The sequence below is a fragment of the Lepidochelys olivacea genome, assembly GCF_965140295.1.
Source record: "Lepidochelys olivacea isolate rLepOli2 genome assembly, chromosome: 2".
Taxonomy (NCBI): Eukaryota; Metazoa; Chordata; order Testudines; family Cheloniidae; genus Lepidochelys; species Lepidochelys olivacea.
This window is the reverse complement of record NC_140412.1, coordinates 130,100,246-130,172,334: the sequence shown is the minus strand read 5'-3', so window position 1 is coordinate 130,172,334 and position 72,089 is coordinate 130,100,246. Positions and strand designations below refer to the sequence as shown.

The 72,089-nt window shown below is 40.3% G+C and overlaps 1 long non-coding RNA gene across 1 annotated transcript; it reads right to left on the bottom strand.

Annotated features, from left to right (window-relative positions):
• Positions 1 to 13,320: 13,320 nt before the first annotated feature.
• LOC311516372 lies at positions 13,321 to 61,185 on the bottom strand. The gene is made up of 3 exons (XR_014710396.1): positions 61,098 to 61,185; positions 15,932 to 16,090; positions 13,321 to 13,399 (listed from the first exon to the last, which is right to left on the bottom strand). It is a non-coding gene; the product is annotated as an uncharacterized lncRNA (long non-coding RNA).
• Between the last annotated feature and the right edge of the window lie 10,904 nt (positions 61,186 to 72,089).

Sequence of the window (72,089 nt, the reverse complement as noted above, 5' to 3'; positions counted from 1 at the left end):
CTTCTTAAAAGGACATTATAGAACTAAAATCTTAGTGGCTGAGACATGTTCTGATTCTGAAGGCATCCAAGTACAGCTGCATAACTCAAGACTCATTAGCCAATAGTTACAAAATCATAATAAAATTAATTAAACTAAAACGTCTTGCTCTACTACAGAGTTCCTGTGTGATCTTGGGTGAGTTGCTTAACCCCTCTGTACTTCAAAGTTTCTTTCCTCACACCCTTTGACTCTGTCACTATTTGCCAGGAAGAGAAGCTGGCGAGAAAGTCATAACTCCATCCCAATGCTCCTCTCTGGGGGCATCACATACCACCCCCTCAGTCCAGTGAGAACCTAACGATTCAATGTACTCCTTACTGATTAAAATTTACCCCTGTTACTAGGCTGCAGAAGCTGGTACGCAGTGCATGATTTTCTATCTTCCCCTCTGCTCTAGCAGGCAAAGATGATAGACTCTATAACAAAGAGGAAGCTTTGACAGAAAAAGAACAGGATAGTCTTCTTCTCTGCCTCCACAGTTAAATATGATCACATATTGCAACAAAACTGGTCAAGGAATGATTTTTATCACAATCAAAAATTCAAGATCTTTTTTTTTTAATTTATCCTAAGAATTTTTTGAGTCTTTGTCAAAAAAACAAAAATCAAAATTTTTGGTTGTCAGCAAACAGGAGTCCTTTATAACCAATTTTTTTGTTTTGTTTTTTCATTGCTGAAAACTGGTCTTCCAAGCTTTTCATTAAGGTTGATGAAAATGGGATATTTTCCTCCACACAATTTCCATTTTGTTGAAAAGACATTTTCACTTGAAAAAAACAAACCAATGGAAACATTTCTACTATTTATATAGATCACCATGTTAGACCAAGTCTGGCTGAGCCTTGTAATAACAACATGAAGGGGAAAAGCCCAGTCAAAAAGGAAATTTGTTCAGTTAGGGACAAATATGAAGCCATTTATTATTGTATGGTGTTACTAGGGAGAAATCAAAGGGCTCATGAGAAAGAAGATTGTTAAATGTTTTGATGGGATTCTCGTGGCTTTTGTTGGGAGGAAATATATCATTGTAAGGTGCTTCAGAGAAAGTGCTATATTTGCCATTGTGGGGCACTTTTCAATGATCCAGAAGAATTGGTAGTGAAAGGTTTACAAGTTGGAGTTTGTTATTTAATACTTGCTATTGTGTTATATGCTTAGCTTTTTATGGAAGTTTGTTTTCTGCTCCTTCTATAGAGTGGTGGGAAAAAACTCTAATAAAATACAATTCTGGGACTTTCCTTGCTACTAGCTCTCACTGCAACAACCACAGAACTCTGGCATAAACAGAAAGTCACCCAGGAAAATAACCATGAGAAGCCCATGCTCTCATTTCCCTACAACATACTAAGATCATAATATCTATTTGCAAAACATAACTTGACCATCATGAGTCTCAAAGATAACTATCCACTGTATGTGGTCCTAACTTCGACAGAATCATCATGGTGCCTCAGTCAAACAGAAAATATAGCTTTCACCTTCTTTGTGTTTTTACGTTCAGATCAAAAGAATTTAAACCCAGTGTGATGCTTTGGTCAAGATTATGACTTGCACTGAATGCCCATGCAAGGGAATAAGAACTCCACTAATATCTTTGCACAGGCTTCCTGGCCTTGGTGTTCTAGTACATAGAAAAAAATAGAGCCCTGTGCGGATACAAATCAGTATCTGCAGAGCAGCAGTGCTCTACTAGGAACTGCAGTGGCGAAAGCAGCAGCCCCGCCCAATGCACTAGCACAACCAGGGACAGCTGCTGGTGAGCCTGGTGCCCACGTGGACAACTGGGAGCCAGTACAGCCATGCCCGAGGAACTGCCTGCTCAGGGCAGTAGCTCCTGGGAGTGGCAGGCCACCAGGCTGCTGCTTTCACTGCTGGGGTTCCCGGTAGAGCCCTGCAGCTCCACAAATACCAACATATATCCCCAGATATCATAGAATCATAGAATATCAGGGTTGGAAGGGACCTCAGGAGGTCATCTAGTCCAACCCCCTGCTCAAAAGCAGGACCAATCCCCAATTAAATCATCCCAGCCAGGGCTTTGTCAAGCCTGACCTTAAAAACTTCTAAGGAAGGAGATTTCACCACCTCCCTAGGCAACGCATTCCAGTGTTTCGCCACCCTCCTAGTGAAAAAGTTTTTCCTAATATCCAAACTAAACCTCCCCCACTGCAACTTGAGACCATTACTCCTTGTCCTGGCCTCTTCCACCACTGAGAATAGTCTAGAACCATCCTCTCTGGAACCACCTCTCAGGTAGTTGAAAGCAGCTATCAAATCCCCCCTCATTCTTCTCTTCTGCAGACTAAACAATCCCAGTTCCCTCAGCCTCTCCTCATAAGTCATGTGTTCCAGACCCCTAATCATTTTTGTTGCCCTTCGCTGGACTCTTTCCAATTTATCCACATCCTTCTTGTAGTGTGGGGCCCAAAACTGGACACAGTACTCCAGATGAGGCCTCACCAATGTTGAATAGAGGGGGACAATCACATCCCTCGATCTGCTCTCTATGCCCCTACTTATACATCCCAAAATGCCATTGGCCTTCTTGGCAACAAGGGCACACTGCTGACTCGTATCCAGCTTCTTGTCCACTGTCACCCCTAGGTCCCTTTCCGCAGAACTGCTGCCTAGCCATTCGGTCCCTAGTCTGTAGCTGTGCATTGGGTTCTTTCGTCCTAAGTGCAGGACCCTGCACTTATCCTTATTGAACCTCATCAGATTTCTTTTGGCCCAATCCTCCAATTTGTCTAGGTCCCTCTGTATCCTATCCCTGCCCTCCAGCGTATCTACCACTCCCCCCAGTTTAGTATCATCCGCAAATTTGCTGAGAGTGCAATCCACACCATCCTCCAGATCATTTATGAAGATATTGAACAAAACCGGCCCCAGGACCGACCCCTGGGGCACTCCACTTGATACCAGCTGCCAAATAGACATGGAGCCATTGATCACTACCCGTTGAGCCAGACAATCTAGCCAACTTTCTACCCACCTTATAGTGCATTCATCCAGCCCATACTTCTTTAACTTGCTGACAAGAATACTGTGGGAGACCGTGTCAAAAGCTTTGCTAAAGTCAAGAAACAATACATCCACTGCTTTTCCTTCATCCACAGAACCAGTAATCTCACCATAAAAGGCGATTAGATTAGTCAGGCAGGACCTTCCCTTGGTGAATCCATGCTGACTGTTCCTGATCACTTTCCTCTCATGTAAGTGCTTCAGGATTGATTCTTTGAGGACCTGCTCCATGATTTTTCCGGGGACTGAAGTGAGGCTGACTGGCCTGTAGTTCCCAGGATCCTCCTTCTTCCCTTTTTTTAAAGATTGGCACTACATTAGCCTTTTTCCAGTCATCCGGGACTTCCCCTGTTCGCTACGAGTTTTCAAAGATAATGGCCAATGGCTCTGCAATCACAGCCGCCAGTTCCTTTAGCACTCTCGGATGCAACTTGTCCAGCCCCATGGACTTGTGCACATCCAGCTTTTCTAAATAGTCCCTAACCACCTCTTTCTCCACAGAGGGCTGACCATCTGTTCCCCATGTTGTGATGCCCAGCGCAGCAGTCTGGGAGCTGACCTTGTTCGTGAAGACAGAGGCAAAAAAAGCATTGAGTATATTAACTTTTTCCACATCCTCTGTCACTACGTTGCCTCCTTCATTCAGTAAGGGGCCCACACTTTCCTTGGCTTTCTTCTTGTTGCCAACATACCTGAAGAAACCCTTCTTGTTACTCTTGACATCTCTGGCTAGCTGCAGCTCCAGGTGCGATTTGGCCCTCCTGATTTCATTCGTACATGCCATAGCAATATTTTTATACTCTTCCTTGGTCATATGTCCAACCTTCCACTTCTTGTAAGCTTCTTTTTTATGTTTAAGATCCGCTAGGATTTCACCGTTAAGCCAAGCTGGTCGCCTGCCATATTTACTATTCTTTCGACACATCGGGATGATATATGCATCCACAGATATAAATTCTGTATCCACTTAAAACTCTAAAAATAAGGTGGCACTGTGGGCTAGAGTTGCAAAAAACTTAGGACCTAACTGCTGATTTAGGCACCTGCATCCCAGAATCAAGCCTTGCTGGGATTTACGAACACCTCCTGCTCAGATGCTGCCAAATCCTGAAGGCACCTAAACTTGCTCGGCACCTAAATTGTTAGGAGTAAAAGTTCCCAAGGCACCTACGTTTCTGCCCTACACACTGCAGCCTCACTTTCAGCATCAGGATGCCTAAGCCCCAGAGAGCAACGCATAAGCGGGGGGAAGATACGCACTACTGCACCTAACTCACCCTAGGGGCCCAATCCCGTAGGCATAATCAGAGCTCACCCACTCGCTCAGCGCCCAACATGAGCTCACAGAAAACAGCCAGGGGGAATGGTAGGAGGAGCTCCCTCATAATTTTTTGGCCCCATTGCTGTGTATTCACTTCTTTCTTTATTCATTTCAAGTGGAACAGCTACAAAGGGAGAGACAAAGGGAGCACAATTTTGGGGTATCCTATAGCTCAGTGATCTGGGCTCTCACTTCAGAACAGTCATATTCTTGTTCAAATCCCTTCTCCCCCTCAGGTGGAGTGGGGATTTGAACTGGCAGTCTTTCTTGAACATGGGAGCCTAATTATTGGGCTAAAAGTTATGAAGGAGGGCCCCCCCCTCTATTTCCCCCTGCCTTGCAAGAATGGCATATGTGCCTACTGCCAGGGGTATGCATCAACTCATACAGTTTATCCCTTAATTTCCAATGTCAATTAGATTACAATGAAGTCAGGCCCTTGACTATAAGTAGGTGGTGTAGGCAGAGAACACCGTAAGGTAGTGCTCTAAATTAAGCACAGCCCTCTGTCTTGCAGTGTGAAATGCTACCAGTGCCCCTGATTATGTAGTCTAAAGATTAGATAAAAACAGTGAGCTAAATTTAGATTGCTTGAGTTCTCACTAAATCACGTAACTAACAAAACATATGGATTGTAATAATGACAAAAGAATAAAGAGAGAGGGAGAGAGAAACTGATTCTACAAGGGTAATTTCTCAGAGAGCATTATTTTTTTTTTAGTAGTAATAGTTGTAGTGTTACTATTTTTTTAAAAAAAATATGTTTACCAGTAGCATAGTCGGGGGTGTTTTTTTACTAATAACACTAATAGTGTATGCAGCAGTTCCTTGGTTGTAGGATGGAGGTTTACATAGTGTTATTTACACTAATGTAAACAAATTCCTCAGGAAATTTTTCAAAACCCAATAAAAGCTTCCCAGATGCAACTGTTTGCCCTGGGATCTTTAGGTCGTCAACCCCGGGGTCTTTATATCATCAAACACCTGTCAACTGTACCTCAGAGAAAGATGCACTGTTCTACCACAACCATGGCATAGTCTGCATACGTGAGACAGAAAGTGTACGCCCTTTTGAAAGGAAAGTTTTAGTGGGTGCTGAATGTAACAGTAATACCTTTTTCTCAAGCGATGTCATGTTTTCTGTTGGAACATCTTCTTCTCACGCAAGAGATGTGAAGATCTGGAATTGATCATATTTTGGAGTGGAAAAGAACTCTCAAGAGTAATGGGGGGGGCGGGGGGGGGAGGGAAAGTACTGATTGAACTTCCTTACTTTTTTTTTTTTGATAGAGACGGACAAACACCCTGTCCCCCCTAAAAGTAGAATTTCATACTAGAGGTGGTATTGTTCTCCTCATAGTAGATTATAAACCCTTTTTGTTCTTTGTTTGTACAGTACCTAACACAATGGGATTGAGGTCCATAACTAGGGTTCCTAGACATTACAGTAATGCAAATAATGTGATAGGTGTAGAATTATGATTTATTGTATTAATGCAGTTTGCAATGTTTGGGGCATAGAATGAAAACACAAGGAACTAGCAGAGTTGTATGTTTGTTATTATGAAAGGATAGCAAATAGAAGCACAACGTGAGCTATACAGTTTTTTGCTCCTTCTATAAAAGTAGTGCACAGCCAAATTCATCACATCAAATTTAGAAGGTCAGAGTGTGAAATCAGTTCCAGTTATATAAATCCCAAATAACTTCTGGCTCTAGTGGAGTGACTTCAAGTTTATACCCAGCATAAATGAGATCTGAATCTAGTTCATGGTAAACATGATCTCAATTTTTTTATTTAAAATGTCCAAAATTGAATATTGTGTCATACTCAGGGTAAAATCCAGACTAATGAGAAGCTGTGCCACCCCTGTCCTCTAACCTGGGGTGCCTTCTACTGCTTTCATGCTGTAGCATCCAGTCTGGGCTGCTCATAAACAACCTCCAGCATGCAAGTCACTCCCAGCTATGTTTGTGGTGCTGCAACCAGCCAGCCACAGCTTGGCTCTTACCAGATTTAGTTATCCTGCAGGGTGACTCTAATATATTTCCAGTCTTAGATTTCCATCCAGAAATTTACGTCTTGCATTGCCCAGCCCTCACCTAGACAATACAAAGTCATATAAAGTCTGTATTTAATAGAAATAATATGCACACACTTTGTTACCAAAATGGTGTTTCACAAAACTTCAGTTTAAACACCCACCATGAGATAAAACAAGTTTATTAACTGCAAAGAGATTTTAAGTGAATACAAGTAATGAGGCATAAAAGTCAGAAATGATTACAAGAAAAATAAAGATAAAATGCAACTGGTGCTTAACTTAACAAACTATGTACTTCTCACCACATGCTCTCAGCAGTCTTACTGACCCAACATCTTAGGCCAGGATCCCTTTTCCAGTTCAACGGCTGCTTCCTTTGTCCCTTCTGGTTCAGTGAATTGATGGACAGAGAGTGAGAGAAAGAGAAGAGGGGTGCCTTGGGATGTTTTTATAAATGTCTGTCCCTCTCTTGGAAAACATTTCCTGCAGAGATTCTGGAGACAAAAAGTCTATGGAGAAGGATGTTCCCTGCCGCTGTTCTTCACCTGTTTGAGGTTTCTTTGTTTACCCTTCCTGCTTGATTACTCTGTTTCCTGCTTAAACACAAATTAAGCAGAGCACACATTCCTTTGAGACAGACCTGTTAGCCAACTTCTGATGTGGTTTGGAACATGTTAATAGCCTTATATAGGGAAATCTTATAACTCCACATAGAATGTTGCCACACAAATTTTATCCGGAGAATATTGACCAACAAATTATGAGTTTTCACTTTTCAGATGATACCTCGCAAAGTACACTGTCTACAAACATTATTACAACAGTGTGTAGGATGTGGACACAGGCATATATTCTGTCATAAATACCTTTACCAAATTTATTTTTGTGGTCAAGTTCATTCGTTAGGTGACTGGCCTAGCTAATTAGCACATGGCTTTTATTTTTGTGTTCATGTTGAATATTTAATTGAGATTTTGCAGTGGCTAAGTCCCAATGTACATCATCTGTGAATTACCACAAATGCTGTCTAGAGAGAGCGAGAGAACATGATAATAAGTGTAATTTTTTCTCTATGAATGTAACACAAATTTGTTGTAAGCAGAGAAGAAAGTGCTATTAATAATGAGAAACAAATAGGATAATAGATTCTAATCCCCAAAAAGATGTTATTACAGCACTTAATATTAAGTCAATTAAACCATGCTGCAAAAAGAACAACTGTACATGTAAGTACCGAGCAATCTTAGACTTTATTATGCAAAGTGAATAGAAATGCAATAATTTATAAACTTCTAACAGTAGATCAGTTTAGGGCTGAAATGTAAGAGACCCGTATACAACATACGAGAGGCAATCACAGCACTCTTCAATTATACAGTTTGAAAAGGCCAAAGTTACTTTGTTCTCAGAGTTCAAAGTAGTCCTAACTTACATATTTAAGAAAAGTGGCTCACGTGAATAGCACCCCACTCTGCCAGGAACCCACATTATGTATATACACATACCTGCATGCACTGTCTACTAACAAAGCCCTGGCCACTCATCTGAGACTGAAAATTTTATATCATCTTAAATTCTGTGATGAAAAATATGGCCCTTTGTATACAGATAAAGGAATTTAAGCACCTTAAATGCAGATAGGCACATATCTGCATCTTTAACAATCTGACCCAAAACAATTATATTATTATTTTTAAATCCCTAGGAATAGATTTGTTCACTTCCATAATTCAAATGACAAATAATTTTAAAAAAAAATTGTACAACTCCTAACCTTTTTCTAGATATTTTCTGTATAGAAAATTGTATTGCATTCTCTGGATAAACTAACTCTATTATGTCCTACCAGACAAGGAACAGAATGGTCCATTGGCTCTGAGCGACACCTGAGCTGACTCGGTCCCCTTCCCAATGTCTATATATTGAGGAGTTTTCCTGTTTGTACTACATTGAGTCCTGAGAAACATAGTCTTCACCCCCCAATAACCATTACCAGTTCAAGAACAGGGTGAAAATTATCCCCACACTTAGGTACTCTGCGGGTGTAAATAGCCATCAACCCACTGAATTCAGAAAAGCTATCACCATTTACGCCATGAAAGAATATGGCTGCTATGAATTTGCAGCCACTTGAGTGAGTGCCATGACCATGGCCACCATTTGCTCAAGCCAACTCTGAAAGGGTTCAGGATTTAGGAAGACTCATCCACATTGATTTTGAAGTCACCCATGACAGTAAGACTAGCATCTCTAATATCATGGTGGACAGAAGCTCAGTCAATTAATCAAGTGAATAGAAGGTGTACCAGAGTGGCTTATACACTACAACTATTCTGTCCCATATTGTTTACTTACACCAGGACAAATTCTACCTTCAGTGACATCCATGAATCCCTATTGAAAACAGAGAAGATGCGCCGTTTTTTTTTTTAAAAAGGGCAGAAACTGGCCCAGCTATCTCTAGGTGAATCCCACAGAAAAATTGTAACAAGTCAATTTTTATTTTATTTTGCTGTAATAGATTAATCCTTCAAAAATCAAAGCTCAGTCATTCCGGTCCCAATATATTTAACTATTGTTTCCTTTTACAGTCGTTGATCAAACATAAATTTGATCTAGCTGTATTTTTCATATCCTCTAAGTGGTAGAAAATTGAAGATTGGTGGTATTAAGATTAGTGATATGGAACATTACTATACACCTTTGTATAGGAAACAAGGCTAAAATGTATCCATTAGCTTTGTCTATGGGTAGGTCCATATTATACAGAAGATATTTCTTCCACGTTCTTGAAAACAATGAATAATGCCTTTATCATCATTATTTTTCTATCCCAATCTATATTGAGCTGTGATGAGACTGCTGTGCCTCACATAGCTCTGCACATTTACGTAAAGAGAAAACATATCCAAAATATACAATATAAAGGAACAAAACAGATATCATGTGGTCCAAATGACCATGTTTATAACTGCATGGTACAAGCAAAACCCATATCCATAATCTTCAGGGATCGAGTGGCTTATGAAACATTGAAGAAAGTGAGGGTCACTAGATGGTTCAAAGATAATTTAAAGCAGTCGATACTACTTAATTTCTATGCCCTACACTCCACTAATTTCCGTGCGGCTCTGTGAAAATGCAGCAGTTCACCCTATTCACAACTCAAGTCCTGGGCCTTGGTGTTAACTTAATTGATATTTATTTATTTTTTGTTTTTTTAGGCAGGACTAAAAGACAATGATACAGCAGTGTACAACACAAAACATTTTCTTGCAGCTGATTTAAAAAAAAGTTGATGTACTCATTGCTAATCAAAGTAGTACTTCCTCCTTATATTGACATCCAGCATCCTTTTGCTTATTAAAATTTCCCTAACATATTTGGTTTCAATTTCAATTCAAACCTAGTTTTCCAAAGTTAAGCAAGTACAGAGTTTTTTGAAAGAAAACATGGAAATGTTGTGCTGCTGTAATAAATATCTATGGAAAGTTATATTTATTCTACGAAGACAGCACATATTTTATTCACCTCACAGGCAGTTAACGTATTTGAACATGATTAGTTTTTCTCCTTGATTTAATTTTTTCTATAAGGTTTCTCAGTTGTTTCTCAATAGTGTTAACAGTCAGAATGTAGTCTAAGAATACCTATGAGTAAAGGGGTCATGGATGACTTATTTAAAAGTTGAGGCCATTAATTCTATCATCTGTAGTGTGCTAATAAGTGTATTTAGCTTGTGAATAAAAACATCAAGCTTCCCAATACCTTCAAAGTACACAAAGAAAGTATTGGAAGCAAGGAACAAACATTTTTTGATAACTACTATCAAGCATCTATGCATCTTTCTATATGACATTTCTGTAATGGGTTTCATAATCCTTTTTTCCAGCCATTTGACTGAATCTGTAGGATTGATAACATAATCAAAAGGGAAATTGAAAGAGATGGAAGCCAGAAGCAGTTTTCCCTTAATCTTTGTTTCTTTCTTTTTGTACCATACCAGCAAGCATGGATGCAGTAGTAAAGTACCTTAGACTGAACCTTTAGATTTTTACTTGTGAAGGCTTATGTTTTAGTAACATAATTACACAGTAGTACTAAACACTCCCAACTTCAAAAGATTTGTCAGCTTAGTTCAGTTTGGAAAAGCATTCCAAATTTTGGAAGCATTAAACACAGTTTACGCGGACATTCAGATGTTATCACAGACCCCCTCAGCAATCCTCTAATAGATCACAGCTCCTACCCACATTAGGGGAGCCATTGATATCAGAATCTTCAGAGAGGCTGTGGGACATTTCTTACCTATGGCAGCAGCAAGTCATCCTTTGGGCAGAAGAGACAGTCTGATTCCACTTTCACTGGAGTTGCTATTTTACTCCAGGGGAAGGTCAAGTAGCCCATTATCTCTGTTCCTCCTGTTAGTATCTCCTCTTCAGAGGGAAAACATGTATTTGCTCTTGAGGCAGTAGGCAGAATGAGAGGAGAGGCCAGTTGCCACTCTGAGATTGAGCAAGCCCTGGTAAAACTCACTAGTTCTGGTATGATTCCTCTTATGATTCATTGCTACTGTATGATTCACAGTAAAGGCCCAGAAACAAGACATCAGGGCTCTGATTGTTAGGACTGGCTATTCATGGCCCGCACAGGTTTGGTGGTGTTGGTAGGATGACCAAATAGCAAGTGTCAAAAATCGGGACAGGAGGTGGGGGGTAATAGGTACCTATGTAAGTAAGAAAAAGACACAAAAATTGGGACTGTCCCTATAAAATCGGGACCTCTGGTCACCCTAGGTGGTGGTCGTATTTTGGGGTTAGGGTATTTGCAAAAACAGATTAAACTTCCTGATCTTGGGATCCAGAGGCAATATCCTGAGCCCAAAAAACAACTTAAAGCAGCCGTAAGTCTGTCCTAAGTTGCACTGACTGCAGTGGCCCACAGAGTCATTCTGCAAGCTGGGGAATCACCGCTAGATCTGGTCAGGAATGTTTCAATGAAGTGGCTTCATCAAAATATACCAAGTATCATCAAGATCAAACATTTTTGTCAGAAAGGGTCTGTCTCAACTAAACTTTTGTCACAAAGGTGTCTCAAGTCCAGGATTGAATATCTTATCAAAATGAGAGGGAATTGAACCTCAATCTTCCACACCCTCAGAGAGTGCCCTGACCACTGAATTTCTGGAATGAGAGTCTCTCAGTCTCTCCTGTTGATGCTGTTCCACTATGTATAAATAATTATATATTCACTGAGTCGGCAAGACAGTGATTCTGTAGCCCACTGATTAAGGCACTAACTTAGGGAGCAGGAGACATGAGTTAAAATTCCTGCTCCCAATTAAGCAGAGCAGGGATTCACACCTGCTTCTCCCACATTCCAGGTGATGCCCTCTCTTGATATTGTGGGGTAGGATCTTTCTCATGTACCTTTTTTTAAAAAAATGAGAATTGGGTACATCCCAATAGGAAATATTTTGAAATCTCAGAAAATATTCATGGGATGGGAAAATCATTTCCTTCCCGGATCTGTTCTCCACAACACAATGTTAACCAGGCGACACTCCACTTTTCCTCAATTATGTCCCTTCACTGGGAGTTATAGGAGGGGTGGAGTAGAATAGAGAGGTGCAAAGCAAAAACCTAATGTGGCTGACAATATGACCCCAGGGATATTACCGCTCATAATTGGTGTATTAGTACAATACTACCAAGAAATAAATGAACTCCTGTCAAGGTTCTTTCCCGACTCTGAACTCTAGGGTACAGATGTGGGGACCTGCATGAAAGACCCTCCAAGCTTATTCTTACCAGCTTAGGTTAAAAACTTCCTCAAGGTACAAACTTTGCCTTGTCCTTGAACCCTATGCTGCCACCACCAAGCGTGTTAAACGAAGAACAGGGAAAGAGCCCACTTGGAGATGTCTTCCCCTCAAAATATCTCCCCAAGCCCTACACCTCCTTTCCTGGGGAAGACTTGATAAAAATCCTCACCAATTTGCATAGGTGAACACAGACCCAAACCCTTGGATCTTAGGAACAATGAAAAAACAATCAGGTTCTTAGAAGAAGAATTTTAATTAAAGAAAAAGTAAAAGAATCACCTCTGTAAAATCAGGATGGTAAATACCTTACAAGGTAATCAAATTCAAAACATAGAGAATCCCTCTGAGCAAAACGTTAAGTTACAAAAAGACACAAAAACAGGAATATACATTCCATTCAGCACAGCTATTTTACCAGCTATTAAACAAAAGAAAATCTAACTCATTTCTAGCTAGATTGCTTACTAACTTTTTACAGGAGTTCTGAAGAGCATTCCTGATCTGTTCCCAGCAAAAGCATCACACAGACAGACAGAGCCTTTGCCCCCCCTCCAGCTTTGAAAGTATCTTGTCTCCTCATTGGTCATTTTGGTCAGGTGCCAGCGAGGTTATCTTAGCTTCTTAACCCTTTACAGGTGAAAGGGTTTTGCCTCTGGCCAGGAGGGATTTTATCGTTCTGTATACAGAAAGGTGGTTACCTTTCCCTTTATATTTATGACAACTCCATTGAAGGAACAAAGTATGGACACCGTGTAGAATCAAGCACATGGGTTTATTATGCACAGCACTGGTGGAGCGTCACCTTGCTTATTTGGCTCTGAGACACTGCCAAACAATTGATTACAATGGATTATAATTCCATGGGCAGAGGGATTTTCCATGGGCAGAGGGAAGTGACGGGGTAGGCAGTCCCAAACCCTTGGACAGGTCTAGCAGCAAGACAAGATAAGCACAGTAGCCAGTAGTCAAAGATTACATAATGTCTCCGCCCATGGTTTCAGGTTAACAAGTAACATAGAACTAGTACACAGGTGTTTTCCTTTAAACAATGTATAAGCTGTGTTAGTATAAATATATATATGTTGAATTCTGATTTGGGGTCCATAGGAATGAAGTAGCTTCTCTGATTGTCCAACAGGTACATACCTGGGGGGTTAAAACAAAGAAACATTGAAAAGTATATGGCAATAAAGATTGCTTTTTAGTTGTTCGTTTGTGTTTCTAAGGCAGGCACTGGTAATGGCTTGGAGGATGCGTGTACACCTGTGAGAGGGAGGATGTCATATCTCATACTGACATGTTTTAACCTCTTCCATAAACTCAAGGTTGGTGTGTAGGAAGGCACCTCTTCTACAGAAGAAACAGGGCCCCTTTCATTCCTTAGGTCTGTTTGCAACTTTTAGATAAAGCCACCAGTTATAATTCTCCATCTGGCATCTTGCTGACGAAGCTTATCTCAGCAATAAGCAAGATTGTCTTTTTGTTTGTTCTGCTTCTTAGCTAATATTGTTCACTATTTGCCTTAGGTCTCTGGCCTCTTGACAAACTCTGGACTTTGGGCCTGTAAAAAGAGCTGACATACCCTGTATATCAGGTTGTAACATAAACAGTATATTGATTTTAGCCCCTCACCCATACTTCAAATTCTGCTCTGCTCTCTTATTTACATACAAAAGGACTCTGTCCTGAAGTCCTGACTAAAACAAAATTCCTGGGAAAGTCAATGGGTAAAAAAGCATCACAGTGCAGATGGCCAGCACAAAGCAGTGCATGCACAATGTGCTGACCCCCTGCCCAAGGCTAAATTGCATTCAACGGGAGTTTTCCTTGAGTAAGGACTACAAGATCAGTTTCATAAATGCTATATATGCTCACAGGCCAACATTTTCAAAAGTGATTTGGGATGCCTAACATGAGACAACTTAAATGTACTCCCAAATCATTGTTCAAATTTTTGCCATACTAAATATTAAAAACTCAGTGGCCAGGTAAGTTTTGAAGAAACCATTTGGTTTTGGAGGAGTGCGTTTTTGTTTGTTTGTTTGTTAACTGTAACTACAGTTGATGAATGTTATCAGGTAGAACAATGGTACCAGAAGCTCTAATTCTGAACACTTAAGTATATCCAACTTAAGTCCTACTCTTTTGAACAAAATAAGGGAAGGAATGAACTCATATACTTAAATGTTTGGCTGTATCTGAGCCTATATGAATGTCTAATGTTCTACTGCAGAGGTGGCCAGCTTGAGAAGGAGCCAGAATTTACCTATGTACATTGCCAAAGAGCCACAGTAATAGGTCAGGAGCCCCCATCAGCTCCCTTGTCCTACGTTCCCAGCACCTCCCACCCACCGACAGCCCAACCAATCAGCACCTCCCCTTCTCTCCTCACACCTCCCAATCAGCTGTTTTGTGGCATGCAGGAGGCTCGGGGGAGGGGGGTGTGAGGGGGAAGGAGCAAGGGCACGGCAGGCTCAGGGGAGGGGGCAGGAAAGGGTGGAGTGGGGGTAGGGCCTGTGGCAGAGCCAGGGCTTGAGCAGTGAGCACCCCCTGGCAAATTGGAAAGTTGGAGCCTGTAGCTCCAGCCCCGGAGTCGGTGCCTAAACAAGGAACTGCATGTTAACTTCTGAAGAGCCGCATGTGTCTCCAGAGCCAAAGGTTGGCCACCCCTGTTACTGTTCTGCAGTCTTTGCTTCCTCTGACACCAGTGAGTCATGTAGAATGTTGATCAAGAAGTGTATTGAGAAATGAATATCTGGGACTAGAAGTAGGGAGTAGGTGCATGACTCAGGAATTTATGGCATCCATATTGGAGACATCTATTTTCTATCTATTTGCCCATGAAACTGTAATGTGTACTGGCTAAGTTAAATGTAGTGGGGGGGGGGAATGGCAGTGTCAAATGTTTCAGTCCTCATTATAGCTTACGTACTGTTGCCCAAAGCAAGGAGTTTTGCAAACATCTAAAGCAAGTGGTTAAGAAGAATCATATGAAAGGGAAGCTATGACAGTGTACAACAGACAGTAGCAAGAATAGCTAATTGCTTTAGAGTCTATTTAGTCAAAATAAAACACAAAGAGAGATCAGTGTATTAAATAATAGCATTTGATAGAAGTACACTGACAATAGTGGCATAGAAATGGAATCACATATATAGACTACACAGAGAAGGCTGTAAGTTCTTTTGTTTTATATGAAGACAAGACTTGTTTTTATATTTCCTGTCATAAAGTCATTATTTTGTTTTAGTTTTCCTTATTACAAATGTTAAATTATAGCCTGTCTATGGTACATGAGAAAGATACCAAATCAAGGTTATATAAGACCTGCTCTACACTAGGAAATTAGGTCTGATACCTACATCCATGCTCCTGAGCAACACAGTTAAGCCAACCTTACCCCCAGTGTAGACAGTGCTAAGTTAACATGAGGTGTTGTACCAACTGTCGGGGAGTCCTCCCGTTAGTGTAGGTAGCATCTTCACTGAAGTGCTACAGCTGTGCTGCTGCAATGTTTTAAGTGCAAAGTAGCCCTTCGTATTTCACTTTTAATGAAAATAGATTACTAGCTCTTTGTTATGCAAAACCATAGTATGTGAAACATATGTGTTCACGGAGACTATACTATGCAAAAATTAATGGCAGTGAGGTGTCTGTCATCTATTGTATACAAATTACCTGTGGGTCACTGGCTGTGGGAAAACATTTCTTCCTTTTTTGGTTTCAATTCCTGGTTTTCGGCTCCTGTGCTTTGTCTTTCCAGTGCATGTACTGAGGTCCTTTTGAAGAAGTATTGTTAGCTTCAGCATCCATAGAAGAAAGTCTGGAATGAAAACCCTGTAAACCAGGAGGGAGAGAATATATAAAACAAAACAAATATATACTGAAATATGAATATCTTCTAAGCTTACTATTTGTTTCTGTTAGTGCCCATAATGTGTTAGGTATTGTACAAAACACAGGAGTCATTACCCCTGTCCTCCCCCCCCCCCCCCAAAAAAAAGTGTTTAAACAAACAAAACGAAACAAACAACAGAACCAGAAATGAAAGGTGGGGGAAAAGCATACAAGCAAGTAAGATGGACTGGAAAGTGACTGGCCATGTTTTATGTACACAATAAGTCTATCCTCAATTACCTTGCAAGTTTGTCATTATCAGCTGGCTCATTCTCAGAGCCAGCTAGCCTGACAAAGGAGGCTAACCTGCTGAATGATTGAAATGTATTCATTTAGAGAAATTACAGTTAAAAGGGATTGGATATAGGTGGGATGTTATATTATATAAATGTTGAAAGTTTGACCTTGCGGCTTTTTAGCTTTTCTTCTGTATGTTTCGACTCATAATCTCACATTTTCAATCCATTTAATTCAAGTTTAAGAGCCCTCTGTTCATCTATCCCTCTCGCTGTGGGTTTAGATCCAACATTGGCAATAATAATCTTGTTCATATTTTCATTTTGATACAGTATTTTGTGAAGTAGTTGGATTCACTAGCAGTGGAGAAAGGATTATGATATGGGGAGGTGTTGATCTCATTAGTATACACTGTCACTTTGCAATCTTTGTTTTAACTTCTGGCTATGCAGCTGCAAGTGCTTCTGTTACTTTTTGTTTAATTTGTGTGATTTCCCATAGTTTTAGATTATCTTGATTTTTTCCAGTGTTTAATCATTTTATCTTCCATCAAAAGTTGTCAATGTATTTTATAAACTAGCATGAATTAGTTCTTCAATTGGCATAAAAGTGAGAAAGTTACGCATTATCGCTATCTCTATTTTACAAGTGCCGGGCTCTCAAGTGACCTTCAAGGTCAAACAAGTTTGCGCAAAACAGGTTTGTGTAAGAGTCAGAACTAGGTTTCCTGCCAAGGGTCATGTACTTTAACTACAAGATCATTCTCTAGTGGTGGGGTTTTCTAACATCTTCTAGTTTCCTAGCTATCACTCACTTTGAACATAAGAATGTAAGAATGCACATACTGAGCCAAGAGCAGTGGGGTCCCTCTAGCCCAATATCCTGGCTGCCAGCAGTGGCCAATGCCAGGTGCTTCAGAGGGAACGAACAGAACAGGCAATCAGCAAGTGTTCTATCCCCATCGTCCACTACTAGCTTCTGTCAGTCAGAGATGTGGGACACCCAGAGCTTGGACTTGCATCCCTGAATATCTTGGCTAATAGCTATTGATGGGTCCATCCTCCATGAACTTATCTTTTTTTTTTTTAAAACCCCATTATAGTTTTGGCATTCACAACATCCCTGGCAATGAGTTCCACAGGTTGCCTGTGAATTGTGTGAAGGGTTTCCTTTTGTTTGTTTTAAATCTGCTCCCTATTAGTTTCATTGGGTGACCCCTTGTTCTGGTGTTATGCAAAGTTAGTTTCACATAGCCTGTGAAGTTATGTGAAGTTAGAGTTATGTTACCTGTAAAATGAGTGTTAATTTCATCGGATGACCCCTGGTTCTTGTGTTAACTATCTCTTTCCTAATAGTTCATAACATTGTTCGCTTTTTTTACTGCTGCTGTACACTGAATGGATGTTTTCAGAGAACTATCCACAATGACTCCAATGTCACTTTCCTGAGTGGTAATGGCTAATTTAGATGCCATCAATTTGTATGTATACTTAGGATAATGTTTTCCAATGTGCATTACTTTGCATTTATCAGCACTGAATTTCATCTGCCATTTTGTTGCCCAGTCACCCAATTTAGTGAGTTTGAAAGTCTCCGGTTTGTGACCTCTGAGTCTATTCAGAGTTTATCTGAGAAGAGCAGGGTATTTTTTTTTAAATAAGTTTGTAATTATACAATGAAGGGTTTTTTTAAGACAGATGGGAGCATAAGGGATGTGTGTTCCATTGAATATTCATTATTTGGAATTTGCTATTTCATCTGCGCTATTTCGCATTTAAACCACATGGTAATGCTTCTATTCTTTGACTGGATGACTCAAATTTATAAACAAAACAGAGCCTGAGCAATTCAGTGGGTCTTTGATTTGCTTAGATATAGACGAGAGATGCACACCTATTAAATAAGGCTGCCTAGGAAATATTAGGACATTCTAAATCTTCTGTCCTCTTTTGCACAGGAAAGAAAATGAATATTTGGCTATTTACATAAGGCTCTTGTCAAGGTTCCTCCCCCACTCTGAACCCTAGGGTACAGATGTGGGGACCTGCATGAAAACCTCCTAAGCTTACTTTTACCAGCTTAGGTTAAAACTTCCCCAAGGTACGAATTAATTTTATCCTTGGTCCTTGGAATATCCACTGCCACCACCAAACTCTAACTGGATTCACTGGGAAACGTGGTTTGGACACGTCTTTCCCCCAAAAATCCTCCCAACCCTTGCACCCACTTCCTGGGAAAGGTTTGGTAAAAATCCTCACCAATTTGCACAGGTGACCACAGACCCAAACCCTTGGATCTGAGAACAATGAAAAAGCATTCAGTTTTCTTACAAGAAGACTTTTAATAGAAGTAGAAGTAAATAGAAATAAAGGAATCACCTCTGTAAAATCAGGATGGTAGATACCTTACAGGGTAATTAGATTCAAAACAGAGAATCCCTCTAGGCAAAACCTTAAGTTACAAAAAAGACACACAGACAGGAATAGTCATTCTATTCAGCACAATTCTTTTCTCAGCCATTTAAAGAAATCATAATCTAACACATTCCTAGCTAGATTACTTACAAAAGTTCTAAGACTCCATTCCTGGTCTATCCCCGGCAAGAACAGCGTACCGACAGACACAGACCCTTTGTTTCTCTCCCTCCTCCCAGCTTTTGAAAGTATCTTGTCTCCTCATTGGTCATTTTGGTCAGGTGCCAGCGAGATTACCTTTAGCTTCTTAACCCTTTACAGGTGAGAGGATTTTTCTTCTGGTCAGGAGGGATTTTAAAGGGGTTTACCCTTCCCTTTTATATTTATGACAGCTCTAGATGTAAATATAGTTGGGTTCCTTTCTGAGTGAAATAGATAATATATGCATTTAATGACAGATTACCTGGTATTATTGTGCAAAGTGGCCACGCACCCTGAAGATTTAATTGTATGGGTCTTAAAGGATCATATTTCCTGATAATTTTTTAAGTCAGAAGAATCTTGCTAGCACATTTAAATCACGAGTAGATTTCTGAATAATAGTAAAATATGGGTGCCTAAAATGCATTTGCAAAATATCTGTACGCACCTACTGGATACGCAGGTTGCACAGTTTTATGAATGCAAGTCAGTTCTTGTCTGAAATTGCCTACAGGTGTGTTGGGTATATGCAGAACAGTTGTGTACATATTTGTAAGAGCAGTTTAGATGCCATATTGAAGGTTAAGAGTTGCACTAGTTTCATGGAGTTTGCGAGCTGTGAAGAGTTTCTATTCACCTTAATGGGATACTAACTCTGAAGTCCAATGAAGGTAACTTTAAATATTAACTGTTAGCTATTTCATTGCTGATCAAGGATGCACAGGAAATTGGAAGAATGATCTCATTATGAAGATCTATGTTATCTACTCCAAGTAACATTGCAAGTAGTTTGGTTTATGGGCTCATCTCATGTATATCCCTACTTTTCTCTCCCTATACCCATCCCATTTTAACCTCTGATGAAATGAAATAGTATGCTGGTGCCTCCCAAGACCCATGTGTGACTCAGCATTGTCCATTGGCCAGAGCAGATGACTATAGTAGTCGGCCACTAAAGAATCCATGTAAGCTTTACCACTGACATTGTTGTGTTGAAATCTAAACCTTTATAGAACACTCACTTCTTTGACTCTAGCTCTGCCACTGGTAGGATAAGGCTTCATCTGTAACTAAATGACCTTAACAGTAGTAAAGGAACTTAGTTGTTGTTTGCTTTGGTGGCAAAGGTTTATGTAGCTGTAATATTTTTTGACTGAAGACAGGATAAAAAATGATACATTTTAAAAAGTAAATATAAGTAAATCACTACTGAAAGCTTCCAGGTTTGGTTTGTATGAAGTCCAGAGGGTTGCAGGCTCTATATTTCAAAACAGTACAGGCTTCACTGAAGAAACCCAGGTTTTTTCCATGGTTGAATCTCATTTTGAGCCCACAGGTAAGATTTGTATGTGATAGTTTTGCATGTAACTTTTTGCAGTTATCACAACCAGATGCAGAAAAAGGGAATATTAGAAAATACCAGCCATGGCAGTTAGCAGGCTCCTAGGTCTCTGCTCCCTACCTCTAGAAACAGATGAAGGGCAGCCAGCACATCAGGCACCCAGTTCTACCTTCTGTTCTTTTAACTGGCAGGAAGGAAGAAATCAGCAAGTATAGAGACTAGGCACTATTTTTCCAGGAGAACACACACACAATATGGAACTCCCTCTAAGAAAAACAACATCACACCCAAGCACATTGAATACTCAATCACCAAGGCTTGTCTACACTACTGTTAGTCAACTCAAAGCAGCTTAAGTAGAATGAGCTGTGGATGCATCTACACTTAAATTTCACTCCCCTGGATGTAAGTACTACACCGACTTAATATCACCTCCCCAAGCACCAGAGAGTCAGTGTCAATGTTGTTAAGTCAACACAGTGTCAGTGTAGACATTCCATTACTTACATTGACTGTTACAAGCCTCCAGGAGCTTTCCCCCAATGTCCCACACTCACTGCTCTGGGCACCGTTGTGAACTCTGCTGCCCAGGGTCAGGTAGGCAGGAAGCCGCTCCATAGTTCCTCCTCCCCCACCACCCCGCTTAAAACCCTATGCATTTTTGAAATTCCTTTTCTTGACTGGCCAGCTTGGTGAGCACATCTAGCAGCTCTCCATTGTTGAGTGTAACTGCCCAGCCAACCATGCCAGCTGCACACTGCAGATGTGAGGAGATACTGAATCTCCTGGGCCTGTGGTGAGAAGAGGTTGTGCAGGCTCAGCTTCAGTCCAGATGTAGAAATTTGGACATCTATGAGCAGATCAGTCGGTGGACTCAGGAGAAGGGCTACAACAGGGACCAGCAGCAGAGCTGCGTGAAAGCCCAGGAGCTGTGGCAGGTGCACCAGAAGGCAAGGGAGCAGCATACAAACCTGTATGGCATCAGGATGCCAGCAGCAGCTGTGCTCTCTCTGCCTCTCTTACCCTCTGGAGTGAGACATCAGCTAAAATCACCACCCCCTGTAGAAAACGATGCCAGGATTCAGTGCCATTGCCCTATATGAATATACTCATGCCTGTGATCTATTCCTTCCTCATTTCACCAACCATCCCTCCACCCATCAAGGGCCATACTTAGTATGGCTGGTGCTGTGACTGGTACTATGCTCTATCAATCCCAAGCAGAAGTGAGAATGTAGTGCTTACAATTTTTAGGGATAAAAGGGAGGGAATTCAGTATCCTAAGTTTTCATTTCTGATGTGAATACACTGACAGTGGTACCTCTGCGTGTTGTATCTGCAGCTGCTGCCTTTGCAGGCTTCAGGGTCTCTCCCTCCACACCTGTGAAATTCATGAGCCAGAGAAGGAGAAAGAAAAGGACTTGGGATGGAATCTTCCAGGAGATCCTGCAAGCCAGTGCTACATCAAAGAACGAGATCAGGGCCTGGAGGATCACCCTTGCACACAGAATGGAGAAGGAGAGAGTGGAGAGGAGAAAAGCCTTGGAGTCCAAGCAGGAAAAGGAGTGGGAGATGCACCAGGACACAGCGGGGCGTCTCAGGAAGCAAAATGAGATGCTGAGGACTCTGGTAGACCTGCAGGTTCAACAATCCCATGCTCACCTCCCTCTGCAGCCCATAGAGAACTCAATATTGGGACCTCCCTATGCCCCTCCTGAACGTTCCATGTGGCATTGGGGGCTGCTGCTCTACCCATACCACTCCACCCTGGGGACAATAAAAACAATCACAGCTGCACTTACACTGGACTTGTGAAAGCCACAACCTGAAGTTCTGTTCCCTTAGTTTATTAAGTTTAAAATTTTATTTTTTTTAATTATTTTTTTATTTCCTGGTTCATGCTATTCTGTACAATTCTATTTTTGGATCAAGATTCATCTTTATTAGTTCACAACAATATGCTGGCTGGCGATGAGCGGGTCTGACGCACACCGATTTCTTGTTACTTCATTTTGTCACAGAACACATAATATCATTCATAGACAATATTAACAGGTGTATTGCCAATGTTACATTCCTATATACAAAGCAAATCACTATAAGATTAATTCATGCAAAAGAGAAAAGCCAGCTACAGCACACTACAGCAACACACACTACTCTAACTCACTATTAAAATGTTCTTTCAAAGCCTTCCTGATCAATATAGCTCTGAGTTGAGCTCTTCCAATAGCATTTTTTAATCAGCTGTTGAAATTCAGCAGACAGCTGCTCCAACTTTGCCCTTCAGCCAGGCAGAAACTTTTCCCCCTTTCCTTCCAGATATTATGCAGGATACAGCAGGTAGCTAAAAACGTTGGGATATTTTTTTCCCACTGAGGTCCAATCACATAAGTAAACAACACCAGCAACCCTTCAAATGACCAAAGACTCATTCAGCTCTTATTTTGAACTTGGTAAGCCTGTAGCTGAAGTGTGCCTTTGTGTTGTTGAGGTGGCTGGTGTATGGCTTCATGGCCATGGGAGCAAGAGATAGGCTGGGTCTCCCAGGACCACTATTGGCATTTCAACATTTCCAGTGGTAATCCGCAGGTCAGGAAAGAAAATCTCAGTTTGCAGCTTTCTGAACAGTGTTGGGTTCTTGAAGATGCACACGCCATGTACATTCCCTGACCAGCCCACATTGCTGTTGGTAAAATATCCCCAGTGGTTCACCATTGCTTACATAACCCTAGAAAAGTAGCCCTTTCTGTTGATGTACTGTGTGGCAAGGTGATCTAATGCTAAAATAGGTATATGCATGCTTTTTATTTCCCAACTTCAATTTGAGAAGCCCACTGCTAAAAATCCATCCACCATATCCTTCACACTGGCAATTAATGGCCCTGCACACTTACATGACAACTGCCCCTACGGTGGATTTCCTGACTCTAACTTGATTCCCAGCTGACCAGTAACAATCCTACATTGCAAGTTTCCACAATGTAACTGCCACTTGCTTCTCAACTATCAGTAAGTCTCTTATTTTGGTATCCCTGCGCTGGCGGGCTGTGATAAGTTTGGCACACAGATCCAGGAAGGTGGCCTTGTGCATCCAAAAGTTCTGCAGCTATTGCTTGTCATTCCAAACCTGCACGACAGTGAGATCAAGCCAGCTGGTACTTGTTTCTCAGGCTCAGAAAAGGGGGATTCAAAGAGCAGTAAAAAGATATGGACAGAGAGGTTTCCTGGTGATCATCTCACAAAGAGTGATTTACTCATAATAAAATTAAAAACAAAACATTTCACATCTGTCATTTGAATTTCAAATGGTAATCCACATCAATTTGATTGCAAAGCCTGACTATGGAATTTATTCAGACACACTATGGATATTGTAATGGAGATATTATAAAACATAATATTTGATTGTATATGTGCTGAAGTTGTTTTTTTTTTAATTAAACACAGGAATTGCCATACTGGATCAGACACATGGCCCATCTGTCCTATATCCCATTTCCAATAGTGGCCATTGACAGATGCTCCGGAGGAAGGTGAAACCTCCTAGCAGACAATTATGGAACGATTTACCCACCAGCAGAAGTTTCTTTTTCACCGCTGATAGTTGGTGGTTGGCTGAATTCCTGAAAACTAGAAGTTGAGGATTCAAGGTCCCCTAAATGTACTCCATGGCAAGTTTAACCTACGCTCTCAGCAAGACGCATGGATTGAAAAAATAGATTCAGGAGAACAGCAAAAGGAAATTCTGTGGTAAATGAAAGGGGCCAGAGGAAGTACATTTAATACACTCTTTACATCCTTTACAACACTTTGAATACTGTCTAATGAACTGCAGACATTTCTACAGCTAGTGAAGATCTCCAAACCTTGGAATCTTCCTGAACTCTCAGCCTCATTGTTACACAGTGAAACATTAACCTGTGGCGCTCATTGTAATAATATTCTACATTTACATAAAAATAAGACACTTAATTTTGTAGGCCTTCAAATCACTCCAATATAACTTCTGTTAGTTGACGATTCTAGGCTGTTTGTTGTACTATCCAAAACACTCCACAGATATGCAACTGAGTTCTATTACTTATTCTTGTTCCTCCTATTAAAGTGAACGTAACTCTCTAAGTAATGTGTAATGACTCTTGGTGCCAGACCTGACAGGAATTAGCAAGACTTCATGCCTAGCTTGTTTTTCCACAGCTGTTTAGCAAAAGGAAAAATACCCTGAATAGCTCTCACTAAAATAGAATCTGAATTACTGTTTGACATGCATAAACAGGTTAGCTACAATGTTTTCTTCCCCTATCACTTTAGGCAAAAGCACAAATTGTGAAAGCTGGACTCCTCAAACATTCCTATAAAGATACTAAGTGATTTACTTGTCAAATCTACATCAGAACCCATGTTGCTCTGTGAGGACAAAAACAGAAAAAGAAAAGGATTTGCCACTCATATGCATACAATTTGCCTCCTGTGGAGTGTTGTTTTCTGACCTTTAAGGACCCTCTTTCAAATACAAAATAAATAAATAAATAAATAAAAATTGATGACTCTAAAATAAATAGAGGTTTTCTTGCTTTCATTTATGAGCCATGAGCTAGATTGTGCCTTAAAGGCAAAGGCCTGCTTTAGGACAGATGAGGAGCCACACTACTCCTGAAAGGAATTCCTACATTAGAGAATGTGATTTAATACCTTGCACTGCCTTTCAGGAGAATGTAGTTTGGCTTAAGCTTCTTTTTATGGAGTAAGCAAGTAGGGTGACATAGCCTGCCTCCTCCCTGCCTAGGCCTCTTGGAATGATTTGTGTCCACGGGACCCTAGGGAGGGACCAGTCCTTCCATTCAGGAGGAAACAAGCCTGTAGTTTTGCCTAGCCCTTTCAGAAGGAGCACACGTTTGTGAATCTGCATTATGAGGAAAAACGTGTTTTATTCAGTAAAAAGGGAATGAGACAAGTTTTGCTGGGTTTGATTTGTAAGTGATCTGCTCAAATTCTGAGGTACCTACTATCTAAGTATTGGAATAATAGTGCTCTGGCATAATGAGATTATCATTGCCAAATAAGATAGTGATGGAATTTAGGTTTCTTTCTTATTTAATATAATCAGACTCCTTTGGTCAGGTTTACCTTAAGTGTCTCCACTGAAACTTGCAATGAGGCAAGTTGCAGGTGATAAGAATGAAGCAGTAGCAATGCACCCACTTATATCACCAGGAAATTTGGCTCAGTTTCATTATCTCATTCTGGCCCTATTTGTTTCATTCCTATGATTTCATACTATGGCATATGTAACCTTTAAGTACGTGAGTTTGAATAATCTGTGATGTTAGAAATGAACTTTCATGACATTTTTTATGGCATTTTAGTCTTAATGAGACATAACATGAGTTGCATGTCTGTGACATTAACAACAGCCCAAGGGCAAGGGGCATCTTGATATCTGGTCATGAATTTCAGCAGGCTTCACCAGTTCTAGTGTACCCTAATTCTTTAATGTCATGAAATTTATGTAAGTGCCATACCAGGTATCAATGAAAAGCTCACAACTCACTGGTTATTAATATCATTGTGTAACGTAGGTGCAAGCAACTGATGCAAAGTTATGGACATAAACTGAAATTATAATTCTTATAGCGTGTTTTCCTGCCAAGCAGTAATTACCCATCCTTAGACAAAGGAAGGTCATTTCCCTACCTGGGAGTTACTTACAAAGCATTTTGAAAGACAATGTGAATGTATTTGCAAGCCAACAAGGGTTGGAGGCAAACCTCATGCTATCATGGTGGGGAAGGAGATTGACAAATCACATCTAATGTTCATTCACTTGTTACAAAGGGGTCAGAAACTAAATAATTTTCATTTTAGCAGACAACCCCAGCAGGAGAAGCAGCATCAGGACACCTCCCTTAAGACAGACTCCATGTTGCCTACCTCACAGCTGGAAATAGACTTTTCTCAGGAGGTATCCTTCAGAAGAATCAATTTAAAAGATTTGTTGCCCTGTAAAAGAGAGGGCAAGAAACCAGAACTAATCTATCTTTCACCTAGGACAACAAAGGTACCAGCCCTTTGACTTTGGAGAATAGATCCTGACCCAGGAGTTCGGTCAGGCATCTTGATAGAAATGTGTGGTGGAAATTTTACTTTGAACCAGGTCAAGCTCATTATGTTTTAGTTACTAGAAAATATTTTATCTTTATTTCTCTTGTAACCATTTCTGACTTTAATCCTTACACTTGTACTCTCTTAACATTTCTCTTTAGAATTAAACAAACATGCTTTATTTTTAATCTCAACCAATTCAGTGCGTGCTTGAACTAAACGGTTTGGTAACTCCAGTTAAACTAACAAACGGTTGGATATTGACTCTTTAAAAGGAGCAACAAATTTAGCATTCCCCTGATTGTTCCAGGACAGGGTTGTACATGCAGTTTGGGAAAGCTGGGATTGGGTAGAGTGTGGAGTCACCTTACCAGTTGTTAACCAAGGGTGGTGGAGACCAGTGGAAGTCTGTGGTATTTCAGGCAGGCTTCAGGATCCAAAAGTGGAGTCTGCCCAATACATAGAAATAGTACGTTTGTTGCTGATTCAGGCAGAGAGCAACATTAGCACAGATTTAAGGCACTTAAAGGTTACAGGGTAAGAGGTGACAACTCTTCACTGGTTTGGATTGTGCCCTAGAGAATGTAACAATGTTATACAAAGTTTGTATCAGATGACAAATGATCTTTCATCAAATAACAGGAATAGAACTGCAGAGACTAGAGAGAAATTTGTGGAAAAAAAAGAAGTCATTATAAAGACACAGTGGTTTTCTTTTATGGGTTTGTTTAAAAACTGCACTGAAGTTTCGACAGAAAACAAATGCATCACAGATAAATTATTACATCTTTCACAGAATGCAAGGTAGTAAAATTTTGGTTTAAAATATTAAGTGAATCTACTCCTTCTGAGAAATTCATTTTAAAATACAGGTCCCTTCAATAATTAAGCCAGACACTGGTGTCCCTTTCTCACTGCTACTATAAAACTTGTACAGTAGTTCATATAGCCTACTAGTTAAGTAGTTTTGCTCTAGTTGGGTTGTCTTCTTTTCCCACCACATATTAGACTCATCAAGTGCTAGATTTCTAAAGTGCTGTGTCTGTTTGCTACTAATACTTGTAACAGAAACTCAGTTCACATATTTCTTGTAAGTTTTTTTAAAATCTATATCTTTATCAAAGATGCATTTAAGCTATATGATGAAAATATGAATCTAGAAATCTAGGGTGAATGATAATTTCCTTTATCCATTATTCATAAGACATTTCCTCTTCTGTGCGGAGCATCAACAGTGCTTAATTTGGCTTTACATTTCAAATAGCATATAAACCAATGGTGCATAGCGAGAAGAAAGTAATGGGCCAGTGTTAATTGCTGGCAAGCATTTGGAATAGATCAGGGATAACACAGATTTTAAAACATAGTTAAAAAGTGACAAGGAAGGTTTGTTTAGCTCATTTTTAAGCTTTGAGCTTAATGTTCTCCAAAAATATCTATCCTTTCTGTGATTGATTAGCTGTATTTTTATTAAAGATTATTAAGTTAGTAATTGGTATTTATCTAATTACATTGTTAAATTGAAAGTGAATTTAATTTCTGATTTTAATTAACTTTACCTACTTACCACATCAAATCCCAGCATTTAACAATTCACTAATTAAAAGCTATAGCCAACATGATCCCAGGATTTGTCATTTTCAGTTAAGATGTTTCACTATTTGTTTACAAAGAGGGCCAGATGCAGAGGTTCATACTCAGGCAAGCTCCCAAAGGCTTTTCATTAGTTTTCCTGAGATAGGACCATAGGACTGGGCCCATCTATTGTTTCTCTCAAGGCTTTAATTTAAGTCCATCCCCTCATGGTGGAGAAAGAAAAAGGTAACATTTTCCCCCTTCTCCCTGCCTAATAATTATGGAAGTAGTAATTGTTTAAAAGGTCATACACCATTTTGGTCTTCAGCTTCATCAGATCTCACAAGATATAAAAGTCTTAGCAAAGTCAATACTTGATTAAGAGCCATCTGAGAAAAAAAGCTCAGTGTTCTGTAGAAAATAGTAAGAGTGATCACTTCTTGAGACTTTCTCTACAAATCCAAATGGAATGACTGGCCCAGCACGATGATACAGTAGAGCACAGCTGGGAGAGGAGACAGGTTTCAGATGCAACCTCAAACCAAGCTCCAGAGCACTTTGAGACAAAGTTGCCACAGCACTTTTCACAAGAGCATGGGAGTTGACAAGATACAGGGTCCTAGCAAGATTCTGGTAGGATAGTTACATTCTGCCCTCCTAAAAAAAGAGTTCCATTTGAATAGGGTACTTATTAATTATGTTCTGTAGAAATCACCAGATGGTGCTGAAAGAATGGTTTTATAAACTCTTAGAACACAAGCAATGTACAATTAGAAGGTATGTATTGTTAGTTTTGACAGTCAGGTTATTTCAGAGGAGGTGTTGCAAACAGCTTGAAAGTTTGCTCTCTTCGTTTGATTTTAAACTAGCCAATTACTGGAGCAGAATTGCTCCCTTTATACTGGGTGTAGGAAGAGAGATTCCCGAGAAAGGGGATTGCCTGCATTCTCTTTGTGCTCGCCTCTGTTCAAGTACTGGTGTGTAGAAAGTAAGCAAAAAAAGTTATACTAAAAAGATGGGTCACTAAAGCCTTCCTGTAAGACCCGTTTCCTTCTTCCCCCCTTCCCAAAGAGTCTGCTACTAATTGAAGAAGGGACAACAGTGAAACAAAAAACAAACTCCTAGAAGAGCTGAGATGAGGGCCCCATTGTTCTAGGCATTGTATAAACAAAGGTATGTCATAAAACAATCCCTGCTCCAAAGACAAAACACATAGGAAAAAGAAGGCTTCCCTCCAACAAACCTGTATGACATCTGTCTATTTGGATCAAGCCCCAGCCAGCTTGGTATGACGAAGATCTCTATATTGGACTGTGACTAATAATATGGGTCAACAGAAGAGGCCCACATACTTTGAGTTGTAGAGCATGCTACTTGGTTATATAACCCTCCTCCCCACTCCTATCACCATGTTCCCACTAGGAAAGAGAGACTAGAACCCAGCTCAACTTTCCCCAACACTCTTTTAGTTCCCAGGAACTCCATTTAGGATTAGAGAAGAAAGAAGGGAACTATTCAAGAGCAATTCTATGTACCCCTGCCAGGGTCTCAGTCAAGTCAGCAGAAACTTGGTCAACTGTATCACAGACTGTCAGTTAATCCAAAGCGATTGGCCTTTTTCCATTGCTATGAGATCAGATTTTTTTTACTGCAGCTGCATATTAAGTCTTCTCTGAGTTTTCCACAGTGACAGCTTATAGTTAATTAAGAATCCTGTAAGGTGTATATACATTTCTATTTCTTTTTGCCTCCACTATGCTCTACTTTGCCTTTACAATACTGAACTTCATTCACTTAGTTCAGTTAAATTCCTCTGCAATTTCTCAGCATTTTCTCTGAACTCGATTATGACCTACATAACTCATCTGCAGACTTTGCTACTTCACTGCTCACCCCTCTTTCCAAATTGATTAAACACTAGAACTAATGTAGAATCTTGAGGCCCAGCATTGTTAACCATTTGCTATGACAGAAGTTACTATTTAGTCATACTCTTAGGTGGTTCTTGATCCATGACAAGACTTAGTAATTCATCCCACCTTATCAGAAGCCCAGAAAGGAAAGGTTAGAAACAAGATAGCAGATAAGATTGCCCCAAATCAAAAGATGCTCCCTGGAGCACAGACCTAGGGCCATGAATACATTAGTGTCATCCTAAAAACCCCACTTCATCTACTTGCAGAAGTGAACCATCACAGTTGCTGTATTTTACAAGATTTGGGTGGCCTGGGTCTATCTTACAGGTAAATGCCCAAATCTTCACCAGCACCTCAAACTTGGTGAGTGTAGCTGGCTAAAAAGTCAACATGCAGATTTTCCTCTCCTCAAGTCATTCTGTCCCTAGTGATACCAGGAGTCTCAGGAGAATCCAAAGGATCTTATCCACAAAAAGTTTAAAGCTGTGTCACAGCTGGAAATATTAATCTGTTTCCCGGTAATGGCAATCCAAACCCACTAAATTGTCCACCACCCGCCAACATTGCAAGACATTGTAGATGCTTGTATGAAGGACCCTGAAGTCAGCTATGGTAACAGACTTGGACATCCCCAGTACTTGACTGAATTCTTATCCAGGAAAATAATCTAAGGAATCTGACGTGCAGCAGAAGAGCCTGTACACCACCAGTCTCTACTCATGATGAGACTCAAAGCAAGATAGACACACAGGAAACCATTTTTGGACATGGGTACTTTTTATATATTGCATCAGAAAGTACAGCTCCATAACCTTCCACAGCTCACAAGAATGGCTATGAGTGAGACCAATGGTCCATTTAGCCCAGTATCCTGTCTTTCAACAGCGGCCAATATGAGATGCTTCAGAGGGAAGAACAGTATAGCAGAATTATTGCATGATCCACTCCCCATCTTCCACTACCAGCTTCTATCCCTTTCCCACCATTTCCCACCAGTTTTTTTGGCTGCTGCTGCACATTGAGCAGATGTTTTCGGAGAACTATCCACAATGACTCCAAGATCTCTTTCTTGAGTGCTAACAGTTAATTTAGAACCCGTCATTTTGTGTGACTATCTGGGATTATGTGTTCCAGTGTGCATTACTTTTCATTTATCAACAGTGAATTTCATCTGCCATTGTCTTGCCCAGTCACCCTGTTTTGTCAGATCCCTTTGTAACTCTTCACAGTCATCTTTGGACTTAACTACCTTGAGTAATTTTGTATCATCTGCACATTTTGCCACCTTACTGTTTACCCCTTTCTCCAGACAATTTATGAATATGTAGAACAGCACTGATTCCAGTACACATTCCTTGGGGACATGACAATTTACCTCTCTCCATTCTGAAAACTGGCCATTTCTTTCTACCCTTTGTCTTCCATCTTTTAACCAGTTAGTGATCCATGAGAGGCCCTTCCCTCTTAGCCAATGACTGCTTACTTTGCTTAAGAACCTTTGGTGATGTACCTTGTCAAAGGCTTTCTGAAAGTCCAAGTACACTATATCCATTGGATCACCCTTGTCCAAGTTTGTTGACCTCTACAAAAAATTCTAATGGATTGGTGAGGTATGTTTTCCCTTGAGAAAAGTCATGTTGACTCTTCCCCAATATATCATATTCATCTATGTGTCTGATAATTCTGTTCTTTACGATAGTTTCAATAAATCTGTCTGGTACTGAAGTTAGTCTTACCTGCCTGTAAGTGCCATGATTGCCTCTGTAACTGTCTTTAAAAATTGGTGTCACATTAGCTAGCCTCCAATCATCTGGTACAGAAACTGATTTAAGTGATAGGTTGCTTACCACATTTAGCAGTTCTGCAATTTCATATTTGAGTTCATTCAGAACTTTTGGGTGAATACTATCTGGTCCTGGGTGACTTACTGCTATTTAAATTTATTGATCTGCTCTAAAACCTCCTCTATTAACATCTCAATCTGGAACAGTTCCTCTGATTTTTCACCTAATCTCAGGGGTAGGAATCTTCTTCACATCTTCTGCAGTGAAGACCAATGTAAGTAATTCATTTAGTTTCTCCACAATGGCCTTATATTCCTTGATGGCTCCTTTAGCACCTTGATCGTCTAGTGGCCCCACTGATTGTTGGACAGACTTTGTGCTTCTGATGTACTTAAGTTTTTGTTGTTCATTTGTGTGTCTTTTGCTGGGAGCTCTTCAAATTCTTTTTTGGCCTGCCTAATTACACTTAACTTTTCTCTGTAGAATTTGACTTCTTATTTTTAAAGGATGCCTTTCTGCCTCTAAACACTTCTTTTACTCAGTTGTGTAGCTATGGTCACACTTTTTAGGTCCTCTTACTAGGTTTTTTTTATTTGTGGTATTGTAATACGGTCTTCAGTAGGCTAAGGGGCCCAGAAGTTAGCATCCATTCAGTCCACCCACAGGCTCTGACCCAGGACCCTAAGAGGGTCACCAGTGTTTGTCCTCTGGGAAGGGGCCACTGAGCTACCTTCCCTGGGTCACTTCCTACCACCGCTTTCCTCACTCACCTTCTGGTCCCAGATAAGGAGAAAAGGAAACCAAACTGCCAGCCCACACACACAGTACTATTCCTTCAGGGAGGCTTCTCCAGTGCCCCTTTGGCAAGAGACTTCAGGGTAGGTCTGCATTCCTCCCCAGCCACCTCCTTCTGAACTGAGTTGTTCCCTTTTTAACCCTACCTCCAGTCGGAGCATGCTCTGCAGGTTTGGAGGGATGGAGCTAGCTGGACTCATTATAGCCCTTTAACCCCTTCCGTCCCGGTGTGAGGTTTGTATATCCCATTACAGGTATATGTTTATTTTAAAAAAAGTTTCCATTTCAGTTTTGTGACTGAACCTTTTAATTTCCATTTAACTAGCTTCCTCATTTTTGTGTAGTTCCCCTTTCTGAAGTTAAATGCTACCATGGTGGTCTTCTTTGGTATTTTCCCTTCCACAGGGATGTTAATTTTAATTATATTATGGTCACTATTATGAGGCATTTAGTTATATTCTCCTCTTAGACCAGACCTTGTGTGCCATTTAGGATTAAATCACTAGTTGCCTCTCCCCTTGCAGGTTCCAGGACTACCTGCTCCAAGAAGCAGTCATTAATGGTGTGTAGAAAAGTTCTCAGCATTTCATCCTGAGGTGACATGTGCCCAGTCAATATGAGGATATTTGAAATCCTTCATTATTGAGTTTTTTATTCTTATAGCCTCTCTAATCTCCCAGATCATTTCAAGTCACCACCAAAACCATCCTGGTCAGGTGTGTGGTAATACATTCCTAATACTGTACTCTTACTCAAACATGGAATTCCTATCCCTAGAGATTCATGATAGAGTTTGATTCATTTAAGATTTTTACTATCTTTGACTGTATGCTTTCTTTGATATACAGTGCCACTCCCCCACCAGGACAGCCTACTGTGTCACTCCTATATATTTTGTACCCTGGTATTACCATGTCCCATTGATTATCATCATTCCACCAAGGTCCTGCAATGCCTATTGTATCAGAATCTACATTTAATGCCATGCTTAATCAAGTACTCATCTGAAGAGGACAGGGGTAACATTCAGCTTGGTCTATTCTACAAGCTAAGTGAAGGGTCTCATTTATGATTATATTACAGATGTCTATCTATCAGCTATTGACACTACACTTAACTTCACAAACTGAATAGGAGCTCTGACAGCTTATGTCACCATAAGGCAAGGCGTATTGAACTGGTAACAAATGTCCCACACCTACTCTCTCAAAGAATTCCTGTCACTCGCCTTCTCCGGGCCTTTTCTGACAGGAGTCTGTAGGAACAGTAAACTCAAGTCCCTGAAACCCATTCTTTCCACTTGTTCTTATCCCACCATACATGTGCCTTTTATACCTCACAATTAAGGTTTACTATGTTCTTAAAAATAAGCTAACATTTTCTTAGCATGTATTAATCTATTAAGTCTAAATTAAATGCATTGTTAAGTGTATTCAGAACACTTCATTTAGAGTGTTAACCTTTTAACAAAGGAGCTTTGAGTTTCATGCTGAATTTAATGTCTACACCTAATTATCCGGAGTAATTGCATATGCCAGAAAAATTGTGCAATATTTTCATCGCAGTATTACTTTAAAAGGAGCATATGTATATAGATCTATTTGTTGATAATGATTTATTGCAGGTCACACTTTCAAACTAAATGAACCAGGAGAAAGAATCCAAATAAGAAAAACAAACAAACAAACATAAATTGCTGATTCAAATCTCACACAGTCTGTTACAAACATTAGCTTTATATGCATAAATAACAAGAATTTCCAAATTAGACTGTGTCAGACTTACAAGTTAATTCAGTTTTCAAAAAGTCATTGTAATCTGTGCTTTGCATATATTTGTATTAATTTAAAATTATACACGACTATGTTTTCAGCATTCTGTAATCCTCCCTATTTTTGCTTATCAGCAGCAGCAACTATCATCTTTGATCATTCAACTATGCAGCGCCTGCTGTCAGATGCACCTGCTTTTTTTTTTTCTGTTTTTTTTTTTCCAGAGGAAGAAAATGAAGACTCACAGAATAATCAAGAGCTGAATGTCATCAATTGCACACGATAAATGAGGAGCCAGAATATGGTACTGTAGAGCATTTTGAGTGTAGCAGAACTCAAAAGCCTAGCAAGGAGGATTTAATACTTCTAAAACCAGCTACTAAATATGACTGATAAACATTGATCCTGTTAGAAGATGTTGTCAGTGTTCTCAGAACAGTCATCCTCTTTCATTCAGTTTTTACAATATTGTCATAACACTAATCAGTTTCCTAACAAATCAACAGTTATATGGTCAGCTTTCAGTTTGAACAAAAGCAAAGTCTTACAGAAATTGAAAATAAATATTGCCAAGGGGAAAAAACTATCGGCCTGCTGGAATCTAAGAAGTGTTTGAGCGTGTTGGAGGATTGCAGGAGAGAAAATGAGTGGAATACAGGATTACTAAATTAATACTAATCAACTTACATACCATTTGCACAGTGAAGCTTCAAACCAAATCTTAAATAGGTTACTTGCCACAATGTAGGCTTCTGTTCTAAATGTGCATGCTTGTCAGGCAACCATGATTTGGTAATGACCATACCAAATCAGGTGGTCCATCTAGTCTAAAACCCTGTCTGACAGTGAATGGTACTCAATGCTGCAGAGAAAGGTGAAAGAATCCCCATGAGGCATGTCTTCATTAGACTATTAGATCATATTTGACCACAATCTTGAAGAGTTAATACATATTATGTTAAACATAGCTTAGCTGTTAGCATAGACAGGAAATAGTGTTTATCATCATGACAACCAGTAGTGAGTAAATCCTAATGGAAATTTAACCCATCCATAGGGGAAGTTTCTCCCGAGCCTTAAGTTAGAGTTTGGTTTATGCTTTGAAGCATGATGACTTATTTCCCTTCTAGAAAAGATCTAATTTAGCATTGTGTATTCTCATTAGTCATATAAACATTTATCTCAATGGTAGCTTGTGGCAGTAAATTCATTCAATTAATTACACATTGTGGAGAAATGTTCAGTTTTAAGTTTGTTGCTCTCAGTTTCATTGGATCTACCCTACTAACTGTATTATGAGAAAGGATCAATAGAAGTACCCAACATTCTCTTTTAAAAAAAATATTCACTACACAATAACTTTCATATCTTCTCACTAAATGTTCCCAGTCTCTTCAAGCTTCTCATGAGGAATTCAGCTGGTGTTATTGTTTCATGGTAACTACACCTGTATTCCTCCTCCCTGATCCCTCCAGACCACCCACACAACATTTTTGGCTCCCATTCGTCACCTCTCTTGGGTGGAGACCCGTGTCTCTCTTTCTTAACCAGAGGTTTTAAGGCTGCACAACTCTCTGTCTTACACTGTGATATCCCTAGGAAGCCAGTCTGCCTAAAGGCCAGCATCTTTGCTTCGCTTTCTCTCCAAGGGCTATGAATAGCATATTGCCAGCAATTACAAGTTACCACACAGCTAAGCTAAGCACATTGATTCTTAAGGTAAAAGTCTTACAGAGAAAACATAATAAAAAACAACAAACAGCTTTAAAAACACATTTTAACATATCAAGTCACCCATCAGTCTTGTGGGGCCCAAAGTCCTTCCAATGCTTCTGCAAACACCTTGGACAAAAGGTCCTGCCTGTTTGATGGATCAGTTCAAGTTCATCCTTCATACCAAAAGCCTTTTCTTACTCTTCTGGTGTCTGGAAAATCCAGCTTGAACCAGTATATGCAAACCACTTCATGAGGTAGTTCCTCTCTAGAAGCGGCAAAGAGGCCTGTGGCACCTTATAGACTAACAGACGTATTGGAGCATAAAGCTTTTGTGTGTGAATACCCACTTTGTCCGATGCATGTAGCGGAAATTTCCAGAGGCAGGTATAAATATGCAAGCAAGAATCAGGCTAGGGATAACAAGGTTAGTTCAATCAGGGAGGATGAGGCCCTCTATTAGCAGCTGAGATGTGAACGCCAAGGGAGGAGAAACTGCTTTTGTAGTTGGCTAGCCATTCACCGCTCTAGAGTTGTTTACACTCAGTGACTGCCTTGATCACCCCCATGCTCTCTCTCTCCCCCCCTCCCATACACACATACTGTTTTTAGTTCCTGGAGGAGCTGTGGTACTCCCCCCATGAGCAAAATACCATCATACATAAACCCTTCTTGGATTTAATACAATGGCCCCCAAAGATACTGCACGGGGTTGCAATATCTGTCACTGATGAAAAAGTTACAGTAAACACTTAAAACCCTGTGAACACTAAACATTTCAAGAGCCATGACAAGATAGGCAGGGCAGCCCCTCATATTGGGGAATTGAAACTAGGATTGTTTTGAAATTAAGGATATGTCAACATAGCAGTTGGGAGGCACAATTCCCAGGCTGTATAAATATACACATTCTAGCTGTGTTTCAGCTAGCACACTAAAAATAGCAGTGTGGCCATAGCACCACAGGTGGTAGCTCAGGTTATCTGCCCAAGTGTAATTGTGCCCAACTCCCTGCATACATACGTGAGCAGATAGTCCAAGGTGATGCCCATGTCTCCACAATCACACTGCTGCTTTGCACATGTAATCTCAAGCAGAGCTAACTTGTACATACCTACATGGGCTAGGAATCACATCTCCCAACTACTGTGCAGACATATCCATAGTGGATAATTTAAAATAGGTGCCAGAGTTCTTTTTGCAGAGAGACTCCTCCTGTTTGAGACAAGAGTTTGGTGGGTTATTTGTTAATGCTCAACTTGAAAGGATTGATTTATTTTTAAGAGAGAAGTGATCAGAACTTTGAGAGCCAGCCTGTTAAAGAGGTCTAAAATTGGACACCCAAAAGTTGAAGCACCCCAAAAAAATCAGTCATCTTTTGAAAATGTAGGACAACAGTATCACTTATTTCTTAATTGTCAGACACTTGAGACTATTTGTTATTTTTTTTAATGACTGTGTAATGGGTTTCATACTTACCTTTTTAAAGAAAGTGTTAATTTTGCCTTAGATAAAAGTAATAACTATATCACTTTACCACATACATATCCCTATGGATGCAAAATGCAAGCAGTTTTAAAATGGTATTTATGGACCATGGTAAATAACTTATTAGTGGTAAGTTTGGGATATAACAGTTACACATTTTTTGAATAATTCATAGATAAATATTCTGGAAACACATGGAATAATTGTACACCATAACCAATGGTTCTCAACCAGGGGTACGTGTTTTTCTTAAGAAATCTAAAACCTGGAGTTGAGTGATTAAAAAGAACATGATCATGTAAAGTCAGTTTCTAGCCCTCACACTTGAGGAGAAAAGCTTGAAAATTTAACTGTTCAAAAACTAGGTGGTAAATTTAAAAAATAAAATCATGATATTTCACTGAGTTCATAATTTTGGTGGCCCAGTCATGATTTTGGAATGCTTGGACTTAGCAATACTGTGCTCATGTCATTAAATGCTATATCATAATGCATATGTTCAAAGAGGCTGAAATAAGATTGCCTGTACAACTTTAAATGGAGTAGTCACATTTGACTATAGAAACACTCACAGGAGTTAAGAATTTACTTCATTGTCAGAAAGGGAGCAAATGTTACCATCAGGATTGAGAACCTTCAGCTGAGTTGGAGGAGTAGCCAGCCCAGCCTCCAGGCAGATTAAGGAACTCATCAGGTTTGCAGTAGAACTGCCTGATTGCTTGGCTTGCCCGATTGGTTGAAGAGACCTAACAGGCCTGCTTTTAAGCTCAGCAGCAGCAGGTTCCTGGCTGCTCACCCCTTATGCCTGTAGTGTGATTGTTCCTGTGCCTGTCTTGTTCCCAGCCTGGTGCTTGCCCTCCTCAGTTCTTGACTTCTGGTTCCTGAGTCCTTCTCTGACAACTAGGCCTGACCACCCACACCCTGGTTATGACAATTAGCAGCAGTATCTTATGACAAAAGTCTTCAAACAGCTTCCATTTATTTGAGTCTTCCTTTTAGATAATTAATAAAAATAGTTTTCAATGCCAAGATGAGTAACTTTTTTGCAGGCAGCAATTTTAACAAGGAAGATATTAGCTCTGTTTCAACAACAACAAAAACGCCTAATCATGCCAACATTGTATGGCTATAGTCTCCCTTGATGCACATACACAACTCCCCTTGACATTAATTGGATTTATATATGTACATCGAGGGTAGAATAGACCTAATTGTAGTGAAAAAAAATGTAATTCCATTTAACATACGCATGGCAATATGATTTCTGGCTATCCCACATCCCCCACTTAAACTAACATTAACAGTAAAAACATATGTTAACTACAAATGTGGCCATTGTCTATGGGGAACTGGTATTTGGCTGCTCTCCAGGCTTGGAACGTTTCTTAGTAATATCATACAGTAGAATCTTACATTCAGGATCCTTCCCTCAGTCCAAACCTGTTTCCTTTTTTCTTCAGGTGTTGTGTATGCTGGAGATAGAGAGAAAGTGAGAGAGAACTTGAGGCATCTTCTCTCCCTCCTTACAGTTCTTTCTCTTCTTTGAGAACCATCTCCAGCTGAGGTTCAGGAGACAAAACATCTGTATGGATGTGAATCCCAAGCAGTTTCTTTGTCAAGATGTAGTTTTGCGCACACACTTTCTTACTTTCAAAGAATGGCCACTTAACCATATGATGGTCTATTTGATTTTATTGACAACTGGCTGAGGTGTCAGCTAGCCTTTAGCGATCTATTTATATTTTTGAAACCAATGAACAGTTCAAGATGGATAGGATAAATGAAATCCCAATATTGTATAAACAGAGTCTGGACATAGAGAATAGTTAGTGTAACATTCCATAAAAGAGATTATGAAAATGAGATTAAGTAATATGAGGGTATTCCATGAACTTCAGAATTGTAGAGAAGTTCAAAGTTTAGTCATTAACAAATGATGCTTCTGCATTATACTGACCCTGTCAATTTAATGTGCATGAAAATGAAGATGCTACACAGAGTAAAGACCTGAGAATCAGCCATGTGCATAAATAGACTTTGTTTTGTAAGGATCTATTTAAAAAGTCATTTTACTTGAGTTGAACGCTTACAGTCACACTTCAAATTTTCAGTTCAAGCAAACTGAACAAAAATACCAAACAGAATTGAAACTTGGAAAACCACCTATAAGGGAAGTTACACTGGAAGTTGTGAAGGTTGCCCCATGCAAGAACAAAAACAAAAACAAAAGAAAGGGGGGAGGGATGGATTTTTTTTTAAAGGATTCTATTTTGCAACTTACTCTAGTGAAAGGCAATTATTTCATTTCAGTTGGCTTACTCACATAGGAGATGTGTTCTTAGTATATAGATTAAGTAACAAATGTCTCCAGCTAATTCTATTGAAGAGCATACAGTGAACATGTCACCATGATTCTCAAGAGGTATTGTTCATAATTGTTGAAGAAAAGAAAGACAGAAGTCAATACAGTATCTTTTTTCACAACAGACCAGCTTCCGATAACCTTTCCTTACACTGAATAGTACTTTAATTCTTGAGTATTCCCATTAAAGTCAATGGAATTATTTATGGAGTAAGGTGCTGGTTAACCAGAGTAAGAATATTAGATTCTGACCCAATATGATCAAAGGGTCGATCAAAGTGATAATTTTAACATTTCTCTCCTGATTGTAACTCTTTTTCAAATTCTTTATGGCCAGGTTAAGAGTAGGGGTGGGAGGGAGAGTTTCTTGGTCATGTTTGCAGGCTAGGGGCTCTATAGGAGAGCATGCAATCAGAGTTATCATGGAAAGAAACATCTTAAAGCAAGGTGGGTTAATTGTGCCTCTTGGCAATAGGGAACAGCTCATTTTCAGGTTCCTGTGTCTGTGATACTTCTGAATTCTAAGAAAAAGCAGTGTTATGTTGCAGCCTTCCAACAAGAGTATTTATGTTTTTATTTAATTTATCTGAGTGTGCTGTGAACGCAACATATATGACTTAAACAGAGCAGTAAGTGGGTTATCAGTATTATGTGGTTTATAGTAAGCCTTATAATGATGATGTGGTAATAAAAACCAAAGTATTGCATCAAAAATGATTGAAACAGATAGTTGATTTACTAATAGCTGGTATTTCTAATTACTGAAAAATAATTAGATACTTGCATCTCTACTCTATCAAAGTGTTTGTTTTAATTTATCAGAGGACTTGTCTACAAAACAGAGTCAGCAGCCATTCAAAATCTGTGAACACTATGTACCATATGATTAAATGTCTCCATACCTGCCTCCAGTAGTCCAAATTACCATTTTGTCTGCATTATGTCATTCTTCTGTGCCCGATTTGGACTGGTCACAAAGCTTGCATGTACACACACACACCAGATGGGTTCATCATAAGAATATTTTATGCCCTCCCAGGGATGGCTGAGGTTCATTATTTTATACATTGCGATGCATAGTGGCTAAACAGTATAATACAGTTTAAAATTCCATTACAGTAATCATGTAAAGTGGATTTAGTTCAGTATGCAAGTAAAAATGCCACTTATTTTAGGCCTTCACTCAAAGTCACATTTTAAAGCACTTAGTAAATGCACAATTTAGCACCTTCATTTGTTAATGCAGTTGTTGCAATTTTATTACACTGGTTATACATCTAAATGACAATCTACATGCACAAGTACAGGAACCTTAAAGACACCCATATTTGTTCTATTTGAATTAATCACCCCCTCCTAGCTCTGTAACAGTAAACTGTCTATACAACGGAACTTTTTTTTTTTTTTTAAATTTTTCTTATCTCAGATGTACTATTTATAAGAGCTTCCAAAGAGGCTGGGCACTACTCAGTTCTATTACTGCCAAAAGGTGCATGTTGTAGCCCTTAAAGCGGGGAAACAGAACTTGGGACTTTCACTTTAGCCTGCAATGCATTTAGATGCCATAATAAGGCGGTGCAATATAAGATCATGAATAAAAGAGTTTTAAATTCCTACAATCTCCCCATTTGGAAAATGGGAGATCATTTTCACTCCTTGGCACCATGTTTTGAGATCTATGTATGAAAAGATGCAACAGCTAAGCATTTTTATTAAAATAGATTTGTTAAAGTAAATTTTGGAAGTTTGCCTAATTGGGTTGTCAATATTTACAGTAACTTTTCAAAACAGTTATTTTGGATGAAGTGATATGTCACACCAGAGAGACTAGTTAAGCTATGTTCAACTCCACTACTGGATTTGCATTGTTACATTAAGTTTCAGTGTAAGGCAAATGAACAAAGAATATTGTTGGATTTCTTCAGCCAAACTGAATCAGTCAACCTACTTCTTTTAGCAAAGTACTTTTGGGGGAATAACCTCAACTTGTTCATAAATTGTACTTCCTGAAACAATATATGCAAGTATTTTATCTCAGGGTGAGGTCTCTAAACATTTTCACAAGAGATTCGATGCAAAAGACCTTTGTAGTCAATAAGGATATTTTTAAATAAACTTGGGATCAGGTCCACGTTGGAAATATTTTTTTCTAATTATTATTAAATAAAAAGCAGGGCATATGCATTTTCTTCATAGGCTATTAAAATGTATCTTCTTTATAAGAGACCTTCACGACACATTTAAATCAAATAACCAGTCAGAGTTTTTAAATTCAAAAAGAAAGAATCTGTCAGGAACAGAGGGATGAGTTGAGTATCCTTTCTAGTGCAGAGGTCTACAAACAATGAGGTGACATACAACATGGGGTTCCATATCTAGCCACACACAAACACAAAACACAACCCACAATTGAACAAAATGTGCAATTGTTTCACATAGAATCCTGCTTTCAGATTGTCTGCATATTGTTGGGTTTTTAAAAATTGATTCACAATGGATAGAGTGATATGCTTCTTTATTTTTACAAGATAGAAGTAAAAACTGTTTGATCTGTAAAACTGGGATAAAAGTCTCTAAATTAAGAGATGACTGTAGTAGTATAGCGATATTTGGAGAAACAGATGCAATCTATTAAAACAGCATCCATTCCATAACAGTGATTCTTTTATTCGTTGTTTCAAGGTCAATTTTATGGCTGTTACTGAAAGGTAGAAAACACTCCTAGAGCAATGATTTTTAAATCGTCAGCAGCTCTCACTTCTCAAGATCATATGTCAAGGTCTTTTTGTTCTGGTCTGGTCCATTTTCCAGCCAAGCAAACAGAAAGAAATGACATAGTCCTATGCTGGACCACTTCATTCATACTATGGTTCAAGATATACTCTAGTTGAAATTCTTTGGGAATAAACCAAACCATGCAGTCCACCACTAATATATTTGATAGAAGTGATTGTTCAAGCTTTGCACCAAGAGTTCTCGCTATATTAAGAATTTATGTTTAACTTCAACTGAACAAAGTAATGCACTTGTCCACTTTCCTACAACTTTAAAAACAAACTGTTTTCTGTGTTCTGAAATAAAAGAACTTTGAAATTTGTCAAGGTCTATACAAGTTGAACACATTTAATATTCTTTTGTTGAGATATAAAATGGGTTATAAGATATTAACTAATCTGGAGTTGCTTAATTTATACCACCTCTTAAAAAAGACAAAGGGGAAAAAATCTCTTCATATGCCACTGCAAAAAGTGACCTTAAGGAATGGATTTCCCCCTCTGTATATGGCCCCCACAAAAATAAGTGGAACCTAAGCTCCCCTTTAAACCTATATTTATGGCTTCTATGGTGACTAGATCTTGTGCTGACCTTCTACTCAGGGGAAGATTTAATTCAAAGAACATTAACTCTACAAATCTAAGCACGCAAGAGACTGGAAATGCAAAATTTAAGGTTGCCTATACACAACTTTAAAATTTACCCCCTTGTGAATATGCATTATGATACTGGGTCTGGTACACACTGTAAGGCAGGAGTAACTCAGTGTTGTAATAGACCCTGTAATTCCATTGTAATCACTGGAGTAACAACTCTGATTCAGGCCAAGTGACTTCAGCTGTGTGATAACATTGTTTTTCAAATGCAATATAGATCTGAGATGGATCTGCAAAGCAAGAGACTAAGATTCTCATCAATCCCCTCCCTGCACCCACACTGCTCAGCTCCTTTCTTCTGGCCAAGTCAGAGGAGGGGACAGAAACTCCATGAAAAGACACTTCCATTGTAAGACTGTTTTCAGATGCACATAACTTCAATTTTTAACAGTTTGGTTAACGTTTTCCATTGCAGGTGTTTGTTTCAAGTTGGATTTGAGGTGGCAGAGGGGGGATTTCTCAGCAACAAAAACCAGCAGTTCAGCTGTTTTGCAGAATAAGGTGAAGACAAAGTGTTTTGCCAGTGTTAACAAAATTCCTATAACCTTTTTAGTGAGAAGTTCTGAAATCTCCATGATTTGAAGCATGGGCAAATTTGGTGGGAGTCACACTTGTGTCCACCTTTTTCACCATCTCCATTAAAATCTTCTCAAATTATGAGCCCCTAAAAATTTAGCTTGCATATGCTCAGCAGAGACTTTTCAGAGTTTGGCAGCTACATTCTCTGAAGAATCTGTGTGTACTGAGAATTCACCATCCACGTGCTGAGCTGGACTTTCCCTGCAATTGTTCCTCCAAGTCACTAGAGGCTGCCCTAGCCCTCTGCACAAGAACTAAGAACAGGGAGATGGAGGAGAGACTGGTTGATGCTTTTGACTAGCACCCAGCAATGAGGGAAAGGAAAAAGCTGACTGAAGAGAGTGAACTGATTTTTTTGCATCTACAGTAGTTTAAAATAATTGGTTTTACCCAAACTTGAAGATTCAGAATATTTTCTTGATGGTGGTACCTGTGACAGATATGATAATATCCTGGACAAATCTTTGTGAACTACGTTTGTCATACTGTCTGGAGTGGCTCACAACTGAGTGCCCTACCTAAGGGCAGACTGTCAGAAAACAAGGGCAGACACCCCAAACTGGTGGTATATTCTATCATTAGATTTCACCAAGCCAGTAACAAATGTGAACTCCTGGGTCACTATACCAGTTTTACCATGGAATCACAGACAGTCCCCTTAGAGACTCTCCAGCCTATCTTATCACAAAGTCCAGTTTGTCTGGGTGGCAATGGTCACATAAATCACACTACATCAGGTTTCTCCCAGTCGCAAGAGACTAGTCACTTACCCAAGATCAATTGGTACTCAGGCTCTCACACCAAAAACAATGTGGGGGAGCCACTTCTATAGTAAAACTAACTAAAGGGTTATTAGCTAAGCAAAAAGAATGAGAGTTATTGAGAGATTAAAGCAGGTAAAACATATGTACAGGTGAATCACAGTTTGTAACTCCAAATGGTGGCAGTGATATACTAAACTGCCAGTTTCCCAAAAGAAGTTTTTCAGGGCTACCCAGAATAACTCTGGAGATCTCCATCTTCTCTTTCAGTTATTCTGTTAGAAACCAAACAGTCCAAAGATAAAGGAATTTTCTTTGCATCCATATTTGCAGTCTCTTCATACAGAAAACAAGCTAACAGTGGCTCTACCCACATGAGCTTTTCCTTGTATGTCAAGGGTGAGGAATGTAATTAGTCTTTTGACCTCAGGTCACCACATCCAATGGCCATTCTGATAAAGTCCTTCATTAACATTCCACAAGGCTTCCTTGATGTCTGATGGAGTTAAGTTACAGGAGTATTTACCATGTAAATGTTTATTTCACTATAAAAAACAGATATGCGGAAAGAATGCATGCAATACCCCCTTAGTTTTATGAAGTTTAAATACCCAAAACACTAATTGCTTTGATCTGTATGAATACACAAGTGAATTGACCAGAGTACACTCTAGCATAACCTGCTCTGCCAGCATCACAATGTTTAAATATCTTAGGAGCTCATTGTATTGAAAATGCAAATGTTTAGGTGTTACTCTGGAATTGTACGCAACTTCTCTAGGAGACATGACTAAGGCTGGGAAAGCCATATGTACTTCAAGAGACTCTTTGAAACAATTGGTTAGACAAACAAAGTTTAATGGGATTCTTAAGAAATTCCTGGGAGGAGGGGGGAAGACAACTTATCTCTGGACCCATCCTTTTGAAGCTGCACTTTGAGGAGAAACATTTTCTGCTGATCACATATGAGGACCAGACCAGAAACACAAACTGTATAAGAGTGACTCACACATTCATGGGTGTGCTTGTTTTGAGTTATGAACTTGTAACCACAGAAAAATCCTATGGTGGGGCTTGAAGGATCATTCAGTGGTCAGAGCCCTTGCTCTGGGGTAAGCTCTCATAAGGTTATTATCACAGGTGTACGTTCTTTATTGTTTTTTCATGTTTTCTATGCTTGTTTAGAAAGAGCTGTGTGGTAACTTATACTTGTGGCAATTATACTATTTATAACCTTCAAGGAGTAAGCAAAAGCTTGCTTAGGCAGACTGTTTTCTGGGGAATTCACTGTGTAGGACAGGAACTGAGCAGCCTGGAAATGCCTTGTCAGGAGAGAGTGGGATGTAGGTCTTCATCCAAGAATGGGGATAATTGAAGAGGCTGGAGCGGGTGCTAGACCAAAAAGAGGGGGAATGCAGATATAGTTGCCTCAGACTAGGGCAGTACCTCCTTTATAACCTTTACCAAAATGGTTAGCACTGGCACCTGGAATACAGAAGGTTCCCTGCTATGCTTGACGTGAAGAAAATATTTGAATTTAGCCTACATTGAAGGAGAATCCCCTAGCCACTGGGTTAGGGAGAGACAGGTGCAGATCTGGCCTATTGAAACTGTACCTCCATGTATAGTCATTGGAGCAGGGACTTGACTTGGATCTCCTCCATCCCCAGGGAGTATCCTAACTGCCTGGCTATAGTCTCATTCTCCCTTGCTTTGGCCCAATGACTATAGAGTTAGTGAATGTCTTGTTTGATGCAAAAATGAAATTTTGTGGATTTTTTCAGTGCATTGAATTTCTTTCCAGTTTGGTTCAGGTTTTCTTCACCAGAAATGCTAGCTAACCAAACAGTTATCATACAAATGAAATATAACCACTATATGTTTTAAGCAAGTTTTACCATATACTTTTAAGGTGTGATCAATGATGGTCTGACATTCATGGAGTAGTACACAGCACTGTGCAAGATGTTATGTGCATATGATTGCATAAATACAATTACTTTTCCATGATGTTCTTTGACAAGCTGAATGTGATCAGAGGCTTATGAGTCACTGAAAACAAAGAGTTAAAATTGAACTAAAGCAACATTAACTTGTAATTGGATGAGACTAACACCCAAATAAGATGCTGTGATGGGTTGCCCCAGGGTGCCACCTGGAACTGCGGTACCATTGAGGCCCCATGACCCAGGGCCCTGGGCTCCCTTTTACACTGTAGTGCTATGACAAGCTGCAAAAGCCCTCTATAGCCTGTACTTTCACCAGCATACATACAGGTAGGGGCACACCCAGCTGCAGTTACATGCAGGCAGGATTTCTGACCTGCATAGGAAGGCTACATCTAGGGCAACTGTCAGCTTCTCAGGCATGCACCCCCTCTGGAATATAAACCCCAAATTTTACCATCTTGCTCTGCAAAGGGAACTTTACAGTGTAAGCTCATAAAATTTGCTCCCTCTCTCAATGCGGAGAGGAATATGCAACAGCCTTTTGCTCTTTAGTTGTAATTCCCATGCACTGGTTTAAATAAAGCAAAAAGAAGATTAACTTCAAAAGATAGATTTTAGGTGATTATAAGTGGTAGCAAATAGATCAAAGCAGATGACCTAGCAAATAAACAAAAACACAACCTAAACCTAACATAATAAATGGATGGGATATGAATAGAAGTTTCTCACCCTAAGATAGTAGTTCCCAAACTAGGGGCACCACTTGTTCAGGGAAAGCCCCTGGTGGGCTGGGCCGGTTTGCTTACCTGCAGTGTCTGCAGGTTCAGCCGATCACAGCTCCCACTGGCTGTGGTTGGCCGCTCCAGGCCAATGGGGGCTGTGGGAAGGGCGGCCAGCACGTCCCTCAGCCCACGCTGCTTCCTCAGTCCCCATTGGCAGAGAACAGCGAACTGCGGCCACTGGGATCTGCGATCGGCTGAACCTGTGGATGCGGCAGGTAAACAAACTGGCCCGGCCTGCCAGGGGCTTTCCCTGAACAAGCAGTGCCCCTAGTTTGGGAACCACTTCCCTAAGAGATGATACAAGCAGGCTACAGAATCTTAAGGGGCAAACTGCACTTGCTTACAAATTGGACTCCCCAGGTGTTCCGTTCACAGACTAAAAAGTCCTTCAGCCTTGGACCAGCACTCCCCCCAGTTCAATCTTTGTTCTTAAAGTGTTTCCAGGAGTCTTCTTGTGTGGGGTTTGAAGAAGACCAGATGTCACTCCCAGCCTTATATAGCTTTTGCATATGGCAACAAACCCTTTGTTTCAGAGTGTGATTCCCACACCCGTCTGTGCAAAACAAACAAACACCAAAACCACTGACATCCCGAGGTGGAGTCTAGAGACATGTGGTCTCATCACATGTCCTTGTAGCATCACAACAGCCATCACTCACAGGCTGTTTGGAGAGTTCACAAGAAGGCTCCCCAGGTGGGATATAAGCTTCTACTAAGGCATATTGTTCTTTTTAATGGCTCATTGGCATGAATAGGTCCTTCCCAACCAGCTATCTAGACTAAAAACATCTTGTCTAGTTGGCATTACCCAGGTATAACTACACTGAAATAGAGATACAGTCAATATTAATAACTTAAGATACAAAAATGATACATGCATACAAATAGGATACTTTTTCAATGACATATCACATGACTTATCTTGCATAAAATACATCATGATTATGACAATCATATCACTGCAAAGAATATGGGGTGCAATGTCACCTATGCATTTTATGTAATAAGGTGATTTAGGCATTCAGATGTTCCCACTAAGAAAGAAAGCTGTAGAAATTTAACATTAGGATACTCCAGGGTATGCTTTATTACACCATTAATACATTTCTCAAGGTGTTGTGAGGCTGATTGCTTTCAATCACCTGGGGCATATATTAGTGGACTAAAAAACACCCTGGAGTATCTTAATGCTATTATATTAAATTTCAGTTACCATTTTAAAACTAGGCTTTTTAAAATCGCTCCTCTTTTTAAAACATATTTCACTAAAAACTACTCTCTGAAGAAAGGATAAAAGCTGACCAAAATAGTTAACATTTTTCCAGTTGACAATCATACAGAGTTCTCTCTACTTTTTCTGCTGATTTGTAAGCTCTCATATTTCTCTCTCCTTTCCATCATTGTTTGCCCTTCCCACCATGTTATTCCAATTCCCTTCCACTCACTTGTCCATACCATTTCTTCCGCAGAAAATAGCATTTTAAAATGATATTTTTGTCTCCATTCAGAGACTCTTCTGCTGTGTTCATCAGCACTCTGTAGGCTCTTAGCCACTGTTAAAGGCTTTGATTAGTTTCTATTTGCATTTCTGGTGATATTTTAATAGTTGTTAGAACATTGTGACATTCCAAATCTTAGAGTTGTCAGGTTAAACAGCAGAGAAATCGGAGCATAAGAGCAGGATCTACAGTAGGAATTAATTGCAGTGAGTGAGGAGAATAAGATATTGATATTGACACTAGTATACAAGTATCCATAATAAGAGAGATTAGGGCAGCTATCAGGGTCCAGCCAGACTATACGACTACTTTGAGTTAATTAAGAAAAACAGGATGTAAAACTTTATTGAAATATACTTTCCTGAGAACACATTGCAAAGAATATGGTTAACCCCCAACTAAGCATAAGCAAGCTCTAGTACAAAAGATTAAGAAGTATCAAAAGGTAGAAAACAAACAAACAAAAAGGCTGCCAAAAAGGCAATGGAAGTCAACAGTTTCCATGGCTTTTATTAATGTTTTTGTACCATTGTCATCTGTGACAGACTGGGAAATTTGTGTAAAACATTAATTCTAGATTGTTGAATGTCTCAGTGCATACTGAATAACCCATTGCTACTGGGGTTAGTGTCAGTATCTCCCAGACCAACAACAATTGAGTCATTAACCTAAGTAGCCTGATTTTGGAATGGCAGCCCTTTGGTAGAATGGGAGGGCTGCAGTCTTGGGAAAACCACTTCTACCTATGTTGTCTGCTGGAGGTATTGGAGCGATGGAAAATCCTGAACAAACAAACGGAGCCAAGGTTCCCTCCCCCACACACACACACACGCTTCTTTTGTTTTAAGCAAAAAGACAGGCAGGTTCAGGGAACACAAAGGGGTATTCTGCGAGTAAGAGAAACTCTAACCTCCATCCTCAACAAGCTGAAGAGGACAAGAAACTGGTGCTTGCCCGGACCCAAGGGACCTGGGTAGCACAATACATGAGTCCAGTGCATGAGTCTACAAGAGGGATCTCAGCAAGGACTGCGATTCCACTCTAGACCCTGACAAAGATCCCTAGATCTTGCCCTATGGACAAGTAATTTATCAGAGCATAAAAAACAAGGCTAGGAGAGCTAGTCAGAAACTGACTGTTGTGAAGATATTCATGCTAATGTTGCCCTCACCCACCCAGACACTTTCAATGACACAAAAGGCAACAACCTGACCTCACCCACCCAGACACTTTCAATGACACAAAAGGCAACAACCTGACCTCAGTTTATCTATATAAATCAGGAGTCTATCCCCTAGTTGACAAAATTTGTACCTTTAACAGACTTAACACAGAACTATGAAGGAGGAGCAAATATTTCACTGTACATAAGTCTTCCAACTATATGCAGAAGAAAGTCTACAAGAAAGGAAATTCCCATCAAAGGATATACAAGATGGGCTTACAGGGAGTACAGAATTCTCTGTTCCAACTGCAAACATTTCTTTGGCTATAATGTGTATTTCCTCACTAAGGCAATATTGTCTCACTAGACTTTCCAAGTCCATATTACAGTGGGACCTCAGAGTTATTAACACTTTGGGAATGGAAGTTGTTCATAACTGAAATGTTCATAACTCTCAATAAAAATGTTATGGTTGTTCTTTCAAAAGTTTACAGCTGAACATAGACTTAATACAGCTTTGAAACTTTACTATGCAGAACAAAAAAGGAAAGCAACATTTTAAGTAGTTTACATTTAACACAGTATTGTACTTGCTTTTTTTTTTTTTTTGGTCTCTTCTGCTTTCTGATTGTGCATTTCTGGTTCCAAATGTGGCTGACTGATCAATTCATAACTCTGGTGTTCATACAAGATGCCTCCTTATTGAGCTTTGCCTAAAGGTTGGGATAGCTGCTTAAATTAGTTGTATCTCAGAGAGAAGTCATGGTCTTCATTAAATACTGCCCAATGGTAAGCCCACATCAAAAAGATGGAGGGTTGACCAGGTCAAGAATAAAGTTCATGGCTGTGCACAGCCATGAAGCTAGTCTTCTAGCTGCATAGCTGTGACAAGGGAAAAACAGCACTTAGCAGCAAGGGATACAGTGTGTATTTGAGAACTTCCAATAGTCCTTCAGACAGGGTGGATGATTTATTCTGATTGGGGCCAGCATTATGATTACTGGAGGAAGATCCTTCATAGTAGAAGGAGGTGGGATTATTTTACTAGGGCTGGGGGAAACATTAAAAAGAGCAAATAAAGGGTACACAATTATCTTGGGTACTCTCTGGGTGGTCAGAGTGACGAGCTCCAGGCCTCATCCCTGTAGAGTTAAACTACCAGTGAGCTATAATTGGATTTTCTCTGCCAGGAACTCCTCTAGTAACAGCTGTGCCTGGGGAGCCATTTTCTCTTTGCTCCAAGGGTCCTACAACATTTAGTAGCTCTGCTGAAAAGCTCAGGCAGTCTCAGGTGAGTGGTTAACAGGCCCAATTCTGCTTCCGTTATGCATGCACATATGGATTTAAATGGGAGGTGTATCTGAGGTCAGAATTGGGCCCTTCAGCCACATCTTTCAAGAGCGGAGCCACACAGAGGTTTCTGGGGGCCTGGGTCAACAGCTGAAACTGTGACCCCCCCACCCCCATGCACTTCCAAAAAAATTACTACTGAGGGGAGGTCTGGTGGGGTGAGGGAGTTGGAGAGTGAGCCCACACCCTGCAGTGGTGGCTCCTGTCCCGTAGGGCTGGGCCCAGCTCCCCATTCTAGGCATGTGACCCGGCATGCTGGGTTGCTGAGCCACTCAGGTTTGACCCAGCTTCCCTCTTGTCATGAGAAGGAGGCTGTCGAGCCAAATTTCAGTGAGTAACATTGCAACCCTGTGTGCCGGATCACACCACCACTCAGTTCGGGGGCCCTCTCAAGTAGTGGGCCTGGGGCCAACTGCCCCTCTTGCCTCCAACCCCCTTCCCCCCCCACACACACTATACAAATTTAGAATCTAGAAGCCATGGCTGTCTTCTGCCTAAAAATAAATACACACCTGACATAACTGGCAGACAGACTAAGTTAGACCTAAAGTTATTTGCATGTGTCTTCAAGAGGTTTGTAATGGTAGCAGCACAAACTGGATACTGTGGGTAAATAGAATTTTGACTGTTTCGAGCTATATAGTTTTGTTATTAGCTTTGGGGTTTTCTTCCCTCCCTCGGAAATTTTGATACATCTCCGGAGTGGATATTGCTGCTACAATAAGTATTCTAGAAATCAAAACAAATATGTGATTCTTGTTTAGTGGATGATCACTAAGACTCTCCCAAAGGCTATTTTAAAAGTGCATCCTAAATATTCTTAAAAGCTTTTAAATCACCTATTCATTAAATTATTGCAAAAATAAAAATCTCTAAAATGGAGAAGAGAAGACAGATGTAGCAGTTCTTAAAAGCTGCACCAGTATTGTTTTACCAGCATGTGCACCCATTTACTTTTAGTTCCATTTCCCCATAAGTTTTGTGGGTGGGATCCAAAAAGGGATTAGCACTGCAAAGTCTAAAGCATCATAGCACCTCATTTTTTAGACACCTAGAAAAGTCACAGGAACAATACTGCAACCCACAAAGTCTGAGTTAGGCATCTAGGCTCCCTATACAACAAATGGGGAGAGATAGACACCTACAAAGGCTATTCACAAATGCCAACTAGAGGGGTGAGCTTAGGTGGCTCCCTAACTAGTGTGCTGGCATCTACCACTGCCATGTCCTTAGCCCCTCCCCTCTCTCTCTCAGAGTTAGGTGCACTGGAAGGAGGTGCCTATGGGTAGGCAGCTTAGACACCTAAGCTGCTTCTTGTAAGGAATAAATTGGGTTCCTGCCTTGCTCCATACAGGGCAGCCAATAGAAGTCCACCTTGTAATATTTAGCCCAGCAGTTCAAGCCAGCAGCGTAGCAGAGGGTAAACACAGGTTACCCACTTCTCATTTGGGGAACAGGGAGTTTAGTATATCCATTTTTTAAAAGCCAAAAAACCCACTAACTCAATGGTTAGAGCACTTGTCAGGAATGCAGGAGATCCAGATCCAATTCCTCCTTCTCTGCCAGAGGGAGAAAATGGGAGACCCTGCTTCAAATCCTCTCTCTCAGCTTAGTGGTTAGAGCACTCTCGTAAGGCATCTTCTAGATGTGGGGTCCCTCCATCTCTGCTGTTGCAGCTGTTCCATTGTAGATAAATAATGGAAGAGTAGTTGAAGCAGGGGGATTGGACCCTGGGTCTCCTACTTCCCAGTGGAGTGCTCTAATTATTGGGCTACAGTTATTTCCATTCGCTCTGCCTCTGATCCAATGATTGTTCCACTGCAGATAAATATTTAAATGGCCAGAGACAGAGTGAAGATGATGTTGTAATCTGGTTATTAGGGCACCCACCTGGGAGTTCTCCTCTTCAAATCATTTCTCTTCCTCTAGCAGAGGGCTGTATTGAACTTGGGTCTCCCACATCCCAGCTGAGTATTTTAACCACTGGACTAAAAGTGGTAAGGTGGGCAGATTTCAAATGGGACCTGATCCAGGCAGCATGCTCAGAGACTGCCTATCAGAGGGAATCCCAAATGTGACTGAGATGGACAAGCTCCTACCTTTTCCTTATTCATTAGTTGCTCTGGAGCTTAGGCACCCATAGTGGGGGAGCAGTGCACATGCCCCAGGGTCTAAAACTTAGGTGCCTAGGAAATTTTGACAGTGGAAAAGTGGCACCAAGTCAGTTTAGGCACATGGATCACAGCAGAGCTGCACAAGAAGACTTTGGTGTCTAGCTATGGAGTTTAGGCACTTAAGTTGCTTCATGGATCACACCTTGTGTATCTGACATACACACATTGTCTTTCTCCTCTCGGGAAAGCCCAGAGGCTTTTTTAGAAAAGCAGATCCCTGTCTTTACCCAACATATCTCAAATTCAATAACTTCTTTTCCAGTCTGGTGCTGTCTTAAAACACCCCTCACTTACCACTCTAACAGCAGCACACCCATATTAAGTAGTGCATCTCCTCCTACCACCTTGGAGTGCTTTGAGCCTGTATTATACAGTGCATCACATCTCTCCCTCTCCCAGCAGGTTTTGCTAAGGCTTAGTAGCTAATTGGACCATACCCTATTCTAATTCTGTAATAGTTAAGCTTCCTACAGTTGTTTCTTTTTAAATCTATCTTCTCTAAGGGGCTGGAGATTTTTTTTTTCTTCTTACCCTCACCCTGACATCATGCCTATGGACTTCTCTTCTGTTCCACCTCTATCAGAGTACAGCTTCATTAGCCTTCAGTCAGAGCAAGACTTAAAGGTCTAATGTGATGACTATTTAGTGAAATGCTTTTCCCCTTTGCACTGGAAAGTTATTGGTCGGATAAAGGGGGAAATTTCCTCGTAGTTGAAAGGCTAGAGGCAGTTACCCTGGACCTTCATCTAAAGAGGAGGCAATTTAACGGGCAGACTGAATGGTAGGATTGAAAAGCTGAGAGCCAGGCACCGAAGCATCTTGTTGCTTGACAGGAGACCAGCAGTAGGAGAATACAGAACTGCAACTTCCAAGCAAGTGGAATAGGACAATTGCATATGTGGATGGCAGGACAATAGGGAGAAGCCCAATGGGCCCAATTACATTTAATACCCCTTAACTGACCTGCCCCTCAGACCTAAGTTAAGGATGTTTGAAGCCATTGTGTACCCTTTATTTGCACTTTTTAATGTTCCCCCAGCCCTAGTAAAATAATCCTGTTTCTTATTCAGACAATCAAATGCTAAGTGGGACCTAAGGAGGGATGGAGCCTTTGCCTGGAGCACCTACAGTTCTTGCCCCTCAGTTTATGATACATAGACCTTGCAACCAGATATCTGCAAGGTATTAGAGTACCACGGCACTCAGTAACTCCCTGCAAGCGGTAAACAACATATATATTTTGAGGTGATTTAAGTTTAGACTGACCCATTGGGATCAGCATAGAATATCAGGATTGGAAGGGACCTCATCTAGTCCAACCCCCTGCTCAAAGCAGGACCAATCCCCAATTTTTGCCCCAGAGCTCTAAATGGCCCCCTCAAGGATTGAACTCACGAGCCTAGGTTTATCAGGCCAATGCTCAAACCACAGAGCTATCACTCTGGCATAGAGTAAAAGGTAATGCATAGCTGTGCCAGCTGCAAAGGAGTGCCAGGTAGTAATGGTGCCTCAGAGGAGGAGCCCATGGGTGTGAGAAGTAACTTATTCCATCCCCTCTCAGGGCAAGCCATAGCTCCACCTACTCTCCCCCTCTTCAGAATGCATCCACTGACTCTATTTTCCTTTGTAATCTGCAGTGTTCTTCTGTCTGGTGAATTGACTTAGTCCTCCAGGCAAATGAGAATAAACCTCTTCCAGCACAACGAAACCAAGCAATCTATTGCCCTCCTCAGCTTAGTTCTTCACCTTAATTATCTGATTGAGTCTAGTTCTTGCCACTCCTGGGGACAACTCTAATCATCTGTTAACATTCCCCTTAAACACAGGGATATGCACTTCTTTCCATCTTCCCTACAGCCCCTCAAGAACAGGGTACAGACCAGGCCCCAACTCCACACTCTTCTCCTCCTCTCCACAGGTTTAAATCTTTACCGAAAGTTAAACCTTTACCCGTTGATGCAGGGCTCACAAGTAATTTTTTATTGCTGGGATTCTTCCATGGTGCTTTGGTAGAGACCCACAAATAATACCTCTAACTATCCCTTCTAGCCTCTCTCACTTTCAAGCCCAAAATATCTCCTCTTCCTTGAGGTATTTTATGTCAACTCTTGAACTGTCCCTCTCTAGGAGAAACAAAAACATTACACCTAATCCCTATACCATCTTGCTTTCCTTAAGCAGTTATTGACTAGATCTACCCTCCCATAATCTTTGCAATCACCTGACAGTCCTACTGTCCTCAATTCCCTTCTATCTTTAAAGTACCTGATCTTGGAAGAGGGTGGAGCTGGACACAGGCCTGTCCTGAAAGGGGCAACCCATTCTGCAAGAAAATGGTATGTTCTTCCTTTGCACTCTGGGGAAATTCTAGAGGGACAAGGGTTGGACAATAAATTTCCATTAATACTTGTTTTTCCAAACGGATAATTGGGTTTTTGTCTAACTAAGACCTTATTGCAAAAGTATGTGTTTTCTACAGAAAGTTTCCATTTTTGTGAAAAAACAAATGCCTGAAAACAGAAATATTTTGATTTTATATGTTGCTGTGTTGTCTCATGGGACTATAGCTCAGTGCGTCTTTTCACTGCTCTGGACTGGGCTCCCTGGCTGGACTACATATCCCATGATGCACAGCAGCCAGGAAGTTCCATGATTCACTACCTCCATTCTCCAAGATGGGAAACTATGGTCCATGATGGGAAATGTTGTCCAACCGGGAAACAGGCTTATGGAGGAGAATAGAAGCATTTTAACTACAACTCCAATGAATTACCTTGGCAGTATTTCCAAATAGAAATAATTTACTTTATGGCCAATTGTTGTTCAAAGTTTATCCAAGCAATCAAAATTTTCCACAGAAAATTTAGATGAAAATTATTTAAAAAAAATTGTGAAAGTTTTCCATAGAATTTTTAATAGCTTTATTGAAGATAAAGAGAATTAAGAGGATGTACCGACAATCTTTGTTCCTTTCCCTAACTTTCCCTCATTCAACTTGTCTATTTGATCATAAGCAAACAGAGATTAATATATCAGAGAAAAGTTGCTATTTTCCACTGATTTACAATTAGTGAGAGATTTGAATGCTAGGCTACTCTCCAAAATTTCACAATCTAACTTAAATCAACTAGATTGTTAGTTCAAATAGCTAAAGGATTAATAGAAGTTGAGTTCTTTCACCCATGGAGATTGGATTCCTGCTTTCTCTCACAAGTGGAAATGAAACCTTTGTCTTTCTCATTCTAGTCATTGTTTCTGTACACCACACAATTTGGCATGACTGGCTGTGCCTGCTTCAGAGAGATACAGGATTGGAATAGGTTTCAGAGTAGCAGCCATGTTAGTCTGTGTTCACAAAAAGAAAAGGAGTACTTGTGGCACCTTAGAGACTAACCAATTTATTTGAGCATAAGCTTTCGTGAGCTACTGCTCACTTCATCAGTAAACTGTAGGTTAAAAGTGAGGTGTGTTGGCAAGAGCTTTTTGCAAATCCTGCCTGTACTATGTCTGGTGCAAGTCAATATTATTAGCCTTCATTTGCTTTAGCACAAAATTCATTATACCTAGCATAAAAACAAAGTGTTTTTTTTTCATTTTGAAGTTCTGAACAAATATTAGTTACTATAACGCACCCCCTCAGTACCTTAGTAAATCATTGTTTACCTCATTTTACAGATGGAGAAAAGGATACAATGCTATGTCAGGGCTTGACAAATAGGGGAAAACTTGCCACCGTTTTAAAAAGTGTATGGCCAGCTCTAAGACTAAAGTCCTCAGTGCAAAATTGTTTCTCATCCACTTTCTCTCTGGCTTCCACACCTCTGGGGCATCTCTCAGGAAAATACAAGAAATACAGGAAGAGAAACAAATTAATACAGTTCACAATCGGAAAACTTTTCTCTTGTTGTTTCTCTTTCCTTTTTTCAGATTTTTACTCTTCTCTTTCCATCTTGGTTTTTCATTCTTCCCCTTCTTTTACATTTCCTTCCTTTTTCTTTCATGTAGTATGTGCTCTCTACTTTTTATTTATTCTCTCATGTTCCTGTCTTTTTCATTTCTCCTTTTTATTTTAAAAAATTAAATTACACCACTAATTAGTTTAAGAAAATAACATTTTCCCCCTATTACAATTTATTCTACTTCCCTCAGCCCTGGCCTCTGTAATTATTTCCCCTCAATCCACCGTATCTCCCTCTCTCTCTCTGTTCCCTTAATATGGTGTTTTCCATTCTCTGCTGTTCTTCTCTGTTCTGCCCTCATTTTCCCCACGTCTGTTTGTCCATTGCTCCTTTATGTTCTTGTCTGGATCTCCCACATCTTGCTTCTAATGTCAGAACCACTACTCCCTTCTATCACGTTTAAAAATCACTCAGAAGTCAGGTTGGTTGAAGAGAAGACATTTTTACTGGAGATGGTTAAGAGTTTTTTACATGAAAAAAAGGGGGTTAGACACACATTGCCAGTCAATAATTCATTTTAATCAAAAATTTTCAGTGAAATTTAAACATTAGATATTTGGACAAAAAATGAACTTTTGAAGAAAAAGGCCATTCTCTCTCACTTTTTTTGTTTAACTTTCCTAGAGGAAAAAGAGGGGGGAGAGCTTTTTCAAAATAAAAGTAAGTGAGATGTTTCCCATCAAAACTAAACAAGATAATTTCCAAATTAGTTTTTTCAAGAGCACTGACAACTTTCATGACAAATTCAGACAAAGCAAAACAAAACAACATTTTTTTCCCCGCAGAATTTTTGGTGTGAAACATACAAAGTAGAGCTAATTGGAAAACGGTAACTGAGATCAGTACATTCGGACTAAGAATGCTTCATATTCCTGAGATATCTAATTTATGCTGGGCATGTTCAAAGGATTAACACAGACATTAGCTCAATCATTCCAGTATTAACATTATTTCTTGTTTGTATAGTCACGGCGATGCTTGTAATTTGAAACCTATACTTACATCCCAACATTTTAGACATTTTAATTCTTTTAAGGAAACACTTTTAACTGGTAAATAGAATTTGAAATACTTTTTAACGTAATTTAAAATGTCAAGTACAATTATTTCCATACCATTTTATATATATGTGTGTGTGTCGCTTAACTAGACCATAATATTTTAAATTGGTGATTCGTATTTTTAAACTATTCACATGCCTCTATTTGTCTTCCCAATGGCCATCAGTATCTTTTGTCAAATATTTTAATATAATTCACATTCTGCCAACACTGTGTGAATCCAGAAACAAGTCCAACATGTGCATTGTCCTAGTTGCTAGACTTTCAGAAAGCAAAAATGTACTAGAGTTGCTGACTGAGATGCTATCCGATACAGTGATAACTATTCCCAAGACATAGTGTGCTAAAAGACTTCAACATCAAATTGACAATGCCTCTGAAGCAATGGCCTAATATCACTTCTCAACACTTTCTACTCTTATTTTTTCATAACTACACTCTAAAGCTTCACACTCATCCAAGACCTGATTTTCACTTTGGAAGAGGCTATAAGCCTAGGTCCTAACTTTCAGGCACCTTGAAAATCACTGGGATCCACAAAGCCTGAGTTAGGCATGTAGGCTCCCTATATAAGGAATTGGGGGATGCAGTCTCTTAAGAATATGAGATCCACAAATACCAGCACCCTAGATGGAGAGTTGCCTAAATTAGCCACTGGAATACACTAATGAGAAGGATGTCTTCTAAACTCTGCCCCTCCCATAAAGTTAGGCACCTATTTCTGCTTGCAGTCCACAGCTTGAAGTCCCTCTCCTGGAGTCATTTTTGGGCCAATAAATCACATGTAAATTTGTCAGTCTACTTATAACAGGGATTCTCAAACTGGGGTCATGACCCCTCAAAGGATCATGAGGTTATTATGTGGGATTCGTGAGCTGTTAGTGTCCATCCCCAAAACTGCTTTGCCTCCAGCATTTATAATAGTGTTTAATATTAGACAAATGTGTTTTTAATTTATAAGCAGGGCAGGAGGGTCACACTCAGAAGCTTGCTATGTGAAAGGAGTCACCAATACAAAAGTTTGAGAATCACTGAATCATAACCTTTAGCCAAGTCATTAGGGCACTTGCCTGGAATCTCCCAGGGTCAGGAGGCTTAAGTCATTTCTTGCAAGAATATCTTCAGCATCTGCCTAACTCCATGCAAAAATACACGTGAGGAGATGGTGGCAGCCTGCATGATAGCCTTTTGTCCAGTGGTTAGAGTACTCAGCCAGGATGTGGGAGACTCCAGTTCATGTTTCTCATCTGCCTGATGAGAAGCAATTTAAACAGTTGAGTGCCCCAACCACAGGTTAATGGGATATTATTATGTGCATCCCAGTCTTACTCGTTGAAGTCATTGCACTTTAACTGAATATTAATTGGGACAAAGACAGAATGAGAATCATTCTATAACCCCATGATTAGAGCACTCACTAGGGAAGTAGGAGATCCCTGTTCATCAGACAGAGGGGAAAACTCTTCTGGAATCCCCCAAATCCTGAGTGAATACTGTCTCCCTTGGGATAAAGGTTATAAGAGAGGGCTTCTTCCCCAGCCCCAGGTTCTTTTGTGTGGTGTTGGATGGCCTGTGAGCATGTGTACCACACTGGACCCTGCAGGAGAGATAGATGGAGCCACGCCTATCTTCATCCTGGTATAAGGATTGTGCTGAGCAGATACTTACTTCAGGCAGCAATGAGCATGCCCACAGCAGAAACTTAGGTGCCTAGAGGCCTTTTACAGCAAAAATGTAAGTGCTGACTGATCAGGTCGGCAAGAGCAAACGGGACAAATGCCACTTTTGAAAAAAAAATAACACCCGCGACAGGGCTTAAATAAGTGACAGTCCTGGTTAAAACAAGGCATATGGTCACCCTACCTATAAAGCTCTGAGCACATGGAGAAATGTCACTGTGCACAATTTAGGTGCTTTTCCTTAGATTTCCTTGACAATGAAAAAGGTTTTAAACTGTTGTTTAAATTGACACCCTTTTTCTGTGAAATTCCTTTGCCAGTCTAGTGGACCTGAAGGAAATAATTTCTCCATCTTTGGACTGATAAAAATTATGCCACTGTAATGTATGTTGAGCAGTCAGGGATAGGACATAGGAATTCATTAACCCCTGAGCACTCATTTCAGGCAATCTGCTCAAGTTTTGGGAAACCTCTACATTGTGTTGGGCATATTTAGAGACTTAACAGATACTAACACAATCAATCCATAAGAAGTTTTACACCCTTTCATTAGATGATTCATTCACATTCATGCTAATAACATACCTATTTTTATATCTCCCATTTTCTATTCTCCTCTTCCATCTTTTCCTCCACCTAGCTTTCTTCTTCTCGGAAGCATTAAACAGCTAACTCCTTTTCTTTATTTGCTGCCTCCTGGTTCTACTTTTCCCATGCTTTTCCCATGAGAGAAAATAGGAATGGAGGAGCCAGGAGGCAGTGTACACAGAAGAGGAGTCACCAGCTGTGTGATGGCCAGGCAATAGCATAATAGCACCTTCTATGCCCAAAAGTAGTAAAAGAAAGTTTCTTACACAAGTGGATTTCTCTGTGGTCTGTCCTCTGATGTCACATGCAGCAAATTACACCCCTGGTTGCATGGAAAGGTTCAAATTACATGGGATTCAGATAATGTTCTGTGCAATTGCACACGTCTCACAGGTCTCGGACTGGCTATGCTCAGGCAAGTTAATGCATCTGTTATTCACGTTACCATGGAACTGTGATCCACTTAATGTCAAAACTGAAAAGGTGTTGAGAACATTTAAGAAAACAAAAACAATTGCTTAGAAAAACTCATTCTGAAATAATCAGCCCTTACAGCCTCTTAGTCTTTTTTTTCCTCTCTGAGAAAATATGATACCATACAGAAAGAGCTTATCTAAAGAACAGAAACAGCATTTTAAAGTAATGGGTCTGGACTGCTATTTCTTAACTTAATGATGTGGCACTTTACTCTGTTTTTTTTCTTTTTCTTTTTGGGGATAAGCCCACTTTATATGTAAATTTCTATACTGCTCATAAAATGGAAAAATCTTGTATAAACTCAGCAATATCATTCAGTGAAACAAAATTACAACAAAATGGTTTGTCTTGATGATATGCATCCATTAGTTGAAGACCATAAAGGAATGTTATAAACATATTTGGAGCTGCTAGGTGATGATTTTTCTTGACAGGCTAATGTGCTGTGCTATGAGTAGAAATTGACTAATATTATTGAAAACAAGAAAATGACTTCAGTCTCTTTTATGCAGAATAAATCTCAAGAAAAATAGTGCACTTTGGCAGTACCCAACAGTTAAGATATCCCCTCAGGGTTGCAAGTCCAGATATATGCTTTTCACTTACTTTTCTGCTTTATCGAGTTACATGTTGATTTTTTTTTATTTTTGTATTAGAACGGGTGCCATTCACACAGTTATAGTTAAGGTTGTGTCAGCACTTCAACTGTAAACATATTTTCAGGGGATTTTAAATTTACCTTGAAAAATATACTGAGGATGGCAACTAGTCATGCAAGGGTTTAGGCTGCTGTGGAAACATTGTTTACTTATTAGGACAGTATTAAAATTAAGTTGGTTAATGGGATTTTAAATTCTAGTGGAGTAAAAATATTACTGACTACCGAGTCCAGAGTTCTAGAGCGTTTCTTTCCAATTTCAGACTCAAGAATTGATCTATTTATTTTAACAGGATGTATTAATAACAAAGAACTGCTTGTTAAATAGAAATGTGGCTCTCAAAAAGGACTGAGAAATTGTATAAACTACATAACAACAAAAATCAAAGTAATTTCATCTTAAGATCAAAGGTGTATTAATTGTTTCTCTTCAATCTTGAAGCAACTAGGACTGAGTATTGAAAAGTTACTGTCACTGTAGCACACCAGCAGATGTTCCACAAACCACAGGAAAAGATTTTCACACAGACCCTGATTCTGCCATCTTTCCACTGAATAAGGAGTCCTCACTCAATAAGTCCTATTCATATCAGTTACTCAGTCAGAGTCAGGCTGGCAAAATCAAGCCCACAGTTAGAGAATCCACACATGCCTTCCTCTGACCAAGTTGTGCTCTTTCTGCCACTTCCAGGGGCTGCCACTCCCCCCCTCCCAAAAAAATCTAAATCCTCCTACCTAAAGATTCTTAGATTTAGTAGGTCCAAGAGGCCAACTCCTCTCCTCTGAGATCACTTCCTCCAAGTCTGAACAGTGCTGACTGATCATTCTCACCAGGGCACTTTGACAATCTGTGCAAGATAGGGTTGGTCCCTCTCCCACGATATCCAATAGGGCTCTTTAGAGGCAAGGATGTCATGTTTCCCCTAAGAGTGCAGCAGGTACAGGACAATCTCCATACTATACTGACCACTAGATTGAGTTCAGGGACAGAGATGATCTATCATCTCTAGTAAAGTGCTAGAGAGCCCTCACTAGTCTCTTAGCAACCAGGTATTAGAGAAGACACCTCAATCCCTCACTGGGTGTTGCTTGTGAAACCTACCTAGCTAAGGTTAAGTGATGCCTCTTACCCTCAGTGCCACCTGGTGATGACAACTGCAGGAGTGGGATAATGTGAGGTGGGGTCTATTCCTGCTTGTATATCATCCACATAATTATTTAGTAATTTCCACTCAGTTTCATATTACAAATCCATTTAAGGTAATTGATCTGAATGTGGCAAGGGAGATGGGTTAGTCAGCAGGTTCACGCTGAGCAACCAAGAGTAAGTGGAAACAGAAAAAGGCATGGAGACACCTGTGAAAGAACAAAGACAAAGGGAGGATAAAGACTGTTGTCACTGCCAGAGCAGAGAGTAAGAGTAGTGCAAAAGGAGTTCAGATTAGAGATGAAGGGAGAGATGCACATGGTATGGTATAGGCTTTAAAGACAAAAATGACACAGTTGAAGCTGACATGCAGGTTGATAAGGAGTCAGTGAAGTGACTCCAAGGTGGGTGAGTGGAGAAAGACAGGGTCAAAGGGAACGGCAAGAACAAAAACCACACTAAGAATATGATGTCTTACCAAATTGAGCTTGGTACTTTTATTCACAGATCAATTCTTTACTGTTCTGCCAGCTCTGAGAGGAAAGTGTGTCTAACCAAGTGTGGCAGCTACACTGTCCTAGATGAAGGTTCAAAAATGTTAGTAATGTTCTGCGGCTCCAGACTGTGAGAAAGCAGAGAATTAAACAGCACCTCCAACAGCACTCACTATGTAGAACTAAATCTCTTCTGTTTAAGATTACTAAGGGTTAATAATAACAAATCATGATCTGTTTTTATAAAGGTCTCCAGCTTCTTCCTGCTCTGATATAGCTCAGGTCTCTTGCACTTCAGGGCATGCCTCAAGGCTCATCTCCTCATCTGGCTTTTGCTAAATCTGTGTGCAGATTGAGAGTTTTAAGAGAATTTCTCATAGGATCAAGTATTAGCAGCAGGGGGATTAGCTGCTAGTTGTTTGTTTTTATAATTAAGTCAGAACCTCCTAATGTTTCAGATAGGTGCTGTGATGGGGCTTCCATCCCACACAGCCAGAGAAGGGATTAATAGAGCCCTGGGGAAGCTCCATGAGAAGCACCCAATAGGAGAGGGGCTGAAAGCTCCCAATCAGGGCCCAGCAGGCCTGTATAAAAAGAGCCATGGGGTAGAGCAGGGTCAGTTGCTGATGGAAGCCCAGGGAATAAGGACAGCATCCCTGGAGGGCTGAGAGAACTTTAAGCACCTTGGATAGAGCAGGGGATGGCTCCTGGGAGAGGCCCTCAGATATGGGTAAAAACAGAGCTGGGGCCATGGGGAAGTGGCCCTGGGAAATAGAGCAACATTGACAGAAGGTACAGAATAGCAGCAGGAATCTGTTATTTACAGTGTCCCTGTTGGGGCCTGGAGTAGTGGACAGGCTCAGGTCCCCCCTACGTGCCACTGGGGAAGTGGATGGACTGTTAGACAGAGATACCTCACCTCACACAGATGAGTACCTAGCTGGAGGGCTGAGTCGAGCAGAGGACACTGTGGTCCTGGGAGCTGAGAGAGCAGCTGTAAAAGGGAGCAGAGACAGAGTGTTAGTGTGCAGACTGTGGACATGGGTGTTAGCCTTGACCTAATCCCCAGCACAACCAGGAGGAGGCACCAGTCTGGTGATGAGGGCTGCATCCTGCGATAGGTGCCTTTAACATTCAAAAAATAAAGTATAGGATGAGGCCCATATATGTTACATATTGCCATGCTGCTTCTTGGTCTTTAAGATACTTTATTTCTCACCCCTCCACCCTATATTTACTTGAGACATTGATAGACAGTTAAATGGCAGTAAAATCCAGTTCAGTAGCTAGTATGCCCTTTTAAGGTGCTGTAACTAATATGCGTTTTCAACACGAAGTAAACAGGTATTTTTGTATATTTGTTTATAGTATCAATGGACACTGACAGGGTGTATCAATCCCCGCACTAGCCCAGCAAGGGTCAACCACTCACTGAGGGCTCAGGAGGCCATGCCCCCTCATTCTTGTTGGGCTGGGCTCCAGCTGGATCCAGGGTCTAAAAGGAAGCATCTCAGTCTGGGATGACTAAGGAGGAGAATGGACACATGCTGCAGGCTCCTACCAGGAAGCTGCTCGAGCTTCAAACTGCAGAGGCCAAACACTCCGGGCCCACTGAGAGCCCCTGGTCGACTGCAGAAACGGAAGGAGACATACAGCCACCGTCCCTGGAGGAATGAGCAGAGTTGGCGTCACAGGTAGGATGAGACAGAGGAAACGTGTGTTTGGAGGTTGGAACCTGAACCTGAAACCAGGATTACTGGTTTCATAGGGCCATGGGTCAGGATCCGGTGGAGTAAGATGGGCTTGTGTCCCCCTACCTTTGGGTGTGGCTACTGCCTGAGATATTAGGTATCACTACCCAGGACAGTTAAAATTTGGAGGTACTTCCTAAGACCAAGGACATGGGCTTCTAGGCCTTGCTGCCCCCCAATTGCAGGGGTGGCCTTAGACTCTAGCCGCTAGGCCTCACTGCCCTGAATGCAAGGGGCCAGAATCACCGAAAGGGGGTGGGTGTTCTCTGTCCCACCTCCTTTCCCCTTTAATGGCCTGACTCCCCACAATAAGGTGTAGCAACCCAGCAACAGACAGGCATTTTAGTAATGAAATACATAGGCAGTTGGTCTTTAAATATGCCTTTAAGAGAACATAAATACATTGGAAACACACATAGATATTTGAATCTCATTCAATATGGGTTTTTCCAAAATACTGTATTAGTCTCTCTGGTTGATACAGATACTGACTTCTGTTGATAGGTTAAGAAGTAAGTATTGATTGAGGGAGCAAGTATTTACTGTTGGATAATGACTAATATTGACCGAGGCAAAGATCAATACCTGTTATGGGACAACAATTCATGATATTCACTCAAAGTTAGTATACAGTATGTACATTCACATACCTGAATTGTTACAGTCTTTCAAACAGGCTAAAATTTCATCTTACTGCATAAACTACACTTGGGGCCTTTGTCTTTTAAACTATTTAGTAAGTTAGGTCAAGACTATAAGAGGGTTAAAAAAGAACTAGATAAATTCATGCAGGATAGGTCCCTCAATGGCTATTAGCTAGGATGGGCAAGGATAGTCCCTAGCCTCTGTTTGCCAGAAGCTGGGAATAGGCAACAGGGGATGGATTGCATGTTGATTACCTGTTCTGATCATTCCCTCTGCAGCATCTGGCACTGGCCACTGTCGGAAGACAAGATACTGGGCTAAATGGACCTTTGGTCTGATGCAGTATGACCGTTCTTATGTTCCTACGTTATAATAATAATAAGACCAAAAAAAAAAAAGCTCCTGAGAAAGGAATATTAGTTGTCATGAAGCTCAGTCTGGCTATACATATTTGCATAAACAATCTGATTGATTATTTCATCTAATCAGTTTTTTAAGAGGACCCCTTACCATAATATCTGAGTGTCCAGTCACTAGGAAAAGCCAGGTGTTAATAATGGGAGATTTGATTATTCAAAACATAGATTTCTGGGTTTGTGATGACCAGGAGAACCACACGGTGACTTGCCTGCCTGGTGCGAAGGAAGCAGATCTCCCCAGCACTACACATAAGTCTGTCTAGATGCCTCGAGAGGAGACAGTGGTTGTGGTACATGTAGGTACCAATGACATAGGGCAGGGTAGGAGAGACTTCCTGGAGGCCAAATTTAGGCTGCTAGGAAAGAGACTGAAATCCAAGACCTCTATGGTGGCATTCTCAGAAATGTTTCCAGTTCCACGCACAGGGCCAGGTAGGTAGGTAGGCAGAGCTTCAGAGTCTCAATGCATGGATGAGACGATGGTGTAGAGAGGAGTGGTTTAGATTTATGAGGAACTGGGGAAACTTTTGGGATGGGGGAGCCTATACAGGAAGGATGGGCTCCACCTAAACCAAAGTGGATCCAGACTGCTGGCACTTAGTTTAAAAACTGCTCTGCAATCTTTTTAATGTTTAATTAATTTAAAAGTCAGGGAACAAAGGGTAGGAATAAATGGTAAATTTTCAGAATGGAGAGGGGTAACTAGTGGTGTTCCCCAAGGGTTAGTCCTAGGACCAATCCAATTCAACTTATTCATAAATGATCTGGAGAAAGGGGTAAACAGTGAGGTGGCAAAGTTTGCAGATGATACTAAACTGCTCAAGATAGTTAAGCCCAAAGAAGACTGTGAAAAACTTCCAAAAAGATCTCACAAAACTAAGTGATTGGGCAGCAAAATGACAAATGAAATTTAATGTGGATAAATGTAAAGTAATGCACATTGGAAAAAATAATCCCAACTATACATACAATATGATGGGGGCTAATTTAGCTACAGCTAATCAGGAGAAAGATCTTGGAGTCATCATGGATAGTTCTCTGAAGACATCCAAGCAGTGTGCAGCAGCCATCAAAAAAGCAAACGGGATGTTAGGAATCATTAAAAAAGGGATAGAGAATAAGATGGAGAATATTTTATTGACCTTGTATAAATCCACGGTACACCCACATCTTGAATACTGTGTACATATGTGGTCCCCTCATCTCAAAAAAGATATACTGGCATTAGAAAAGGGTAAATAAAATGATCAGGGGTTTTTGAATGGGTCCCATACGAGGAGAGATTAAAGAGGCTAGAGCTTTTCAGTTTGGAAAAGAGGAGACTAAGGGGGGATATGATAGATGTTTATAAAATCATGAATGGTGTGAAGAAAGTGAATAAAGGAAAGTTATTTACTTGTCCCCCTAATATAAGAACTAGGGGCCACCAAATGAAATTAACGGGCAGCAGGTTTAAAACAAATAAAAGGAAGTTCTTCACACAGCGCACAGTCAACCTGTAGAACTCCTTGCCTGAGCAGGTTGTGAAGGCTAGGATTATAAAAGGGTTTAAAAGAGACCCTCCATTAATTTATCCAGTTAAGTCCATTAATGGCTATTAGCCAGGATGGGTAAGGAATGATGTCCCTAGCCTCTGTTTGTCAGAGGGTGGAGATGGATGGCAGGAGAGAGATCACTTGATCATTACCTGTTAGGTTCACTCCCTCTGGGGCACCTGGCATTGGCCACTGTTGGTAGACAGAATACTGGGATGGATGGACCTTTGGTCTGACCCAATATGGCCATTCTTATGTTCGTATGTCTCTCAAATAGTTAAAACTTAAATCTACAAGTTGTTGGAGTCCCAGTTTCCTCCCTACTTCTCCCACAGCAGCCTGACAACACTTTGGTTTTGATTGTGAATTTTTAATTCCCCTTTTACTCTTCTCTCCTCTCCTACTATGCTGTCTTCTCTCATTTTTCTTCATGTCCTTTTGCTCCTCTTCCATCTCCTTATCTTTACTGTTTTCAGGTGGGGTTGTGAGAAAAGATTTCCATGTTGTTCTAAGGTTGAAGGTTTACTTCTACTGTCCTCCTAGAGCACATTTCAAAGTCTCGTCCCTGTTGCTTGTGTCCTACCGTCACCACTTCCCACTGGAATTGGGCAGTTTCATAGTTCCTAAGGAGCAAAGTTACAATGGGAAATCATTGTACAGGGGAGAGAGAGATTCTGAGATATTTACAGTAAGATCTATTCCAAAGAAGGAAGGGAAGGACTGCCAGTGGTCAGGTATTCTATAGGTAGCCAGTGAAAAGAGCAGAGTATCAAGAGTTATGATGTAGCTTTGGTATTTATACATATCTATAGTGGTAACGTTTGAATGATTGCCGAACCAGCTTTGTTGCACTCATCATAAAATTATGAGTGTGAGGAGGATTCTACACTGGGTTAATTCAGTGAAGAAGCTACCGTAAAGAAGAACAGTAACAAAAAATGGTATAATGACTCTTCCATGGGAGACAGAACTTTAGAACACAGATGTACTGAGGTTGCATAAAAGCTTCTCTATTTCCTGCCCCCACTGCCAGCCTCACACTCTGAAAGTCAGACAGTGAAATCCTACCTCTTGGGTAGATGGGGCAAGGGAGGCAAAACAGGAAGAAACCTGAATCAGACTCTCCTGTCTGTATTCCACTCCTTTGGTGTCTCTTGCAGGAGAGTTCACGCTCTTTTTCTGCCAAGGGATGAAGTGCTCTGCTGTTGGCTAATTCACTCTCTGAAATGTATGCCTAGAGCAGCACAAAGTACTGCTTCCCTGACCTACTCATCCTCCATGGTTCTGAGTGATTGTGGAGTCTTTGATAGTAGCAGGTGGTAATGCGGAGCTAACAGTGACTAAGCCCTATCAATTACACCCCTCCCAAAACCACTTTGTGACCCATACCTCTCCAACTCCTTTGCTCCCTCTGCACAATCGAGACAGAAGCAGGGGGCAGAAGGTCAGTTGTGATAAGATAAGGGGAGAATTTGATTGGCTGATTCTAGTCCCTTCCAGAGGGCAACATAATGAACTGCATCCAGCAGTCATAAGGCTGGTTTGTCTCCTGCACCTAATAGTTTCTTTCTCCACTGAGAGCACACAGCAGAGGTGAGATCAGAGGTTGTTCACATGCTGAATTTACAGTCCCCTTTTGGGCTGAAGAATATATGCCCCCAAAGAGTCCTAGTGAAGAGCTCCACCCATATCTCACAAGCAGCAGCTGAGGGAGAGGGAACAAATAACTGGTCAGCCTGTGATTTTGAGCAGGTAGGGAGCAGCCTGTGATTTTGTGGCCTGGCAAGGAGGTAGGGAGCAGAGCAAAGTTCAGGCTGCCTGCTCTTCTTAGAAGGAGCAGTGAGACGAGTCACAAAGGAGCTATTTCTACAGGGGACACATTTATTGGGCAGAGTAGAAATGGTTCCCAATTTTTCAGCTGATTGATTTTTATTTGGGAAATCAGTCATGATTGTGGGGAGGTGATGAGTGGAGGGAGTCAGAAGTAATTTTTGCCAGATCTGAAGAGGAGGAATAATCACCAGCCCCAGCTCTAATACCTAATTTGGCTACATGCCCACGTTAGTGTCCAGTTTTCTAGGCACGTGCCATTGGCAGCACAGTTATGCTACCATTGCTGAGGAAAAGGCAGCTGAAGCACTACAGAGGAGAAGCTTATGTGTTATATAAATTCTAAGGTCCACATGAATGGTCAAGTAAGACTATGCAAACATATTGTACATGGGATTCGGTGTCAGGGCACCCTTTTCCACACAGCTGATGACATGCAAATCTAAAGCCTGTTCTACATGAGGAAATTAGGTCAATATAACTACGTCACTCAGAAGTGTGAAAATTCCACACCCCTGAATGACACATAAATTGACCTAACCCCAGCATAGACAGCACTAGGTCAACAAGAGAATTCTCCTGTCAACCCAGCTTTTGCCTCTCAGGGCGGTGGAATACCCATGCCAAAGGGAGAACTCCTCCCATTGGTGTAGGTAGTGTTCTCACTGAAGTGCTACAGCAGTGCATGTGTAGACAAGCTTGTAAGGTAATGATGTGACAGACCAATAGGAAAGATTTAACTAGAATCGTGCTTTCCTTCTGCACAGTTTTCTATGAGAAAATATATATATGTCCTTAAGTGTGCTGCAGAGCAAGACAAACTGAAGAAGAGAAGGATGCAGAGTGTCCTCAGTAAATGATAAGGATGATAGGAGTTGTGTATACAGTGATTTATGAGGAGGTTATGCTGAAGTTAACTCTCTGTCAAAGATATGCTATATTACAGTCTTGACATTTTCCACCTAAAAATGTCTTGGTGTGGGGCTGGAAAACCTATTATCTGCATTAACTGCTGTTCTTTCACTTTATCTCTTTATTTGGTAAACTGAGATACTCTTTCACACTAAAAGCCACTGCAAATTCAAATAGCATTTTCCCCTGTAAAACAATTTATTGCTGATAAGCATTGAAAGATTACTGGGTAAAAAATAATTCATGTTTAAACATCATTTGATCATCATTAGATTTAAAAAAAAACTTTTTTTAATTGGATTTTTAAGAGCAGTTGTGCAGGGTGTGGAATGGTTGCTACTCTGCAAAATCAATTATGACTGTCATCCTCAAATTATAAACCAACACATTATTAATATGTAATTAAAATACAGAAGAGAAAGGAGTTTATTTGCTTTAACCATTATTGAATCCCTAAACTGATGAGAATAAAAGTGAAACTGCCTTCGTTTACTACTGTTGCTTTATACATTTGGTTTCAACAACAATCTTTGCAATCTAACAAACAGAAAAACTAGGTGTTTAAGAGGTTTTTTCCAATGAGTTTCAGCCTCTTGCATAGTTTAGTTCACTTTTCTGTATGAGGAAGTTGGTGCATCAAAATAATTATCCTCATGTTTAAATGCACACCATGCCTACATTGGGCTATTTAAGAGTCACATTGCCTCTGTTATTTCTGATTTTAACTATCATTGAATAGTCAACTAGATAATTTAACTGAAACATGAATTTGAGTGTATGCACATGTTCATAACAAGTGGTAAATTAGTAAGATTTCTGAAAATATTTCCCACGATAAGACTGAGACCTAATACACAGAAAACATTATTAGCTTTCAAGGGTTAGGTGGGAGTTGTTAGGTATCAATGATACTAAGGAAAATATTTCAGAGTAGCAGCCGTGTTAGTCTATATTCGCAAAAAGAAAAGGAGGACTTGTGGCACCTTAATAAATTTGTTAGTCTCTAAGGTGCCACATGTACTCCTCTTCTTTTTTAAGGAAAATATGATAGCAACAATCTCCTGAGAGTTAAAAGCACATGACTTGTGAAACAATTGAGCTGATATGATTGCATCCAGCAGTGGGCAGCAGCACAGGTGCACACTAGCTCATTACAATCTCATTTTTACTATCAGTATTCTCAAAATCAAGACAGATGTATGAAGCTAGTTAATGTGAACTTAATACCTCTTAAGATCAGAGAAATAAGGTGTTGACAGTCATTCAAAGTTGGAAGGTAACATTGCCTAATAAACCAACTGCACAACTTCCCTTGCAGCTGCAAAGAGATGAAGCTGTTCAATCATCTTGGCATTAGCAAATGATTCTAAGTGACTGTTCCTAAAGAATA